Source organism: Pangasianodon hypophthalmus, chromosome 1, assembly GCF_027358585.1.
Source record: "Pangasianodon hypophthalmus isolate fPanHyp1 chromosome 1, fPanHyp1.pri, whole genome shotgun sequence".
Classification (NCBI taxonomy): domain Eukaryota; kingdom Metazoa; phylum Chordata; class Actinopteri; order Siluriformes; family Pangasiidae; genus Pangasianodon; species Pangasianodon hypophthalmus.
Window position 1 is genome coordinate 2969253 of NC_069710.1, and position 66169 is coordinate 3035421.

General features: G+C 39.1%; 1 protein-coding gene across 1 annotated transcript; it reads right to left on the reverse strand.

Moving 5' to 3' along the window:
• Positions 1-21550: 21550 nt before the first annotated feature.
• On the reverse strand, positions 21551-52432 carry emc2 (ER membrane protein complex subunit 2). The gene is made up of 11 exons (XM_026914368.3): positions 52312-52432; positions 48714-48827; positions 43102-43166; positions 40217-40302; positions 38724-38781; positions 33220-33305; positions 33000-33059; positions 28813-28894; positions 28479-28589; positions 26982-27086; positions 21551-22199 (listed from the first exon to the last, which is right to left on the reverse strand). Exons 1-11 carry the CDS (start codon positions 52349-52351, stop codon positions 22113-22115), a joined length of 894 nt encoding a protein of 297 aa, XP_026770169.1. The 5' UTR covers positions 52352-52432; the 3' UTR covers positions 21551-22112.
• Positions 52433-66169: the final 13737 nt, after the last annotated feature.

Consider the following 66169-nt stretch of genomic DNA (forward strand, 5'->3'; position numbering starts at 1 on the left):
CTCCATGCTCAGCAAAAACATCTGAGCCCCAGAGAAGATGCAAAGTAGAGGAGAAACTAAAGGGATGACTTCAGCCACAAAGTCACTTTGACACAGCCAATGAGGAATCGGGTAACGGGATCAGGCTTCATTATGTGACTTCAGGCGAGCTGGCAGGCGGCCAGGTGAGCTGGACGCACAAATGGACATTGATTTTTCAATAAGGGCCCTCAGAGCTGTCAGCCAACCACAGCACACTGATATCTTCCCCCTGAGGAGAGGACCTCTGCTGCCCAAAGCCTGGGACTGACTGGCATCCACATGCAGCCTCTGCTAAGACCACTGACTCTTAACCAACCTTAACCTACAGCACTAGCAGGTGTGTGAGAAAATGCAGGTACCATGAAAAATGAGAAACCATGAGAAAGTCATTTGTTTGTCATTCAGCAGGACACGGCCCAGTGGTTAGGTTGTAGGCACAAGCATGCTTGTATTGTTTAGAGTGAGCAAGGTTATAATATTCTCTCTCTGACAGCTCGGTCATATTTCCCAGTTCCCTGTAGGCTGGGCTACGAGCCCCCTGCTCCAGGGCCAGACACATTTAGTGCTCCCCATCCATCAGAGCAGCGAAGGCCAGCACACACAACACTGCCCTGCTCCTGAACCCCTCAAGCCAGCCTCTGCTCTGAGAGGACAACAAAGCCAGGATCTAGAATATGTGGCAAATACACACAAATACATTTTTTCTGGTGAGTCTTTTTCCACACTTGGCCAATATCCCTATTACAAAGTGCTTGCCAAGTGATCATTATTATTTGATAGATCCACTTTTCTTTTGTTAGAGACAGCCAGTAATAGGCCAGTGAAGTTAGCAGATGGGAAAGTCAATATTTGCACTGTTGCAAAAAAAAAAAAAAAAAAAAATCATACAAGTTAGCCTTACATACACATTATTATCAGGTTTCAAGGCCGTTCTCTCCGACACCACTTTAAGAGATTGAGGAGGTGTCTGTTGTGTTAAATAATCCATATTCAGCTCTGCCTTTTACATCAGTTGTCAGTAAACCCAGCCTGATTTTCTTAAATATCTATATTTTTTTATGTGAATATGCATATAAGCCATCAGCCATGCAATAAAAGTCGGCTGATGGTTACTAAGCGGTCACTATTAATGAAAGGGCACTTGTCAAGAACTATGAGGTAATCCGAACTCAAAATGTTATCACCCTGTTGTAAAAGAGAAAGTTTGCTAGGCTAGGCTCTGGGAAAATGGGTGAGGAGTTTAGGGTGCTGAGCTTAGTAAGGGGCTTGTGGTTTTTTTTCTAAAGCTATAGACAAAGCCCACAATCCATTTAATATGCCTTGGGATCACACAAAAAAATTAAATATCATATACCACCCCCTTTTACTTAGCAAGAAGCAGTTGTGTAAATTTGACATATGTACCTTTGTGGTCTCTCTGCCGCTCACTGTGCTATAAGTATGTCTCTCTCATTGCTTCATATACCGTCTGGCTACACTACAAACAGAGTTTTATGACAAAACATAACAGGAAGCATCAATCATCAGCTCTTTCTCTGCATGTTTGGGAATGCAGAGTTTCCTTTTGTGTTGATTTTAGCCATTTAGTGCATTCTGAATGAGAAGAGAGGAAAAGCGAAATGTGTGGTACTAAACAAAGTGAAACCCAATAGTGGCGAACGGGTGTAAATCATGCGCTCCTACTGACACGTCTAGGTACACAGCTTCTCGTATAGGAAATGAGCAGGCTTATGTCAACAGTCTTTTGTTCATAAAACTGCAAACTCGCATTAGATGTCAGGTCATAAACGAATCACCTGCAGGCTTTTGGAACTCATCGACGCTCTGACATCAGTGAAGTGCAAAGTGTAACACACAGCTTTAGCCAGACTCAGATTTTTTCACCGCATTTTATTTGAACATGATTTGCCAAGATAAAGCAAAAGCAAGTAATCATTTTCCCCTCTCAATACCCATCCCTTCCAGTAAACTCAATGAAATAGCCATAGCAAACCGCGGCTGCCTTTTACTGTATTTATGAATCAAATATGAAAAGTTTTATGACCAAATGTTGTATTCCTTTTACTTTATAGAGTCAATACCATATGACTTTGGATGCCAGCTCTACTCTGTGCTTCTTATGCTGTCCTATCCTCTGTCAAAGCTGGGCTTTATGCATAATTCATTCAGAACTGTCCCCAGGGAGCAGATAGATCAAACTAACCTACTATTTCACTGCAAGCAAACGCTATGCAACACAATCTCCAAAAGTGATCTCAACCCATCCGAAAGCAAAAAGATGCAGTTCACTGGGTTCAGAGCTCTGAGAACGCTCTTCACTGGATCCTTGAACTGTTCATTTCAGAATTAGCTAAGCTTTCTGATGTGTCCTGCAGAGCTCCCTGCACATGTGCACGCAGTCAGGATCAAGACAGCCCAGTTCCATTAGTTTGCTGGATGGAGCCCATTTGCCTCGCCTTGTCTTGTTAACCACACATTTCTCATACGCGTCAACCCCTAAACTGTCTAGATTCCTTCAGCAATTAAATTGTTTCTCCCTTTCCTCGTCTGCTTTCTTCCCTTTCTCTTTGGCAGGAGAGGTGACCATGTTGGTCAAGTTGTCTCAGGGCTTGCGTTCCAAAGCTGCCAGAGTCGATTTGCAGACACTGCCGTGATTTGTCAAACAAAAGGAGTGGCGTCTTATTGTGAGGGGAATGTCTGGGGTTCGGTGGGTGTCAAGAATCACAAAATCACAACAGGGCGTGCCATTGTTTCCCAAACCCCAATTCTTTTCAGGCAGCTCTGTCAGCCCTTTTTTTTTCTTTCCTCTGCTAGAGGAGTTAGCCCACTTTGTCAAAATCCTCACAGAGAGGACATAAGGAGCATGAATGGAAAATAAGAAGCATTTGTGTCCTTTGAGGGATGTTGAAGAAGTGACAGCCAAAGATGAGGTTTTACATGGTATAAGTGTAAGGGCTTCTCTCCACATCACACATAACTCAGACTTCTATCTGAATAACAAAGCAGCCAAGACGTGAGTAGCAAAGAATCGTGCAGTGTCTTTTCGGGTGGAAGGGGGGGATGTGATTGTTAGGATTAATTATTTGAACGTTCACATAGGTTTGAGAACTCACTTAACTTCATCTGGCACATGACTCTGCCCTGAATATGTAGTAGTTTATAACAAAAGGCCAAGTAATAATGGAGCAAAAGTTTGTGCACATACAGGATGTGGGATTTATACATGCATTCTAACTTTTGCGCTGGAAGTCGCAAATCAATATCAATGGTTGAAATATTAATAAAAGTTTGAGGGTTATACAACGGTTTCATGTGCCTATGGAGAATGATCTACATAACTGAAGAACATATACGTTCCCACTAACATTCCGTGTTAAAGTACCTTTGTTAAATATGTTATTAATTTAATGGCTAATACTGGTCAAAAAGGTGATTACATCATACCCGTGTACACTTGAGCAAAATAAACTTTTATCACCAGCTGCAGAACCTAAACAATATTTCTTATTCTCAGTAATGTACTTCCTCATGGCATAGCCTTTTTTATGTTTCGTGTATTTTTTTATGTTACTGTTTCTCGTGGGAAAGCTGTATGGCCAAAAAACCTACAAACGTCCTTGCCTTAGTGGTTGAGTGAATATTGAATGATGTTAGACTGGAAGTCTTAATGTTATGAAAGCAGTGAAAAAACAAATACGACAAAGATAGATTTTTGCTGACAGGTATTGTGGAACTGGGCTGGAGATATAGTACATGCATGTAAATGGTTGTGTGTAACCGTTGAGAAGTGAAAGCACAGACGATGCCAACCGCACACAAAAGTTTAACGCAGCATGAGTGGTATGAGAGACATGTGTTTTAACATCTCCCAAACCACGTGCTCTAGTGAATTGGGTCATGAGAGCCATGATTGGGTTTAGCTTTTATTTGACAGTTGGGTCTGGTTAATGCAAGTTCCTGCAGCTTCTGCTGGCAGACTGGTTGTAGCTACGCTTATTCATTCTTTTGTTCATTCATTCATTACGTATCGTAGAAATCATTAGCTACCATGAATTATAGACCAAGTTCCTGATGGATAAAGAGCAAAACGAGACCTGGAAGACTGTATGCACAGTTGCTGAGGTGCACTATAGATGAGGTGGAATATGTAACTTTCAATGTATTGTGCAATAGATATTGTGTACACACACAGGGATGTATCGAGATATTAATGAGGTCCATATTACAGAAATGTGATTCATTTCATACTGTTATCTCTCTCATTCTTTGTGTGTGCGATCATCCTCCTTTTCTCTCTTGCATATCCCAATTACCAAAAAAGCATACATTAATTACATACATACATCTTGCTGCAATCAGACTTTACGGCAACTAGCAAGCTGATTTGGCTAGCAACATTATAAGTAGTTTGCATTTTACAAACCACCAAATGCTCTCACAAACCCTCACATGTATATCATATGTTCTCAAATAAACTCAAACATTTATATCATAGCTATCTGATGTGCGTGGCATATCTCACAACAAGAAGTCAAAGTCTGGTAGCATAGTGCGCTTTGAAAGCTAAACATGGGTAATTAAGTCTATGGGCAAAAGCTCTGAGGTCAGTTGAGAGCCAGCATACTGCTGATTGGGTAGTCTTGGAATGGAAAGTTTTTCCCCATAGTAGGCTACATTCTGCCACTACGTTATCAGGAGGTCGCTGTTTCCATATTGGATTTTACAACTGGAGATGCTATGTTGGGAGAAACCTTATGAAACTACGGAGATCTGGACTGCTGTGTCCTCATAGCTAGTTTTTAGCCATGTGTACATGCATAAAATATCTTATGTGACAGCCACATCACTTATTTTTCTATTATTCTATTACTTACAATTTATTGGTTGCAAGACCAGAGGTTCATAGAGCTCATAACTCCCATGTCTCATGCTCTTTTACCATAATAAATCTCAAGTGTTTATGGCAAGAATCACTCAAGACGAGGCTGACATCCTCAGATTTGCCTGGGGGTACTCTTAGGAGGCTGACAGTAAACCTTCCTATTGACACTCCCAGAATTCTGCTCTCATGCTTTATTCCTGCTGCCTGGTTATATGAGACGAGACAATAACAGATTGAGAAACACAACTTTTCAAGAAACTGCTTCAGGGTGTAGCTTCTGAATGTTGCTGCCTCTCTGGCTTCACTTGCTGCTCCTGGACTCCAAGGATCCTCCATTAAGTCTGGACTGCCTCATGGACAGGAAGAGTCACCCTAAAACACTATAAGTCCACAATCCAATATGTGGGTATGACTATGACAGCTAATATCTTGGCCCCTTGCCCTGTACCACAACACCCACTGAAGGACGGTGGTGACTATGTGCTCTCACACAGTCCAGCTGAATGAGCTCCCACTGAGATAAAGTCATGGGTCACTGAGGGCCTTCAACGTGGGCCATGAAAAATTGCTCTCCTCCTGTAACAATCTGCCAACACAGATACCTCTGGGACACTCATCCTGGGAGAACTTAAGATGTACTAATGTTCTGTCACCGTACTACTTTTGCAATAAAGTGAGCTTGGAGGGAAACAGTGTCTGTCTCCTTCAGCAGTAAGCTCCAGCTGGAATCTACATTGTTCCCTTTAGGTACTTCAGGGCTTTAGACATTTATAATATAAGCTGGTATTCTCTGAACATTAGCGTAAGTGTTGCACAAGTGCCGCTATTTAAGTTTCTTATGGGCATACCTCTGGTTTAAGGTTTCCTGTAGGAGCTTGCAAAAGAACTGCATGCGGATAAAATGTCCTTGCGCAAAGTCGTCAGTGCTGACAGACTGCTTCATGATGACGTTTATGAGAAAGCGACCAGTCCATCAAAATCTACTCCTGCTCATTAGGACAGGAGCATTGATAAAACACATGTGCAACCAAATGTAAAAGCCACAGAGGATTCAAAATATACTCAAAAAACAAAATGGACATTTTATGTACAACGTAAAATTTGTAAAATTTATTTAATTGATTTATTGTTTTCAACTCTGAATACAAACATTACTATAATGTCAGTTTTTATATACAATTGCAGATGATAAGCATTTCAACATTGTTATATCACTTCAAGTACTGTATGTTCGTCATGCCCTTATGTTCTCAGGAATTTTAGAATTAATTGTGGGTACACACACACTGACCACTTTAATACGAACATCTTTACACCTGCTCATTCAGAAACTGCTGATTTCCTGGGGTTTTCATGCACTACAGTCTCTACGCACTACAGAGTTTCACAGAATGGTGGGAAAACCAAAAAATATCCGGTGAGCAACAGTTCTATGGAGGAGAAATGCTTGATAATGAGAGAGGTCAGAGGAGAATGGACAGACTGGTTGAGTTGACAGGAAGGCAACGGCTCACCAAAACTGGGCAGAAGAAAAAAAACAGGTGATGTTTTTCCTCAAAGTTTGACATGTTGTGCATTCTGAGATGCTTTTCTCCTCACCATGGTTGTTATTTGAGCTACTGTAGCCTTCCTGTCTGCTCTAAACATTTTGTCCATTCACCTCTGACGTTCATCAACAAGGTGTTTCCACCTGCAGAAATGCCACTCACTGGATGTTTTTTGTTTTTTGCACCATTCTATATAAACTCTAGAGACTTTTGTCTGGGAAAATTCTAAGAGATAAGCAGTTTCTGAAATACTCAAACCAGCCTGTCGGGCACCAACAACCAAGCCATGGTCAAAGTCACAGAGATCACGTTTTCCCCCCATGATTTTATGATTTTACCATCATGATTTTATCTTATGCATTGCACTGCTGCCATGTGATCGGCTGATTGGATACAACATGGTTGTATAGGTTTGCAGGTGTTCCTAATAAAGTGGACTGTGAGTGCATATAGTAAGCTATCATGAAGATGCATAAGCACAGATACTGAACTGGTAATAAATAAGAAAAAAGAAGTTCCAAATACATGGAGATTTTGGTTTGTCATTGTTTGTGGCTTTCTTCCCGTAGTTTATTAAATTAAAAATGTTGACATTTTTATGTTTTTTAAAATGTGCCTTGTATAAACATGGAGGAGATGCCAAGGGCTTGGGAAGACACACAAAATTTTATCATCGTCATCTATTTACCCTTTGGCTTTCTGATCTAACACTTATCCACAGTCAGTAGAAGTAACAACACAAAGATGCTTGACATATTTTTACTTTACTGAATATACCAGTGGGTCTGAATTGAACTCCTCCTACCTGGAACCTCCTGAACACTATTGCGTCATGTGCGGAGTTTGACATGCCCTGATGCTGGTTTTGGATTTTCCCATCTGCAATCGGCTGAGGTGGTGGGTGAGAGAGAGGAAACTTAAATAATGAGAAGCCAGAAGCTCTGGAAGAACTTTCTCTTCTATGTTAAACTTGCCAGGAGTCAATCAGAGCCTGCCATCCTTAAGAACATATCAATTCTTTAAACATTCTCAGATTAATGAAAGAGTAAAGAGATGGGATATGAGCCTTCACCTCCACAAAACACAAAAGACCAAACAAACAGTTAGATAATTAGAACAAAATATTACAGAATTATTGAATAATAAATATTAAATTAAAAATATGTACAAATAAAACTCTGGGTTCAAAGTCAATCAAAATGTGCTTAAATTTCCATAATACATGCCCACATAAGCCCTCAGCTGGTGATAGAAGAAGGGCCAGAACATCAACATTTAAGCATGTGATGTGCATAATGTGCTCTAAATTCAGGGTGTAGTTGCTGAATCAACATTGTACATTCAGAGCTGTTATGCCGTGTAACCAGCAACACAGCTGGGCAACAAGTCATCAAAGTGACATTGCTTTAAAGTGACAATTCAGAGAGCAACAACATGTCATTTTCTTGTCGAATCCTCTACACTACTCATTCCATCCTTTCATCCTTTCTCTGATTTCTTAGAGGGAGAAGCTCAGATGTGAGGATGGGAAACCAAGAAACACAATTTGAAAAAGCGGTCACTGAGAATATGTCTCTAGATGGTGCTAAGGAGGTGTCATGTATGAGGGGCCTCAGTGATCAGTATCAGTGAGCAGTGATCAGTATGGCATTATCCACTCTAATAGTTCCTGGTCTGCAGAAAAAGACAGACTCTGGAACAGGAACTAAAAATAGGCCTTGGTTCATCGAATGGAAATGCTACTAAGGTTTCAGAGTTAAAAATTCCTGAAGATGTTTCTGTGGTGGAAATGTTAACAAAATGATGGACTTGTCTAAATTGGGATATAATCATGAACACCACACACACATTATATTGGCCTAGACTGTGACGGTATCTTCATAATAGAAAGAGAGTTTAGCCTCGTGGACAGCAAAAATTTTAGTCAGAACCACATCCCAAAGAATATTATGTTGCCAAGAGCTGGTCTAGTTTTTATAAATGTGGGAGAGATTCATAAAAAAAACTAGACCATGATTATGAAGAAGAGATTTTAATGTATTAATTCATTTCTGAGTTGCAAAACATTAGGGTTTTGCAGCCTCTTATTCTGTGACAGCAGATCAGTGGGATTATAAATCATTACAGTTGTACAGAGAAAAGGAAAACAGCAATAAATGTGTTGAAAGGATACAGAAAGTATGGTATGATCATATGATGAATAGTGAGTCCTGAGATGACCTGTTTTATGATTACAGCAGCAGTTCTTAGGAAGCGCATGTCTCTGCAGTATTGAGATGAGATTATCCATTCAAGCAGGAAGGTAAGTCATATGCGTAACTGTCCACAGCAACAGGAGGCGAGTCCTAATGCAGAGAGCTGAACATATTAAGAATATTTATGAAGCATGAGAAGAGAGCAAGTATATGATATGCCAATGAAAAGTATTACATTATCATGCTAGCAAAAGTGCAATAGTCCAAGGAAATATCCTCAGGTGCCACACATTGGGAATTGCTTTACGTCCTGTGTCTCAAAAGTAAAGGTAATACCTACAAGCTATGATTAACCCAAAAAAAAAACCAAAAATCTCATCAAAAGTTGGTGGAATCCTTTGCTCCTTGCAGTGAGAAATAACACAAAATGTGTGGAAGAGTTTTGAGGAACAGATATGCCCTCTGGATGCATATTGCTGACTATGTCCAAGTCTGTTAAGATTTGGATGGAACAACTCACTTCAGTGGCTTTGAATGTAGGCCATTTGAGAAGTCAGAAGCAGAAACCCAGGTCAGAATGGCCTGTTACCATGATTGGGTATTATGTGGCCTGACCAGTTGGAAAGCTGTGTACAATAAAATTTTACTGACTTCATAAACCTCTCATGGATGTAAGAATTGCTCTCCATAATTGGGAGGTGTTAAAGGCAAAGCCATAAAGTCAAAGCAGTGGAGCAAGGATATCAGTGAAGGAGTAGGATGCCTATAAACCACTCATAGCTGAGTAAAATGAGCTTTACTTGCTAATATAATAACCATGTATATATTAATGTTTGTGTCTCAGGTACATCTTTTAATGGCTTTCTGCAATCATATCAGTCCTCATTAATTATACTTTTAAATCGTTTCATTTTATTGTACCGATGACACCCGTTTCACTACTTTTCCCTCATCACACTACCCTTTCGGTTGCTTCTCTGACTAATGCCCTCCTTACCCGGGCACAGACTTTTCTTACACTGACTCATCTAGACAGAGTTGCAGTGTGCCATATTTGTTGCTCATTGGGATGTTCAAAGTTTGGAATTTTTTTTTTTATATATCAATAACAAAACCCTGGTTGATAATTTTCCAGAAATTCTTTGACAAACTCTATAGCCTTCTATAGAAACAGGTGCATTTATATTAAGATCAGATGACACTTCAGTTACACAGCGATGACTTCTGAACAAATTAATTTATGGGTTTCACAGCAATGGGGGAGGGGGGGTGAATACTTATGCAATCACAATTTTTTTTTTAACATCTTTTAATTGTAAATAAATTTTAAATTATTCAATATTGTGGTCCAATTAAGTCCATTCCAGTTCCAGGTTTTAACTGCAAACATGTGGAAAAGTTCAAGGGGGGTGAATACTAATGCAAAGCACTGTACACATGAGAATTATTCTGGCCTGCTGAAACTACATTTGCCTCTTTGAGTGCAAAATGCAAAAAAAAAGTAAAAGCACCCCCTCTTGCACCATAAGCTTCTAAATCAGCCCAAAGCAACTCAGATCCAGACTGGTGCACTGGTTACAAAAGCACAAAGAAAAGTATTCACTATGTTATGCTGCTGTGTCTGATACACTCACCAGCACTACACACACTAGGAAAGTGCTGCTCTAGGTTAGTGACAGCCTGCCACCCAAATAATTCAGATCAGTGATGCCTTTCCGTTGATGGATGAGGTAGAGTACAGCTAACAAAATAGACAATGATCCTCTTGATATTGGCGTGCTGGTTGGAGAGAGTGGGTGAACCATGATGTTCACATCTCTCCAAATCCAGGCTTTGGCAGGTCTACTCAAGGACATTCAGATACTTCTGCCAAGGCTGCGAGTCTCCCTCACTGTGTGCCTTAGCCTGACTTAAAAATTAAACAATTTTAGATTAGTTTCTTAAGATAACAAAACAAATTTAAAATTTGACATTGAATCTATAAAAAAAGTGCAGATATTTAACAAAACCACTGTATATGCTGGAGACCAATGTGGAATTCATGACAGGGCTTCAGTTTGGAAAATGCTTTTGTCCAAGGCCAATATACAGAGATGTAATCTGGTGTAATCAGCCCAAAATCTGGACCTGATGATGCCTCTGGTCATTTGACAGAAAGGAATATAGGGCATTTTTACAGAAAGACAATAATAGCAGTAATAAATACTGCTAATCAAATTCATGTAATTGAAGCACATACAGTATATGAAGAACTGCATGACACTATTTTAGGGAATTTTGTCTTTAACAAGACACAATTCAAGACAACTTGATTAACAAAACAAAAGTAACCCTATAGTCTTATTAACTATTCATAATTATACCAAAGAACTGTTAGATTCTCCAGTCTGTACATTGTTATATACATTGATATGTGTTTTTTAACAGCAGAATAATATACGTATGTGATAACATCATATTGTAAATGTCCTGTAGGTAGTGGTGTGCGACTTTATAGCCTTAAAGAATCACCATCCTGGATTGAGCATGTTTAAAATTTCCTTCTAAATACCGACACTATTTATAACTAAAAATACACTAATGTTTTACTTACTACCTGTTTACAGCTCAGAAATAAATGTATAGGGACGTACTGTATGATTGTTTTTTTTTTTTTAAATAAAAGAAAATAGCTCATTCAAGCCAGAACTCCTGTCTTTGTGAGTAAAAATCAAAACTGGTTCTAGTAAATCTGCAAGTTGTTAGAAAAAAATTGGTTTATAATAGCTGGTTTCATATTTTGCTACACTCACCAAGGCCAGCCACATACTCCAGTTTTAGTTAAGTAATATTTGATCAGTTATAATACATAATATGCAAACATGCATAAACATAATGTGTTTTTGTGTTGTAAAATATAACTGAAATTGGTCCTGATATTGGTACTGCTTTTAATTCTTGGATCTGATTAATGTATTCAGTATTTCTAGATGATATATATATATATGGGTATCTATAGTTAACTTGGTTACTCTTGCTGCATGCACAAAAACAATAAGCTACAATACTGGAATTTATGCCAGGGCCATAAACACCAGCCTCAGCAGGTTCACTATTACTGGATGGTTTGGCCTTTTTTAAAACAAAAATGTGTGAGGAGAGTGGCTTGTTGAAGCACTTTAGATAGAATGATCATTTAAACATTCCACTCTTAAAAAAAAAAAAAAACAAGACTAAAGCTGAAAACAACTCATGGCATTGTGCACGTTTACTGTACATGAGAACCTAGAACTGCAACATGAATCTTGTTAACTACAACTCTAGCACTCTAGGATTTCTTATTGCGAGTGTCATAGAGTGTTGTGTTGCAGTAAGCCTACTCAAGAAGGATGTTCTGCGTCACCATGGAGAGCCAAGCGTTAAGACAAGCAATGTGAAAAATGTCAGTGCTTGATCTGTCAGAGGTGAAAAATGGCAGGGCAGTCTCCAAGACATTTAGGGTTATAAAGCCAAGCTCATAAATCTCTTCTGATTACATCTCATGCTGAGCCAGGGGTAAGTGGTCAATCTTAACCCAGTACACATGTAACTGGGATGGGCTTCCTAAGCGTAGCAAGGCCTTGTGCTCTTCCCATTCCCATACCAAAGGGCCCCAAAGGACCATGTTCCAAGAAAATCCAAGAAATGCTTTGGCACCCACATTTCCCCTCAACAAAGCCAAAGCAACCATATGGAGGTCATGCCACAGGCAGAATCCAAGAATACAAGTTGTTGTTGTTGTTTTTATTCAAATGTAAAAGTTGCCAAAGTGTTGCTCTCTCTAGGTATTTGGGTTTAACATGAGTGTAATCTTTTAATGGTTTTCCAACTCCAGGAGTATGGGAAAAAAAGACTTTAGTGGAAAGGTTTACATTTACACATTTTTCCCTCTTTCTCCAAATGTAGCCAATCAGCCAAGATCTGTTTGCACTGGAGCTAGGAGATTAAAGTTTCATTCAAGTGCACTGACATTTGGTTACCTTCACTGATTCATTCGTCTTCAGTAACTGCTTTATATCAGTTCTCTGCGATGGACTGGCGATCCATCCAGGGTGAATTCTCCCACCTTGCACCCAGTGTTCCCAGGACAGACTCCGGATCCATCATGACCCTGACCAGTATAAAATAGTTACTGAAGAAGGAATAATAAATGAAAGGCCAGCAAGAATCTTAGACTGATTTTCATTTTTTTATTAATCCACTTTCTAGAATTGATATTTTGGGTCGAACAATTGAAATGTGTGATTATTTTTCTGCCTACTCAGCATAAATCTTACTCAACTGTGGCCTTTTGTCTAGCAAATCATTATGAAAACAGTTCAAAACATTAGGTCCAAAACCAATTGGGTCCAAAAATGCCTAAAATGGCAAAGTAGAAAGAGAGAGAGAGAGAGAGAGAGAGAAAGCGGGCATGCCTAGCTGAGATGGTATTTAGCCCAGCTGAGGGATAATTGTGACAGTAATTTCTCCAGTTAGCCACGTGTTGCTGATGATTGTGGAGGAAGATAGAGACTCAGTGGAACCCATCACGATTACCTTGCCTTTTTGCGGTCACCACTCTGCCATTTCTCTCTCGCCACAAACAGATGGTAGCCTCTGCAGCCTGCCAACTATTTAGGCATAGCAGAAGCCACAGTGTGTTCTCTGCACCAACGTTTTAACATTAATCTGTTGAACTTGCGTCTCCACAGAAAGAGTGCCTGCCTTCCTTTCCCTGTGGCCATATTGCTCCATGTGAGCTGTGTTGAGAAAGATGAAAAAGACTAAAGAGAGAAAAGAATAAAACACTGCTACTGAATATAGGTGTTTTAAAATCCAAAACTTTGAGCTATTTTTACAGAACAGGGCTGAATGATATGCATGCATAGGTGCTACCTATCCTCAGTGTCATGATGGGATCATGTCATGTCCCAAAACGATGCCTTTCCTTGTTCTAAAAGACAAGCTTGCAACACAGTGAGCATTCAGAGTCAACGTGACCGCACTGTCACCCTGAACGCTGTATGCCCTACAGATGTGCAGGAGAATTTGCCTCAGGGAACAAACTCAAACAAAACAAGGACAGAATGGGCTAAGGTTGTTTAGATTATATCTTTAGGGTCTCTTAAACTTTTCCATTTCTCTCAATTATCATTTTTGTTTAAATTATCAGTGGCCAATCACCACGAGTTTCTGTGGACAGCCTGAATCTTTTTCATGAGGAAATCTGAACAGCCTACTGGTAAAGCAAACCATGCGCAACCAAAGTTATCTTCAGAACATGTGGAGGCCATCAATAACGTGGTTGTTAGTTTAAATGCGGAAAAGCACGTGCGTGCACACACATACACACACATACACATACACTTTGCACAGTGAACTTACCCCATTAAATAATTTCATGCTCTAGTCGAGGATGAGGTTTCTCATGAACATGTCCGAAAGTTTATTATACAACAGTTAGTTCCAATTCACTAATTTGATTGGAAAGGCAGCGTTCCAAGATTGCTTAAATTTAGTATAACTGCACTGGGATGTTTTAGTGTTTGTATCACTCCGCTTGTCTGTGTTTGCCAAACCATACAATTTTCATGAATATAATGCTTGACTTAAAATATGAAAGCTCATCAGATGTAGCTGAAAAGGAAGAAGGGAATACACCTTTAACAGGAATGTACAAATCACTGTGAGCTAGCTAGCCGACTGGATATCAGTGAGTGTGGCTTCTTTGGGATCTATTTCCGTTCACAGAACAGCATTATCATTATATAACAAATTATTTGACCATATTGTGTCCAAAATGTCAGTTACTCATATTAATTTCTTATTTATAAAACTATTGTATAAAAGCAATGTCACACTCGCAATCATGCTGTTATACTGTATATCGGCATAACTGCACTCTTGTTCTTGAGATGTTTCTTAGATACCACCTATAAATGTTTCAGTCAGAAATGTTAACTGGTCCATCCCACACAAGTCTTGTTTTGTGTCAAAGAGTGGGCTGATGTGTCTAATAAGGAATATTTATGAATATAGGAAAACTAGACTGACAAATTTGCTATGATGTCCCAAGATAGTATTGGCTAACCCACAGGTTCTCAACCCAGGTCCTGGTTTACCCCCTGTATTAGTTAAATCAGGTGTGTTGGGAGCCACAATGATATGTGCAGGACATGGGGGTACTCCAGGACAGGGGTTGGGAACCTGTGGACTAACCCATCCAAAGGGGTGAACAAGACAAGCCAAAGATGGATGTAGGCATTGTAGGTTGGAATGAGACATTGCAAAAAGAACTACAAGAACTACTACCTGCAAGAGGAATGGAGAGCACTGGTAGCTTGAACATTCCTGAAACCCACAGTCAACAACAAACATGGTTCTTGGGACTTACGTTAGGTTTACATTTACACGTTTTTCCCCCTTTCCCCAAATGTAGCCGATCAGCCAAGATCTGTTTGCACTGGAGCTAGGAGACTAATGTTTCATTCAAATGCACTGACATTTGGTTACCTTCACTGATTCATTCATCTTCAGTAACCGCTTTATCCTGGTCTTGCGGTGGCTCCAGAGCCTGTCCTGGGAATACTGGACACAGGCAGGAATACACCCTGGATCAGTCCATTGCAAGGCAACATGCACACACATTCACACACTCATTCACACCTCAGCACAGTCAATCCATCAACTGGCATGTTTTTGGCAGGTGGGAGAAAACTGGAGAACCCGGAGGAAGCCTATGTGGACATGGGACAACATGCATCCCATAATAATTTAAACACATTTTACTAGAAAGAAGATTGGCAGTAAAGTAAGGGGTGGGGCATTATGGAAAATTCACTGCATAAAACCCAGTATCATGGTTTTTGGTACAGTTGTTTGCAAAGGTTTGGGCAACCCTGGCCAAATCACACATTTTGTTGATTTTTTAATTTTTTAAGTAACAAACATAGCATAATAGATCCACCCCAGTTGGTGAGGTGTTCATTTCATCAAATGCTACCCTTTTTTTTCTCCAAACATACCTTTGGTGGTTACAGCCAATGAGAGTTCCACTTTTACTTCACCAGTCCACAGCACTTGTTTCCAAATTGCCTCTGGCTTATCTGGATGTTGCATACTTCAGATAGCTTTTGTGATGAAGTCATAATTTATGTAAGGTTCCTTCTGGTGACTGTGCAGATCATATTTGTGCAGTTGACGCTCCAGAGTAGAACAGTGCACCACCACTTCTGTGTCAGCTAAACCTTCCTGCTGGTCTTTGCTGTCATATGGTGGTTCTTATTTGCCTTTCTGCCCAGCAGTTCTATCTGAGAGTTTCTTGGTCTTTCAGATCGTGCTTTGACTTCCACAGTTCCCCTTAACTGCCATTACTTAATGACATTTCGGACAGTGGAAATTGTGAGCTGGAAGCACTTTGAATTTACGTTTTTATAGCCTTCCCCCGCTTTGTGGGCATCAATTAGTTTCATTTTCATATCCTCATTCAGATGCTTAAAAGGAGCCCATGTTTGCTCAGTTTGAAGAGTCAAAGAATTTATTACACTCTGAAATTTTTATTCCTAATGACAATTCTTGACCTTCCTAAGAAGTCCTAATAAGTAAATTATGGCCTAACAAGTTAATTAAGTTCTGAGACTTTACAACTGGAAGGGTGTCCAAACTTTTGCACATGCAATAATTATCATTTTATATTTTTTAATTTTGATTTTTAAATACAAAGTGTATCAAATGTAAAGTAACTGTGCATTAACATTTGGATTAAAAAGTTTTTTTAAACAGTTTGCTGCAGAGGTAGTGTTTACTTCTTTTCACTTTAAAAATCAACACAATTTGTACAATACTTTTGTATTTGAGCCAAGAGACAGCACCATTGTAGAAGAAGTGTGCAAAGCATGTGTGTGAAAGTCAACACAAAGCCCCAGAGCCCCACCGCAGAGCTGAACATACTTTAACCTAAGCACCAGGCAAGGGGCTACCCCATAATCCATCTTGTGCTTACCAACAACATTCACCCAGGAAGCTCAATCAAAGGACAGGCTCACATATTCTCCTGGTTTCAGGCCAAGTTGCATGCCTTCAAGGCAAGATGAAGCATAATCCTGCTGAAAGAGGCCACTGCCTTTAGGGAATACTGTTGGCATGAAGGGGTATATTTGGTCTGCAACAATGTTTAGGTAGGTGGTACATGTCAAAGCAACATCCACATGAATTTCAGGACTCAAGGTTTCCTAGCAGAACGTTCCACTCACGTACCCAGCTGTCCACATGACGTAAAAGAAAACATGATTCATCAGACCAGACCACTTTCTTCCATTGCTCCGTGGTCCAGATCTGATGGTCATGTGCCCATTATAGGTGATTTCGGGGGTGGACAGGATTCAGCATGGGCACTCTGACCGGTCTGCAGCTACGCAGCCCCATACGCAGCAAGCCTCGAGGCACTGTGTGTTCTGACTCCTTTCTGTCAGAGCCAGCATTAACTTTTTCAGCAATTTGTGCTACAGTAGCTCTTCTGTGGGATCGGACCAGACGGTCTAGCCTTCGCTCCACACGCATCAGTGAGCCTTGGGTGCCCATGACCCTGTCGCCGGTTCACCGGTTGTCCTTCCTTGGACCACTTTTGGTAGGTACTAACCACTGCATACAGGGAACACCTCACAAGACCTGCTGTTTTAGAGATGCTCTGACCCAGTCGTCTAGCCATCACAATTTGGACAAAGTCACTCAGATCCTCACGCTTATCCATTTTTCCTGCTTCCAACACATCAACTTCAAGAACTGACTGTTCACTTGCTGCCTAATATATCCAACACCTTGACAGGTGCCATTGTAACAAGATAATCAATGTTATTTACTTCACCTGTCAGAGGTTTTAATGTTGTGGCTGATCGGTGTATAATCTAACACATCACGCTTGCTAGGTAGTTGTTGAACATGCCCATTATTGTGCACTTTTTACCACAAGTATGGAAATAGTCTCTAAAGCAAGTTAAAACAAGGTATTGGTTATTACTGAGAAGTGTAACATCACGGTTTCAGTTTGAACAACTCTTTTGCTTACTCCAACATTCAGATGTTTGTTACATTTCAACTGTGTCCTATACAATCAATCAAGACATTATACATTTCTCTAGCTCAGAGGTGATATCCATATCATATAAAAAAAACTGTTCATATCCTAAACTAAAACTTAGCCTTGCCTCGCTTTTGCAATAAGAAACTCTGTCGTTTAGCATTGCATCATATCTAGTATATGGAGTAAAAGGACATTTCCATAAATTAATATGATAAATGTTTTGGGTATGATATATGTATTATGTTGGCATTGTAAGAGGAATATGTCCAAGACTTTCCCAGAGCGCTGAACTGCTTCTTGCAATAGCCATTCTAAAGCAGATCCAGAAATAAATCAGTTAGGTCTGGAATAATTTTACACAGTAGTGAATATGCTTTGGTATTGCTTAAATGCTTGGACAATTCCGTAAATGAGGGGTAAACTCACAAGACAAGCTTCTGGTCAAAAGCATCTGGACTGTTTTTCATGGCTTGCTCTGTTCTTGGAAGATCATTGCTAGTGAGAACACAATGTTCCAGGAAATTTCATTTAGTGCATTTAACTTTAAACAGGAGAGTCTAAAAGTCAATAATTTTATCAAATTAAAATGGTTGTGATGGAAATGAACCAATATGCATTGAACTTCTGTGCATAAGAACAAACTGGAAAAAGCAAACCATATGAGCAGTTAATAGCAGATCCATGTCTTGTATTATCCAAAACTTGAGTGTTATAAGTCAGACTGTGTGCCAGTACTGAGTGACTCTGGACAAAAGAAACACTTTTCACTTTTCAAAGAGTACTACAAACACCACTTTATAACTGCATGTTTAGCAGTGACTATATTTTAGCAGAAAATACTTAAGATCAAGTATCAGAACTCCTATCCTCTTCCCTGAAGCAGTGATGGCTGTACAACATCTACTCAACAACCCAGTTCCACCTATTCTTTCTCTGGGAAATGTGTCCACTCTAGTTTTGGAGAGACTTGCATGCTCTCACCAGCTCTTTACAGAGTTTCCTCTTAGTGAAAAATCCTACTGCAGCACAGTGACTCTCTCTCACACTCTCACCAGCTTTTTTCTAGAATCTGGTCAATGTAGCGATGACATATGGAGTACCAATGATTAATATTGCTGTTGAGTCATCCACTGGGGTGAATCCACAGGGGGTTTCAATATATAACGCAAAGCAGACTGTCCAATCTGTCCTACCAGCTTAGAATCACCTGCTTTCCATGAATACACTTTCCAGGCCATACGCAGTTTGCCTTGAGAACATAATAAGCAGGCTTGGCCAAGATCTAATACTAAATGTCTAATAAGAGCTGGGATCCTGTAACAAGCAGACTGCGGACACAAGATTACTACATTGTTTGAATAAGAAACAAACTCTTGTGTACCTTCATTCCTCAGTTTAGTCAGACAGATAGGACTTAGGCAGTATGAATTACTATTAAATGCAAATTTATTACATTCACAGGCAGCATAGTGGTGTGATGGTGGGTAGCATTGCTGCCTGAACACTCCAAGGTCCCTGGTTTGATCCTGAGGTTGGATTACTGCCTGTGCGCAGTCTTTTAATGTTCTCTCTGTGTCCCCATTGGTCTCCTCTGGGTTCTCCGGTTTCCTCCCACTGTCCAAAAACATGCTGGTAGGTGGACTGGCTAGGCTAACTTGCTCCTAGGTGTGAATGTGTGTGTGCATGGCGCCCTGTGGTGGACTGGCATCCCATTCAGGGTGTATTCTCGGCTCATGCCCAGTGTTTCCAGATACCACCGCAAACCCTGACTGGGCTAAAGTGGCTTGAATGAATTAAATTTATAATACTTAAAGGAATTGCTATTAAATAGTTGCTCTGTATCTCATGGGTTAAATCATGATGGTATGAATTGAAAAAACTGTGCAAATTGTATAAATACACTATATGACCAAAAGTATGTGGACACCTGACCATGAATCCCATATGTAGGCCTTCCCCAAACTTTTGCCACAAAGTTGGAGGCACATGATTGTCTAGAATGTCTTTATATGCTGTAGCATTAAGATTTCCCTTCACTGGAACTAAACTGTTCCAGCTTGACAATGCCCCTGTGCACAAAGCGAGATCCATAAAGACACTGTTTGCCAAGGTTAGTCTGGAAGCACTCAAGGGGCCAGTACAGAGCCTTGACCTTAACCCCACTGAACACCTTTGGGAAGAATTGGGACTCCGACTGCACTCCAGGCCTCCTTACCCAACATCAATGCCCAGCTTCACTATTGCCCTTGTGGCTGAATGCGCACAAATCCCCAAGCAACATTCCAAAATCTAGTGGAAAGCCTTTCCAGAAGAGTGCTGGCTGTTATAGCAGCAAAGGGGGCACCAACTACATATTAATGCTATGCCTTTGCAATGGGATGTTCAAGAAGCACATGAGTATCATGGTCAGGTGCCCACATTTTGGCCATATAATGTACTTCGGACTCAAACACTGGGCCACATTTCATCATAATTTTCTTCCAGCGTTCGCTGTAACTTACCATACCTGCTTTACTTGAAAATGCTTTGTTTTTTGCATCATGACCTATCATTTATGGCATAGTCAACTAGAAATTTATTAAGTCCCCATTTTGGAAACACCCTCCCACCCCCTGACTACAGATGGCACTATTGCGTTAACTTTAGCCAGGTTTCCAAGTCTCAAACACATCATTCACACATCAAAGTGATTGACATGTTCTTTTACAAACCACTTACAAGCATTTAATGACCTTTACAAGAGAGGCCATTTACTTCCTCATCCCTCAGTTGCCTAGGAGACAGGATCCACATGTAAATGATGTTGTGTCTCAAGTTAAACATCCTTGATGGCGCTTCAAAAGGCGCACTTCAGCTCAGTGGTTCGTGTAAAAATAACCGCTCTGTCAGTCTCTGGGCTTTCATTGGCTTGGGTAGGATGGAATGTGGAGTTAAACGCAGACACATCCACTGACCAAAGTATTAAAACTGACGTGTATATGGGTTTCACCGCTGCTACTTTGGGCTCTCGACCCCTTTACAACAACTCTGGCTTGCTGCGTGACAAAAAAATGAGAAGCCATAAAGTCAACACTCAACTTTTCCACCAGACTGGATGTAAAATTATGAGACAATTGCTGTGACTTAATAAACAAAGGAGATGGAAGTAGCAGCTGACCTTGCATGGGTGAGTGAGAAAATAAGACCCTCATTTAGCCCCAACGTGATTCAGCAATTATAAACCAAACCAGTGCGGTAGGAAACCAGACCTGCTTTTCACAGCACCTCTCACTCTCAGTCTCTCGGGAGAGAAAGCTCTTTTAGTTTTATGTATTGGATATATCCATGTTTTAATTAGTGGCAGTGCTTTGGTGCTTCCCGATTTCCAGAAGTTCCAGTTGGATGATCAGTCTGTAGAGATAGCTGTGAATCAGCCTGACCTTCTTTTTAATGAGAGGTAACTTAAGTGCTCCAGCAGATGCCTCCATACTGCCTGTGGGTTACAGCACAGCCTTAGCCATTTTGCCTCTTTAGAAATAGTTAACTGAGGGAGGATTACATGAACATGGTAATGGTGATTATTGTTCTCTTTATTACCATTATCAACACAGTGTTCTGAGGGTGGTCTGATGTGAAAAATCAGTTCGAATTGGGAGCACTGTGTTCAGGCTCTTAACTGCTGCTCCCTCATTATGTGGAAAGATGATGATCTGCCAAGCAGCGAGCAGCTGGTCAACTCAAAAGGAACTGCCAAGCAGCCATTAAAAAGGAAAAAGAAATGAAAGGGGTGATACACACATTACCAGTCACACCTTACATGGAAGTGATCATTGAGACACTGAAGCTTAGGTATGTTTTTCAAATAGTGAATTTCTTTAATTAGAAGGACAGGTGACCAAAATGGACACAAGTCATATTAAAAATGACAGAGCACATACTCATTTTCAGTCTAAGCCACACCTGCCCTTCCCATAAACATCATTCACTGTCTATTCACATTTGCACACCTGATCTTATTAATATTAATCATCTACCTGTACTGTGAAAAACACTATTACCCCACCCAGGCATTGCTCATGTATCTGCATACCACCTATGTACACCTGTGTATGTTACTTTCCCAGTTCCTGACCTTTCAGCCCTTGGTACGTTGTTTTAAGACTGACAGATTTATAATAAAATTAATATGTGGAATGACTGGGGGTCCTTGTAGGCTGGACTGTTGGACAAGTACTGACTGTAAGAGGGGAAAAAAAACAAAAAAAACAACACACAACAGTTTGGGAGAATGTGGCGGTGGCGGTCGGGGTGGTCTGCTCCGCTCTGCTTTGTGGGTGGTGCAGGGCTGCAGTGTGCAGGGAGAGCTGCCATGCTGTTGTGGTGACCGAGGCTAAGGAGGAGAGAGTTGAGGCTTAGGACATGGTGATCTGCATGGACTCCAACATCTCCTCTACTGCCTTCATTGAGCATTTGTTCTCCTTCTTCCCACGGCCGGCGAGCTGAGAGACAGAGGAGAAGGGGAGACAGGGGGAGGGGATTGACAGACAATAAAGGGTTGAGGCAAGGACATTGCCTAATTCATAATGGTTCTCTACAGATCATGGTTTAACACAAACCTTGTGGTTCATTTGATTCAACAGGAAAGAGAGATCACCTTACAAATAGGTTATGTTAAATGACAAGTATTTAAAAACATTCCATATCTCACTGCACATATTGGATCCAAGTTTCAAAGGATGAATAATGCGTAAAATGAATTCAGTTAACTGAAGCCATAAACTTGCAATAAGGAATGGAACAGCTCCACAGGTTTAGTGCCAGCTCTCTGACCCCTGTGGATTCTGCACTGACGTGGCCTAATTGAGTTGCTAATTGAGTCTCAGAGGTCAGCGTTTCTCTCTTCTTTTGCCCTATGTAGTGAACAATGTATGGAGGGAACAAATCTTAATGAGTCAGGCACTTATTGGTCTATGGTTATTTGCCCAAACATGCCACCTCTCACATACACAATTTCTCCATCCAGTATGACTCATCCCAAGAAACCCTAAGCACTCCTCTGCTCTATTAAAAAAAGGACAAAATTGACCACTTCTGCCATGCCACAACCTTCCACATCCCTCCACCCAGCCATACCATGGACCCAAACAAATTAGGCCAAAGGCCCTGCACTCAATTTCTCCTCATTAGCCTTTCTGAGAAACATAGCGAGAACAGAGGACATATGCCTATTGCTTAGCTCTGTGCTCTCTCCAATTGAGGTGTGTGTGTGTGTGTGTGTGTGTGTGTGTGTGTGTGTGTGTGTGTGTTACCGCTGTGGGTGCGCTGGCACTAGCCAAGGAGAGGCGCATGTAGTTAGAGTGAACTCACTGGGTAAACAGCGCTAGAAACAGACAGAGCACGGCTGAGCACATTGCAGTGCTGTTTCTGGAAGGACACACACATTTCTCTGCGTCCTCACTGATAACTCATTAGCCCCAGAGGAACAGAGGAATAGTACTCCACCCCACCTTCCCTCATCGCACAAACACTCTACGAAAAATTGTACTGGCTCACTGGGAAACCTTGCTGGATAAATAGGCTGATGTGTGACACGGACACATTGCTGCTTTCTCTGACATGCCAGCGTCTTAAAGTCTACAGTCTTACTTACTGTCCTAATGCAAGTATTCAAACACGCTAAGCCTTAACATAACTATAAAAGATGACTTTAGCTCTCAATAGAGTTGTTAAAGTGTCATGGCTCCCAAGTCCTATTTGGATTGGACTAGTTTTACATAAGGAGCTGGGGTAATATAATTATTACCGGAGTGTCTCTGCGATTTCAATCCTGTCCATATCAGTTATGTTGGTAATTTTTTACGGACTTGCACGTCTTGAAACATTACACTGTATAATACCAATGTATAAAATGTCCAGTAGAAATAACCTCAAGTAATATATATATCCCACCCAAACTGACATGTTGGTAACAATTCCATTCTATTCTGCGGGGAAAGAGATGTTTTGAGCTTTTCCCTTTAGTACAAAGCAACTAAAAGAAGTGCTCTTTTCCATTATCTCCCACTGAAACCAAGTATTGGCTGAGTTTAAAATGCAGAACAATAAATTATAGACGGTATTTTAAAAGACACGTCAGAGACGTGATGAGGTGTTTTGGGCAAGGTTTATTCTTATTAACAACAGTTGCAGTCTTCACAGGCAAAACCCAGGGCTCAAACCAAGAGCAGGCATTCAGAGCTATTCATTGTTTAGACAAATCAATCTAATTAAGCACACGTGCGCAACAAGAAACACCTGTCACTCACATGTTCCAATATTTTTGATCACTTGAAAAATGGGCGAGATCAAACAAAAGGCGCCATAATCTATGTTAACACATGTAGATGTAAATATCAGGAAATGAAAGCTGAAATTCTGATCTATCATCTCATTCATCTCAAACCCGGATGTCTTCAGTGTATAGCAAAAACAAAAAACTGGCCTTGCCATTTCAGTACTTTCCGAGGAGGCTGTATATACAAGGATATGCAAAGAGACTTTTGTACTATGATTTTGTAATATTTTTTTTCCCCTTAATTTTCACCACCAGCCTGTGTCTTTTTTAAAATGGTCAAATAATACCCTAATAACCCTGATATTTTTTAATCTAGATTATCACACTGTGAAAATTTCAAACCTTAACACCTCTTGCTCCCAAACTTTGAAATTCATTTCTTCAAAGTCTCAGTGATCTCTTTTCTATCTCAGATTTTAAAGTTGAACTAGAAACACATCTCTTCAATTCCCATGCTGATGTGTATGATGTCCCCCTTTCTCCTGCCTAGGTATCCTACATCCTTTTATTTTTTTCTGGCATGTTTCCATGTTCCGTCATTTTGTTTATGGTTATTTCTCCCTTATTAAACCCAGTATTTTTCCTGATTATATCACTTTGATAAATTTGGATTCAAATATGCTTCATCTCAGATTAATGTCATGTTTATTTTGTTCTATTTATTTTGTCATAACTCTTATTTCTGATTTCTGTCATGCATGCTGTAGTGTGACCTTGAGTTTGGTTCTATATAAATAAAATATATTATTGCTGTTATTTTTACTAAATCTAATACTAAATTTAATATTTTGTGCACATCCTGTGTAAATCACTTTCTTCCACTAATTCGGAAGGGTTGTGTTTTGTTTTTTTGGGTTTTTTTGGTTACAACTGGTCTTGCATGGAAGTAGGAGGATGTGTTATTCATAAATGAATATTAAATACATTGATCCAACTTGAATGAACATGTCTATCTCTGGACCATGTCCCATCACTTCATATGCTCTGGCTGAAGAAGACTCCAAAGCTGCATTTCAGTGAGACGCCATCAGCATGACAAGAGCAATTTAATAATAGCCACAATTTATTGCACTGAAGTCTTTTAAAGTACAAATAAAGTATTGCAAAAATGTTATGACATGGAATATTCTCCCTTCCACAGTTAAACTCTTTATAGCCCTTAGTCATGGCAAGCTTATTGAAGTGTGCTGCAATTATACCCAGGCAATACTCTCCCTTATAGCCTGGGGAACATATTACTGAACTGAGAGAAGAGCCATGTCATTTAAAGGTATTGGAATCACAAGAGAACAATTTTCATTGACCTCCTAACAACTGTTGTAACTGTTACTAGTATGTCATTTCGGTGACTTACTGCCCTGACTCTCCCATCACATAAAGGCAGGTTAAGCACCAGGTAGGCGGCCCTGTAAACCCCTTGACATTGCCACACCTTAAAACATCCATCAAGCAGACATACACTGCTTAATGGTAAGACGTCATTTAACTTCTTTTTCAAAAGAGACATCAAAGCAGGACAGGCAATCCTTCTCTTCAAAAGAGAGTACAGACTAGGGAACGCTCCTCTCTCTGACTGCAAAATGACACGGAAAATGCACCCGAGCGTAAAGTGCAAGCAGCAAGCGCCGCAAGCGGATTCTTTTGAAAGGTTGAACAATTGCATCCCATATTTCACACCTCGCCTAATTCATCTGAGGTAATGTAGACAAGTATAATAGTGTAGTACTGTGTTTGTGACTCTTCTGACATGAATATCTAAGTATTCCCTTCTCCATCAACATCAGCACCTGAGGCACATGGGCTTTTAATATGCTCAGCTTAAAAAAAAAAAATCCTCACAGTTTAATGTGAAATTGTTTTGCATTAGCCAAAGTTCCTGCTGGCTAGGGGAGCAGATTTTAACTCATCTCAGAGCAGGCAAAGAATTTAAGAAAGATATTTTTCCCAACCCTGACGAGGCTTTGTACACAAAAACAGTGTCATCCTAAACCGGTGCCCTTTTCTTTAAATTCAGGTTTCCTATCAGATTCAAATAAATGGTTCTAACTGACAATGCACTGATACAGAGAGTGGAGAAATGAAGAAGTAAGATTGATATCAGTTATTTTTAGTGAGGAAATTCTACCTGCCAACCGTCGACACTGTAATATGCATCATGAGCTTATGAGATTGATAATACTTCTGGGACATGGAAAGACCAATTGGAAGAAAGGAATGAGCTTCAGGAGCATAGAAAAGCTGGATTTAGTAGTCTGATCCACATCAGTGTAAAAGTAAATGGCTGTGATCAGACACATAACCCCACATTCTTAAATGTCCTTCATTTACAGTGTCTAATCTCCTCTCTGTCTCGCAGATGAAAAGTCAGACATCACTGAGGGGACTCCAACATAATGCTGAAACTCCAACTAACAACACGAAATTGGGGGATGGATATTATTTAACAAGGATTCCTCTTAACACAGGAGGTACACTCAAGTGTGTGTGGGCTGAATAAGAACCTCTTTATTACACATTTAATTGTCAAAGCATAAACTTAAGTAATGTATGTTGCCCTGATGGCAGTTACTATTTCTATTAAATGTACATTTATGCTCCATGTGCCATAGCAACAGCGTAAACCATTTTAGTGATACCATCTGAGCAGCACTTCAGTTTTTCCTTTCCTAGTATCCCTACTCCCCTCTGTATTTACTGATGTTAGTGGTGCATATTTTCCTCTCACCGGGCCCTGACACCAGAATTTGGCACAGGCTGGTATGATTCATGCCGAGAGGGAATCGATAGCAGTGCTTTAACAAACATAGAACAGCTGTGTAACAAAATGCTGGGCCATGTGGGCTTAAGTCAACATATTAGCTGAGCCCGGTCTGGGCAAGAATGCCGAGAGTGGATCCAGAGTGTAGAGCAGAGCGGAGAGAGAGAAAGGCAAATCTGTGTGTCTCACCTGATAGGCTCTGTTGATCTGAGAGGCAGCCCAGGCAGCATACTTCACATTGTCCTTTTTTACCTTTGCGCTCACTTTAGGGCTACTGGCTATGTGACTTGCTGACTAGAAGGCGACAAAGATAAAGAGCAATTCAGAAAAAAATGTGGATCAAAAATCCACAATAAATATGAAAAATAAATGAATGCATGGATCAACAGAGAGAGAGAGAGAGAGAGAGACAAGCTGCTCAGTTTAAACAAGCATCAAATCATGGAAGGTAAAAATCTCAGATGCCACGGCATGCTAGTATTTAGAGGGAGGAAAAAATGAGTGTTGCCCTGCTGATTGCATTAAAAGCCCTGGTGCACCATGTCCTTTAGCGCAGCCTCATTTCTCCAAACGCAGAGATAAATGGTGCTGACAGGGACACGAATGTTTGGGAAGCGGCGTGCGGCTAGTGCGGTGCAATGTGAATCATACACTCCATGCCACCCAAAGCTCTCTCCTTGACAACCACAAAGCCCATATCGCTCCCATGTTACTGCAGTCAGTCACACACTGCAAAACCCAGAGAAGCCCATGAAAGGGCTGGGGATGAAAGTCCTCTCCATGGATATGCTGAAATGTTAACTGCACACTAATCAAATACTCCTCTGGTTCTGGCACAGTGTAGTATGATTTCTAACCTCAAATATCACCTTTAAGCATGATTACAAGACACTCTGTCAGGAAGATGCCCATCAGTGGAGAAATGTAATGCTCCCGTGTGCCTCTTACTAATATTAGGTACAACACTCTACATACTAAGACGATGTGAGGCACTGGGAATATCAGAGTACCTCAACACATGCATAAAATAACAGTACAGAAGCCAGCTGGACGAGTAAAGCACAGTGAGTGCCAACAGCAGAGGCCTATTCCTTGTTCCTTCCATGCATGTGACACATGCTGATAGCACATCAAAGCAGTGTGACTGCCTGAGCCATGTCTGAACTCCGGCGACAGTCATGCGTGCATGTGTGTACGCAAACATGCGTGTAAAAGAACAGTGCACGCCTCTGTGTCGTTTCCCACATGCCCTCTGCCTTCCTTCTACTCCCAGCTGGCTATTTGTGTTCCTATGTCAGGAGTCACTTACAAATGATGCATTGGTGTTAATGGACAACTTCCTGTTTAAATAAATACACAGATGAAAGGCTTATTCAGCGCAGATACGTCCTAAGCTGAGCAGATGGTCCACGTTGGACAGAACGACGGCCGGCTCTCTTCCATTGTTTTATAGCCGGGAGTTTATTTATCTTCGTCATAAACATGAAAATGGCTTGCAAAAAGTCTGCAGGGTTACATTTCAGAAATGATGCAGATCGTGGCTTTTCCAAGGTGCGGGGCAGGAACAAGGCCTGAGTCAGCACCGACCAGTAATTTCTGAGGCATAAAACATCTCTGCCCCTCTTGCAGAACCTCAAAGTGCCAGAAGGAGAAGAGGTGGTGTTTGTTTTCTTTAGCTTGACTCACCATATAAAGGCCAAACAAGGCCCTCATGTTTCTGTTGTTCAGCTTGAGTGCCTGCGCAAAATACTTCCTGGCCAGCTCCAGGTTCTCCAGCCCCCCCTGGGTGTATTTCACCTAGGAGGAAAAACAGCACAGATGCACTCATAAGACCAACATGACACCTAAAGTACTGCATGATAGCTGGAGTGCATAATCTCATCTTTATGAACAGTAAGCTGGACTAGTGCAGAGAGTCTTGTGCAATGAAGAAGAGCACAGTACACCCCGGTTAAACTAAAGCCAGGCGAACATGGTGACAGACAAGCGTGAGGATAAAACAAGCTGTCAGTTACGGTACCTCTGCATACTGCTCACAGTACAGGTGATTGTGTGGGTTGGTCATCATCAGCTCCTCCAGACAGAAGGCTGCTTTGGCATAACTAATAGAGCATAGAAACAAATAAACAAGAAAAATAAAAATTAACAAGGCACACAGAAACATCCTACTGCACAGAAATGCACTGCTGTATACTGTGTAGCCTAGTGGCTGCTGGAGTAGAGGAGGTTTTAGACTTGCTGACAGCATGAAAATGGCTCTGCCCAAGGTTTTCCTTTTATCAGCCTTTATAAGGACTGATGGAAAAGTGTGTGCGAACATCCATATGGTGAAATGATGGATGTAGCTTTGCATTAGCACTGGCAATTCTGGCCTATTTTCCCCATCTCATATGTTCTTGGAAACTGATGAGGAGAAAGGAGAGAGAGTGTGAGATCTACCACATTTCTAGGCACATAGTATCAATCTGTCTGCCGTTTCCCTCCAGGCTTAATACTCTGTCTTGAGGTCACTGCCGAGCAGCGGCGCACTGTGTCACTTTCAGATGAGATCACTTCTTTCTGCGAGTTGCTGAGCTATGAACTCCAAGCTAATCTGCAACCAATTCATGTCTTACAGACACTTTCCCCTCCATGGGCTCAATCAGAGAGAACGATGGAATTCTCGCATACATAGACACAGACTTTCCAACTGTTCCCTCCCACAAATAATCAAATAATTTTACAGAGCAATGCTCCACAAAAACAAACCCGCAACACACAAATAGAACCAGACTGTGTCCAAAACCTGCAGATGACTTTAAGGGGCTTGTTAAAGGCTCCAGAGCCTCAAGAGTCCCCCGTGTTTTCAGCTACTCTGTATGAGATCACTTTTCATCTCGCTAGTAGATTTTCAGGGTCACATCATTTGATCAAACCATACCAATCAAAATCAAGCACTGGAGAGTTACGGTCAGAAGACTACAGCTTGGATCTTTTCATGATAAATATCAGAGTCCCAACCAAAATAATAAAATAATAAATAGTCCCAACCAAAATAATAAAAAAAAAAAATGAAGAATTATTTCAGTCTAATATATTTCAAATGTCTTTTTAAGAGATCATTTTAATAAAAAAATAGCTATGATATTTTATATTTATCCCACCAGAGTCACAGAGAAGTATATTTGTGTAGATTAATCAAGAGCTAATTTTCCACAAATCTTGGACCAGTTTAAAACCTCAAACAAAGAACCACTGAGTATAAGCTAGCAGTGAGTAAAAAAAATGTCAAAAAGAGGGAAAAAGAAGCAAAAAATGAGAAATAATGTTCTTTCCAAGGCAAAAATGCATGAAGAAATCTTGGCTAATTGCAACAAACATATCTACAAACGCATTTATTTGTAGTTTCCTAGGGTCTCTATTCAATTATCAGTGAGTTGATTTAGCTAGTTTAAAAATGTCACTGCTCCGAACGATCACTATTACACTTTTACATAATGGTGCTTTTTATGTAGATACCGAGATAAACATAAAATTCCTCGTGTCATTTCCTTCCTAATACTTAGCTACACAAAAGCTATTTCAATAATAATTTCAATAATAGCCCCACCTTGTGGAGAATCTTCCACCTGCTCAGCATCTAAATGCTTGTATTAATGCTTGTATTTTATCTAACAGCCACCAAAGTGTCAACTAAAATCTCTGGACAAAAAAAAGCAGTCACACTCACCAATAGGAAAGTCATACTGCACAATCTTAATAGGTTGCACACTTGGACAAATCTAACGTAGTATAAATCAGTGGTTGGTCAGACCCTGAGGTTGACTTTTGTGCGTCGTATCAAAGCAGAACATAGTCTGATACCTACATGTTCCAAGATGGCAGCTGTATAGATCAACTCTGTGTGAAACACTAGGAGACTCTGACTGGCTTGAAAAAAAAAAAAAAAAAAAAGGAACTGCTTACCTATCAACGCTGGCACTGTTCTTAAAGTGTGAGATAACACACAACTCATTTTGGGCTCAGGTTATTGTCAATAAAATAATCCACAAGTTAGACCATTATTGTGACATGATACTGTCTTTTTAAAAAATATCATTTACAAGCAACAAAACAATCTATTGGTGGCTTGGGGTGGGGTACTCTTAATTAAAAAAAAAACAAAAAGAAAAAAGTTCTTTGGTGGGAATAGCCCTGGCATTACTTCCTCTCACGAAATGAACAGTCTATCAGATGATTTGGAGTATGTTTAAGAGACATCAAAGATCAGAGAAGGGGGCAGACAGTGAAGGAGGGAGGAAGGAAGAGAAAGAGAGAGAGAGAGAGAGAGAGAGAGAGAGACTAAGGGTTAACAAAGAAGTGGGGAACAGGCCATTCGGAAGGTTGCAGGCTGCTTGCAATTACCACTTCCTTTCCATAAAGACTTTCAGATGTGCTCCTGCCATGGCCCAGGCTGCAGAAGAGTGGAGAGAGGGAGGGAGGAGTGGAGGAGGAGAAGCTATCAGCACACGCCACAGAGCTACAGAGCTCAATATACCCCACCTGAGCTTCAGAGTGGTTGATGCCAATTTTATAGTACATGATTTTAAGACAAAAATGATAATGCTAGCATGCCAAGCACTTATGGGCTTCATTAGAGGGGGTTAATTCCATCAACGTTAAATCTACATTTACGGCATTTGGCAGGCGCCCTTACCCCAAGCGACTTACAGAAGTGCTTTATAGTTTCCATCAAACACACATCCTCATGCTTGTACAAATAGTTCAGGATCTACGAATACTATCAAGCTAAAACCTTGTTAGTGGTGAGGTAGTACAGGAACAAAAACAGTACAAATCAACTGTTTTAAAACTTAGTGCTTATACCGGAACCACTACGAGCTACTGCATAAGGAGCAGTGAGGTATATATCAAAATGTGGACACCACTCCCTCAGTTTTAACTGTTGTGTGGGATGTTCATTTCTAAGAAATAAATCTACGAAAGCTAAGATAAGATTCAGACTTCTATTATAGAAGCTGCCAAAAGTACATAAAACCCGCCTACATATATTCGGTTGGCAGGGTGGCACTAAAGAGATATAGCAGGAGTTTATTTCTCATCATCTTAGACCATCAGGTCTTGTTTTTATTGGCTGGGAGAGCAAGTGCCACCACCTTCTCCTGGGAATCTCTCCCTGCTCGCTCGCTCGCTCTCTCTCTCTTTCTCTCTCTCAACAGCGTGGAAAATAAAGGTGATAATGCACAGCTTGCAGGAATAGGAGGGGAACGGGAAAAAAAAAAGAGAGTCTGTAACCTAAAATGAAGAAAAGAAAGAAAACCAGGGGTCAAAAGAGAGAAATTGACACACATGTAGACAGGGGGTTGTCAGAGTGATTGGTGTGATATTAGAAAAGTTGGACTAAGAGAGACGGTAATCCTCTCACCCCTGGGTTTCCTCTGGCCACTACAGCAATAAAGCCCTTACACAAAAACACGAGCTAGCCAATATACAGCCCCCTCACTGGGCTCCCGAATTCCTATAGGCTGCACCCTCCAACCACGGTGACCATCTCTCCCACACACAACCCAAACACACACCCACCCACCCACCCAAACACACACACACACACACACACACACACACACACATACACATACACACAAAGCCAAAAACAATTAAAGAGGGATAGAGAAAAAGTGACATAAACAAAACTATTTTCGTACAATGTTTATGTCTAGCAGACACGAACCCCTGGCAACACAGATATCAGTGGAGGGGGAGTTTTATCCTAAGAGTATGAAAGAGGGCTTAAGGAGCAAATCCTATTAAAGCCCTACTCCATGTGACAAACAGATCCCAAGCTCAATGCAGGCCTCTGACTGAGACTGGCATTTCTCTGGATTTCCCTCGGGCTGTCCCACAACCCCTCAGGATGCAGCGCTCATCCACTGAAGGATTCCCTCAGACGGACAGCCTGACAGCGAATCTTTAACCCTTATGCAGAGAATGTGTCGTGTTTAGATGGTCATCACAAAAAAAAAACAGCTTACAGACTTCAAATTAATTCACTTCTACACCTTTATCTAGAGAGAGGATGGGTCAGTTTGGCATAATTCCTGAAAATTCATTACCAGCTTTGGTGACCTCTATGAACAGTGTGAAATAACAATGAAATAAGCCTTGTTTTCATATGCTAAAATGACTACCAAACACACCAACTACAGATAAGAGATCAATTGTCATTACTCATGTTCGTTGATGTAGAGTTCTGACAGCTCATGCCATGCTTCCTGGTCTCCCACAAACCTGCAAGACAAAGTGACAGTTAGGTTCTTTGCCAGACAAAAGCAGGGTTAAGGAAAGGCTCAGAGGCCAGCTCAATCAAAAGGCAAAGCCCCTTTTAATTAAAAAGTGGAGGGGAAGGGGAGGAGAAAACGGGGCCCAAATCCGCTTGTAAAACACTCACTGCTCCAGATATTCATTGAGCGCCCGGATGGCCTCATTGCTCTTGCCCTGCGCTCGCAGAATGGAGATCTTGCGCTTCCTCGCTGCCTGTGGAGAGACATCAACAGAGGATTAGTGCTCTGAAGCTTCAAGTGTTTGGTGCAGAGAAAAAAGGACACAAGAAAGCAAGCAAGGAGATGTGTAAGTGATCAGGGTACTGCTGGAGTGACCTGCTGGAATGTGCACTTTCACCTCCCTGTCCATGCTACATACTGATCAGTCTTATCAATCTTATTCACAGAGGTCAGAGAAACATTTCAGTGAAGCCATTATTCACACAGAAAAATAATACAGACTTTGTTGCGCTACAGACTTAAAAAAAGACTTTGCAATGTACTTTATTAATGACAACGATCCTCCAGATTACAAACTGTAAAGATTTTATTGCAGATGCTGATAGACTCTGACATCATGAGGCTTCTACTTAGGAGTGGTGAACATTTAGCCAGACCAGATAAGTGGTGACTCATCATGTTTAAGTGGAGAAATTAATATATTAATCTAAAGCTCAGGCCAGCATGAACCCAGCAGCTCCTTAGGCTTAGCTCGCATCAGCACTAGATCACGTTCACTTTTTTTTTTCCCCTTTTTAATTCAGAAGCGACCTTCTGGCGGATAAGACTCTCATCAGTCTAAATCATAATGCATTACGAATGCTTCTTTGACTTTTCCAGGAGTTTTTTTTTTTAAATGTACAAGTGCAGCTTTGACCATAGAAGTGTGCAGTCTTGCCACATAGATTATTTATGGACTGGCATTTGATAGAGTGGCTCTTCCTTACTCCCACACTGCAGACCAAACCCTGTTGCGCAGGGCATGAGTCACATGTGAGCAGCCATAAATCTGAAACTGTTCCGACACCGTTGCCACTCCAAATCCACTTATCCATCATCCAGGCAGGCACAGCCACCAGCTCTGCTGAGTGCACCAGGCGAGACACAGTGCTGACACACACACACGTGCACACTTCAAAAGAACTTCATATGGCACCCCAAACCCAAACTGAAACCTAATACCTAATTAGGCCATCAAAAAACAGACAGCAGCAGATGATCTATATGGAACACTGACATTTTGTTAGTAGAACCAAATCTGTGGGTTACTGGTAATGTTGGCAATACATGAAGTTAGGTTTAATGAACTGTAAATATTTTTACAAAGCACAGAATGAGCCACTGTGCTGTACCTTCTTCCTTCCAGAATGACGGGGACTGATTGGAACATGTAAAAACATGTTGAACACATCACTCTCCCAGAGGTAACAATTTCGAGAAGACTGACCATGTCATTGTCAGCACTCTTTCTGAATTAGCACTTGAAAGCCTTCACACTGAGGAGATGGGTGTTTATAGCTGCACTCCTGTTTCAACAGGCCCACAGGCCAAAGGGATTACGCAGCCAATTCCGTCCTCCCTTACAGAAAAAGGCATCTAGATACTACTTGATGTGTATGAAATATAAACTAGGATTTTCAAATCTTGCTCTTGCTCTCTCTCATCGATTATATATTCAAACTTTCTTTAACTGTCCACCTTAACTAGCCTGCAGACCATAATGTTTCTTTCAGTGGGTATTAAGGAGGAGTCAATGCTGCTTTCGGCACATAAATTGTGCATAACCGAATTGTGGTTTTGCAATTCAATCGAATATTTTGGTTAATAATTTATAAGTTATTAATGCTCAATACACATTGCCAAAACTCCAAAAAGCCAAGTTATTTTAATACAGTGCAAAGACGAAAGATTTGTTGGAAAACAAAATCTTCCGAACCAGTGTCATTGACGTACATCAAGTTTAGTGCTTTTTAATAACCATGTGGGTGAGAAGCACCCACACATGATTGGACAAGCATCTAGATTTAGTTCAGTACAAACCCTCTTGTAGGAAACCTAAGCTTGCAAATGATGCATCGTTCTACAGAACTAATCTATTTAATATTACGGGAATTTTCGTTGACCTCATACGCTTTGTCAATTACAGATCGAATGAGAGGACTGAGATGTTAAGCAATCCGGACCGTTATTCAATCTTAAAAAGCTAATTAAGTTACATTTGAATGTATTGAAGTAATGGTCTTAATACTAAGCGATCAAGATAAGTGAGCACTTCAACGTTTAGCGAAAGGAAGCAAAAGCAAATGGTATACACGAGCAAAGGAGAATTTTCTCTAGATCGTTGCTGTAGGTATTGGAACACAATAAATGGTGGAAGGGCTAACACATAGCTCTGACATATTTTAGACACCGCCATGGCACAGAAGCCTTGAACAATTTTTTGTTGATTCAACAATTTTGGTTAATGGGTACCACATCTATTCTGCAGCCTATAATTACAACAGCTCAGTTTCCAATCTCAGCTCTGCATGTTGGGATGCCTCACAAGTCTTCACCGTAGACTCCAATTTTCCGCCATTTTCTTGGATCATCCTCTCCCTTCTCACATTCCACGATGAGAAAATAGTGTCCAGATAAGTCTAACCCAAACCAACAAAGACAGGTAGCCCAGATGATGTCATCCACTTCCACACCACAGCCTCTGCTGCCCATCTGCCAGTCAGCCCATCTGCTAGCCAGAGTTTTGGATTGTGGGAAAAAAAAAAAATATGGCCTGGTGGACATTGCAGCGCAGTTCTGTTTTGTTCCATTCCCGCCCACAGGTCTGAGGACACAGAATCTAATGGGAGGTGGCGGGTGTTTGGAAATCAGGAAATAAGCTGATCCTATCATAGAACTGTGGGTTGGACCTCAATTTGTCAGAAGAGTTCACAGGGCACCTGCCTATTAACACAACGTTCCCATAAGTGGGTGATTCTTACCCAGCCTACGCCCGACATGGAGGACAGAATTTAATCAGTTTTTATCTACACTGATGCACACAAAGAGTACAACAGGGCCTTAACTGAAGACACCAATGGATGGAAACAACAAAAAGCTACAGTGGATATAAAAAGTCTACACACCCCTGATAAAATGGCAATTTTTAGCGATGAAAAAATTAAACCAAGCTAAATCATGTGAGAACTTTTCCCACCCTCAGTGTGAAATTACAAAATATAAAAATGAAGTGAAAAACAATCAGAAACATTTTAGGGAAAAATAAAAAACTTACATTAAACTCATCGCATAAGTGTGCACACCCTTTTATAATTACGGATGTGGCTGTGCTCAGATTCAATCTCATGTTCAAAAGTAATTATCATACAGCTGTCATCATTAAATTATTCTGATTAACCCCAAATAAACCCCAAATAATGCTGTTTCTGTAGGATTTTCTTGACATCATCTTGGTTTCATCGGACTGCAGAAGCCATGTTCCGCAAAGAGCTTACAAAGCCTGTACAGATTTCAAATAAATGGTCTGCTTTTCAGAAAATTACGTTTCATAATTGCATTACTACGTAATTGACTATGCTCTAGATAATGTTTAGCAACTTTTACAGCAATATATCTTCCAGAATAAAGATATTCTGCAACAGAATACAATAAAATTTTCTTTTTTAACCACATACTCTGGTCAGATCTACTTACATTTAAACTCCATGATTCAATAATGGACCACAATTTCTCCATATTTTTTATCAAATCATGCATGGCTCAGAAAGAACATGATGTCTTTAGAGAGCTGATTAGTAAATATGACTATGTAATGCACATTACATCCCATGTTCAACTTGGACAATATGTGAAAACAAGGGAAACAGGTTTCCTCGAGTGAATGTATTATGTTAGCAGAGGAACAGAAAGATGTACAAACGCCAGATCGTAGGAAAAAAAAAAAAGGTCTGGCCAAACTGTTTTGACACTATCCATTTTGCATTAGTAATCTCAAACTCCTGTTTGTTTAATGTGTTTGCAATTTAATCATGGGAATCGGGACAGTGTCTTGGTTGACTAGCCTGAAAGAGGCTCTCTTGTTTTCACATGGAGAAAGAGTGATGAGGTCTCTGTCAGCCAAAAGAAGCAGATAGTAAAATAAATATCAACGGTAATGATATAATGAATACAAGAGGGATTGAGGACAGGCAGTGAAACTTTTCGAGTGAGATGAGGATGACGATAATTCAGGGAGTGCAATCTGTGAAAGTGGGAGAGTAAGAGAGAGAGAGGTGACTGCATCAACGCACGTGAGAGTTTATTGACTTTGTCAGCAAAGCCTCCATGGGCTCGAAACGGACTGACTGTTAGGTGTGGAATCCTCAGATGAAGTCCAAATAGCAAACGTCTATGCTTCATTTTGCCAGCCCAGAGAAAACATTTAATACGTCTAAGCAAGTCCATGTGTCAGAATTGTGTTGAGCTTCTTCAGGAAGGAGCCAAAACAAACAGATTGTTTTTTGAGAATCCATTAAGCATTTATTTTTAATATGCCCACGTGTCCTTGTGGAATAAATTAACAGCAAGTATGTGTTTGGTGATGGCAGGATGGGGTGGTGGTGACAGATTGGAAAAACTTCTGCATATTTGGTTGCAGTGAATGTTTCAACTGAAACGCAGTGTAAATCAAATTAAAAAAAAAAAAAAAAAAAAGGCATTCAACTCGTAATGAACTTCACATTATTCACTGATGTGCAATCTGATTATTAGAAAATGTTCGTTAAACGTCCTAGTCTATGGTGACGCCAGATTTGGGCCTTGAGAATTTCTTTGATTTCTTAGCCACATAGCTAGTCTGCTGTTTGTGAATTATGACGTTATGTTAATGGAGGAGCAGAATAATAAGCATTTCCATGTTGAGTCTCAAAGACTGGCAAGCCACATACTGTTGTTGTTGTTTTGTTTTTTTTTAATTTGCCCAGATTGGTGGATTTGTGGTGTTAAGGTTCATCTGGATAGGCTCGGTGCAAAGCAAAATAGAAAGAGGCAGAAGCAAATCACTTTTATGCATATTTTATGCACTTTTATGTACCCTCTACCACTCAAGTGCACCGGCTATTTTGCCACGCCAAAAAAATACCTGACCGTAATGTAGGGATTAAAGGAAGAGGAGAAAAAAATGAATGTCTTGAAACATTTATATTTGCTGAAAAGTGTATAATACTACTAACAGAATTATATAGATACTTCCCTTCCCCCTTGCATATGGTGTGTGTGTGTGTGTGTGTGTGTGTGTGTGTCAAATACAGGAAAGAAATCTTTATTTAAAAAAAAAAAAAAAAAAAAAGCACTCAACATTCTAAACTCAACAAATATCACAAATGTAGAAAAAAAAATTACAAGACAGTGAGTGATCACACCCACAGACAGACAGACAAACGAACATGCAGACAGACAGAGACAAACGAACATGCAGACAGACAGAGACAAACGAACATGCAGACAGACAGAGACAAATGAGCATGCAGACAGACAGTTAGCAGAAATTACATGACTTGCTCCAGAACTCCTGTCCATTTGACGCGACACAGTTTAAGCAAGATAGCAAAGATAGCAAGCTGATCTTTATTTATATCTTTATTTCTTTACTTACCGTATTAGTAGGATCGTCTTGCAGTATTGAATCGTACAACTTGTTGGCATCATCATACCTTTAAAAGTAAAGAGCTGTGTCATCATTTGTTAGGCAGCAGTGAAATCAACAGAGCTCAAGGCAATCAACATCTTGTATACAGGAAAGCTTAACTCCACGCAGAGCACTAGCACAGATTAGTGGCGTATCCAAGAAAGGAAATAAACAGTTGTCTAGCTTGTCTGTTGTGAGGGTCTCTGTGCAGCTTAAAAATGAATCAAGTTCACAAATGAATACAAACATCTGGATCTGCAATAATTGCTAAGACTTTTTTTTTTTTTCTGGATTTGCAAAGACTGCTGAACCTCTAAACACATCAGTCTTCACTTGCATCACCAATTACACATCATTTCCAGATTTGTTTCCTTACATGTTGAGTAAAAAAAATAATAAACTCAGGCGATTTACTAACCAGATTCACTTTTATGAAGAAATAAATGCACTGTTTGATATTTGGTACAGACAATATAGTTTCTGAAATGATTCCTTATCACAAAATAAATGAGAAATAATTTAATTACTGAAGGAGAGGAACACGAGAAGAACCCTTTAGAGTGCTAGATGATTTTTTGTAAGAGTGCAATATAAAGAGAAATTTGTGATTAAAAAAAAAAAAAAAAAAAAAAAAAAAGCTTACAAACCGTGTCCTCATGATTAAGACCTGTTTGTGCTCACAGCTGCCAACAGAAGCAACTCTGGATCCTATTATCAGTGAACAGCTCCACTTCCACTCTACCTCTACTCTAACATCCACTTTATTACTCAACTGCACTCTGGCACATCTAACATAACACAGCAATAGGCAAGCACGCCTCCACCACTTGGCTTTATTTATGTAGGATTCAGGCATGTTGTGTGTGCGTGTGAACATGTGCGTGTGTAGGGCTTCGTTTAGGCAGCACGTCTGATGGCAATTAGGCTGAAATTTGCAGTTTATTTAATCTAACAGTGCAGAAGCGATCTCTCTCAATTATGGCGTGAGTGATAAACAAGTCGATATGGTGCACAGACTGAAAACCGATGACTCATGAAATATAAACATATTAACATTGATTCTTATTTCTTTCTGCTTGCTGAAACGAAAGGGTCTAGTGAAAACAAGATGTGAGATAGTCTATGTTTGTGAGTCTATCCAGATATTTCTAATGCACATAGAGCCGATGCAAAAGAAAGAAGGAAGGGGGAAAAAAAAACAAAAAAAAAACAGGGGCCTCCAGAATAATAGCGAGACCCACCACTTCCTCCCTGGGAATTCCTCACTTGGGCAAAACAACCACAGAACCACAAAATCCTGAAACGATCCTTCGCTCTCCCACTTAGTCAGTGGAATGGTGGCTTACTAAATAAACAGCCTCCCACCCTACTACTCAATCTGCGTACCGATCAGACCCTCCATACACCCCAGCAAACACCCAAGGACAAGCTTGCTAAATTTGGGCTCTAATTAATCTTACCTCTCCAGAGCCTCGAGCCGCATGCCCGCTAATCGTGTTACTCTGTGACTGTCTGGAAACTGCCTCTTCAGCTCCTGTAGACAACTCTGTACAAAATATAAAGAGCTGTAGTGTAAGCACGCACAGCTGTGTATAAAAGCACATGTACAAAAACAGAAAATGTGTGGGAACTTGTTGGATTATGACAACATGTACATCACTCTGCTCTCATTTCATTTTTATTTACATGCTTGGGTTTTTATATGCAAAAATCTTTTTTTTTTTTAATTCAAGGCCTATTGAAAATCGCATAAACTAACTGGTCTGAGAGAGCAATATTACATCAAAGTTCTTTGCTTACTATAAAGTTAAACAGAATAACTTTCCAGTTTTAAGGCTTATAATAACAGGTGAGAGACAAAGTGAAAAATTACTGATGTGAGAGAGAGCTTTCAGTGGTGCACTAAGGGTACCCACAAACCCACACCAGCTACTATACCAGGAATTTCCTCATCACACTGAACTACACTTTGTTTTTTTCACATGGTGAGGAATAGTGCTCATCAAATCTAATGATTTTCTGGTCAAAAAGGAAAGGTTATTCTATGGCTTAGTCCATCAGCATCATGGTCAGTTTCCCTCTTCCTTAGAATCAGTGTTTCAGTTGAAGAGCTAATTTTCTGTCGGCTTCTACACACATAAAAAAAACCAAACGATGCCTAATTAATAATGCTACATTATTCTAAATGTCTCAGAAAACCTCTGAATATATACACTAATCAGCCATAACATTAAAATCACCTGCCTAATATTGCGTAGCTCCCCCCTGTGCTGCCAAAACAGCTCTGAACAGTCGAGGCATGGACTCCACGAGACCTCTGAAGGTGTGCTGTGGTATCTGGCACCAAGACGTTAGCAGCAGATCCTTTAAGTCCTGTAAGTTGTGAGGTAAGGTTGTCCAGCACATCCCACAGATGCTTGATCGGATTGAGATCTGGGGAATTTGGCCAACATCTTGAACTCTTTGTCATGTTCCTCAAACCATTCCTGAACAATTTTTGCAGTGTGGCCGGGCGCATTATCCTGCTGAAAGAGTTCACTGTCATTAGGGAATACTGTTGCCATGAAGGGGTGTACTTGGTCTGCAACAATGTTTAGGTAGGTGGTACGTGTCAAAGGAACATCCACATGAATGCCAGGGCCCAAGGTTTCCCAGTAGAACGTTGCCCAGAGCATCACACTGCCTCCGCTGGCTTGCCTTCTTCCCATAGTGCATCCTGGTGCCATCTCTTCCCCAGGTAAGTGACGCACACGCACTCAGCCATCCACATGATGTAAAAGAAAATGTGATTCATCAGACCAGGTCACCTTCTTCCATTGTTCCATGGTCCTGATACTCATGTGCCCATTATAGGAGCTTTGGGTGGTGGACAGGATTCAGCATGGACACTCTGACCGTTCTGCAGCTACGCAGCCCCATACGCAGCAAGCTGTGATGCACTGTGTGTTCTGACTCCTTTCTGTCAGAGCCAGCATTAACTTTTTCAGCAATTTGTGTTACAGTAGCTCTTCTGTGGGATCGGACCAGACGGTCTAGCCTTCGCTCCACACGCATCAGTGAGCCTTGGGCGCCCATGACCCTGTCGCCGGTTCACCGGTTGTCCTTCCTTGGACCACTTTTGGTAGGTACTAACCACTGCATACCAGGAACACCCCACAACACCTGCTGTTTTGGAGATGCTCTGACCCTTGTGAAAGTTGCCCAGATCCTTACACTTGCCCATTTTTCCTGCTTCCAACACATCAACTTCGAGAACTAACTGTTCACTTGCTGCCTAATATATCCAACACCTTGACAGGTGCCAATGTAACAAGATAATCAATGTTATTCACGTCACATGTCAGTGAATTTAATTTTATGGCTGATTAGTGTACATCAACATGTAATCCCATAACGCTAACACTAAGTCAGCTCAATGTAACTCTTGTAACTAAATTTCCGATCATATCAGTATATAGGCCTTTCACAAATCACTTCTCTAAGGTAGAAACTGGAGTCTGGGTAATTATACAGGGTATTATGGTAACCACACCGAGCTGCCGCTTTTGCGTTTCACTTAAGATGTAGGCGCTAGAAAATCTTACATGCACAAACACTTTCTTCCTGTTCTATGAAAAAGATGTTATATACAGCAATTAATAAGAAAGTGTTCATGTAAACTTAACTAAACACAGAAAAGTGACTGCTTTTTCCCCACCAATCACCTGGTGGTTACTGTAAAACCCTGTATATATGTGCACTCTGGTTTCTACCAAGACCGTGCTGTTTGAACAGGTCTGTACTGACAGGCTTTCTAATTATCATTACCATTAATTTTTTAATGTGTTAGATATGATGATTTGTTGTAGGTCTGTTTAATCTTTTTTTTTTTTTTTTTTTTTTTTAAATCTGCCTTTTATCTCTTTCAGCCAAAATAGGGCCACTTTTGACAATTCTTGGCTGAAAATTTTCCCTAATAAATATAGTTAACTGATGGGCTTCAGGGGATCAGTAAATATTGAAAAGTTCAAAACCTATGCAACTGTCAATCATTCCAGATTCAGGTCAACTGGTTCATCTCCTGATTTTATTGGAGGGAGGAAAAGGAAGAAAAAGAAAAAAAAAAAAAAAAAAAAAAAAAAGAGCCTCTTTTGGCAAATTTTATTGAGAACACATAGCAGCGTACTCTGATATTAAAATGCGGCATTCCTGGTTGGCAGGTCTGCATTAATACATATTTTTCACAGTCCTTGAATTAATCTTCAGCTACTCTTTTCCAGTCCATGTTTTCTGGCTGAATAACAGGGCACCAAAGCAGCACATTGTGTGAGGGAGGGAGGATAAAGGAGGGAGATTAGAAACTCACCCAGGCCAAATCATCCCGACTGCAGTCCAGCGCTGCGATCATCACCTGCTCATAAATTATCCAAACTGCGCAGAAGAGAGAAATACAAAATGGCGGCATTCAGTAAACCTAGTTTTTAGGCAGGTACTGAAGATGACAAATTAAAAAATAACAAATCGTATGGAAAACGTATATGCAAGACTCAACATCACTAACATCACTAACATCACTCCTAAAAGGATTCTTGTTTAAATGCTGATGTATGCGAGTTCTACTAAACAATTCTTATGAAACAGTCAGGAGATTTGCATACAGAATGCTGCAACACATTTAAACATATCTACATAACTCTCATACTCTTAGTCCTGATCAAAACATCCAAGACCTTGCTAAATAATATGACAGCCATTAGCACAATGGCACAAAAAGCCAAGGCGAAATAATTATCCATATCTCCACGATTAGCACCATGAATTAAAATAAAAATAAATTTAGGGAGCACAGAAGTGAAAAATATTTCTGCCAAGACTCACACTTATTATTTCACCAATAAGAGATTCTTGAGCCGTTTGGAAAGGTGCCCTGTTGCCAATCATCAAAATACATTTCCTCATGTTTCCACAAAGTGCTAATAAAAGTCAAATGCTTAGCAAAACTTTAGTGTGACCTTTTCACTTCAACAATAAAAAATAGGCTGATTAATGGGCTTGGCTAATGGAACCAATTAATGGAATTAATGCTCCATATCAGACAAGTGTGTTTCACAGGCTGTGCATACTTCATCAGCTGAAACTTGTTAATTGAGAAAGAGCAATAAAATCTTACTGAGCGAGAACAAAAACGATGTGCCAAAACAAACGCCTGCAGCTCCTTCTGGCTTTTTCGCTTTTTATGATTTCAGGTCTTGCTTTGATAATTACCATCTTGTTTCACAGCCAGTTTCAGAGCTGGTTTCAATAAAACCAGGCAGTGTTAAGTGTTTACCTCTTTCCTTAAATACTGTATGAATCATAATGACTGCAGCAGCCAAAACAGTTAAATAAAGCTCTCCATATGTGCAGCTCATCACACGGCCTTCACTCTTCCAATGGAACACGTTTCACATTTGTGTTGCAGGAAGGTCATAAATAAACGGATAAAAATTGATTTGGTAAAAATGTATGTGAAGTAGATACCGAGTTGATCTAAAAGGAAATTAAAAAAAAAGAGTGATATTCATTGGCTACGTTTACATGCACATCAATATTCCAGTATTAATTTGATGTGCATGTAAACGGAGCCATTTGCTTTGATACATAAAAGAACATTTGACTGAAACAGTGTGGATTTTTGGCCTATATTCTTCTCATTTATCATCATGTCAGAAAACCTGGATCATAAGGGTTGAAAGCAACAAATATTCATTAGTAAATAAGAGTAAGAAAGACAGGAAAAAAAAGAAAGAAAGAAAGAAAGAAAGGCAACAACCACATCATCATCGTCATCAGTTATTAGCAGAGATGGCACGACACCAACATGATACCGTTTTCTTTTCCAATACTCATACTGAAACCTTGAGTATCAGCTGACACAGACAACCATCCGATATTGTTCTATTAAAACTACTGAGCTTGAAAATGATTTCTTTTAATCTGAAGCACTTCACAGTTAAACTCATTCCCACAAAAATCATACTATAAATATAATACACATAATAAAGTACAATGTATAAATATAATAAAACCAATCTGGACAAAAGAGTCTGGATAAAACAGGATAAAACACTCAAATCTCTTTATATGTAAACACTTCCAGTTCCAAAAATACATTTCTTTTCCAAATCCACTTCCAATCTTTCATCTGTTATAATGATAGGTTTTTTCCGAGATCCGATCGGTGCCATCTCTAGTTATTATTTATTATTAATATTAAAACTAATTATTATTATTAGTTTTGGTAACTTTTAAGCAAATATGTTTTGATACTTGCCTTGTTTATCATATGCAGGAACATTTTTACGTGTTTTTAGCACTTTATATTAAAAAACTGGACTAAACAGAAAACAGTGGAACGTGAATTAATTTTTTAAATATTTATTTATTTATTTTTAAAAAACAGGAGAGATAACTAAGCTTTTATAGTCATGACAATGAAAGCAACTGCATCATCATCATCATCATCATCATCATCATCACCACAGTCTGTGTCTCTTCACTCTTTGAAGGCTCAATTTTCTCCAATTTCAAACAACAACAACAAAAAAAAATTAATCTGTGGTTAAGCTAACCATGTCACACAAAGTACAATACTATACACACTCAGGAACACACAGTGCTCCTAGCCTCACCTGTGAGTACCTGGAGGTCCTGCTGGTGCCATCTTGAGCACAACTACAACATTAACAAGAGCACGGTACTTCACTGTGGGCCAAATGAAAAAGTTCCATCATTTCTATTTATAAATGTTCTGCTGTTCTGTGGTGGAAAAGGCCTTTTGGATGCAAGAAACAAATCAAGGCAGAAGGAAGTAAATTTAAAAAAATGCCTGATGATAAAACAGAGAGGTCACAAATCTCACAATAAACAGTAATTTTTTATTTTTAATAGCAGAATAGTAGATTCAAATAGTAGATCCTTCTATCCTTATGCCTAACCCACGTTGCATGAAAGCTCTAAAAAAGCTCAAACACTGAAGGAATTTCTAAAAACTACTTTGAGGTTGAAAATGAATAAGGTGGATAAATAAATCTGGAATAAAGCATTGAGAAATCAGTAAGAAGTGCAGCGTGGTGGAGGAGAATGTAGATGTGCTAATATCACTGTGGACAGTGTGAAAGCCAGGGCATGGTTTTATTCTTCTTAAAACATGCCAAACCCTGCAGATACTGTGTTTTCAAATGTGGCTTCTTGTATGTTAAATAATTTTTTTACACAAACCAAAAAAATTCAGCACAAAATGAAAAGCTTTGCTTTCTAAACTGACTCACTTCCTTAAACATTCGGTTACATCTTCCGCTGCCTTAAATCGTATTATTAGTGCTATTTGTCAGTGTCTGGTTGGGTGAAATATTGGGGCTGAACAGTCTGGTCATAATTCAACAAGCATGGTATTACATATTCATGATCCACAGAGGCCAGTGGATATGAGGTTATTTGCAGATTCTTTTGTATATATGATATGTGTGTGTAGCAGCCTGGGAAAACCATTTATGTGCGGATATTTTGACATTTTCTACTGTAGTTATGAAAACCTAGAGGCTTTCCTGAGCTCAAATATGTTTTTCTTTTATTTGTAGCTCACAAGTAAAGTTACAGCATTAATTTGAAGTGTAATGGGGGAAACTGCATTTAAAGATTGTGACTGCGGTGCAGGAGCGTCACGCACGGAGCATTTTGACAGCCATTATCTGATTATAAGCTGAATTAATTAGGTTTATATCCATTTGGCTACCGCACATAAACATCCAGCGACTTAATCATAGTATGACAGTCGCTGTGTGAGAAAAACACACTCAGCTAGCAAGGTTTTAGACATTTGTATACAGAATGACTGTGTTTACAAAAGGTGCAAACATTCACTGATGCTCAAGAAGGCAACACACTACATTAAGAGCCAGGGGAGCCATTATTTTGTTTAAAGATCTTATATTTTTCATTTAGTACTGCTCTTCAAAAGCTACAAAAGATATTTACATGTTTCCCAGAAGATAAAATAACAATTTACACCGATCATCCTGTTCAAACGTTTACACCCCCCTGGCTCTTGATGTATCGTGTTGCCTTCTTGAGCACCAGTGAATGTTTGCACCTTTTGTAATAGTTGTGTTCGAGTCCCTCAGTTGTCCTAAGTGTGAAAAGATGGATCTCAACATCATACAGCCGCTGTTGGAAAGGGGTCAAATATGCAGAAGATGCTGGAAAAGCAAAGAATGTGCAGGACCTGGAGGATTTTTCTGAAGAACAGTGGGCAGTTTAACTGCTCAGGACAAACAAGGGACTCATGAACAACTATCACAAAACAGAAAAACAGTCACTGATCATACAGGTAACACACACAGTATCAAGAATCAAGCGTATGTAAACTTTTGAACTGGTTCATTTGTGTAAATTCAGTTATTATTTTGTCTTGTGGACTATACGGTAAACATCTGTTATGTGAAACAGCTTATTCAGGGCAGTACTAAATAAAAAACAAAATGCAAGTTTTATGATCCCTCTAAATTATTATCAGGTATCAAAGTAGAATATGCAGAAAAAAAAATAGATAGATAGATAGATAGAGGCAATAATTCACATCCTTGACTATTTAACAAACAAACTAAATGAAACAAAAAGATCTAATCCCCTTATTGTTTGAGAAAGATATGTTTGACTAAAACTCATAACTCCAACTTGGAAAAACCAAAGAAAACACCCCCTCAACTCAGAATTCCTACTTTGCTACAAAACTACAAAACTTTCACCTGCAAATTCCTACTCTGGAATTTGGGACGGTCAGCTCAACTCCGAGTTCGGGAAGTGACATCATCAACAGTTTGACAGGCGCCATTTTAACAAGATACTCAGTGTTATTCACTTCATTCAACCGTCAGTGGTTTTAATGTTATTTATGTGTTTCTGTGCTTGACACAGGGTTGCTGCAGTATGATTTATGGTAGTGGTCATCAACCTGTTAAGCGCAATCTACCGGCATCAAATAGTGCTACATATTTAACTGGTAGTGTGTAACTGTATGTTCAGGGAGTAACATTAATCCTGACCTTTATGGCTGCGTCATGTCAATCTGCTGTTAAGCTACATAGCTAGGAAACCATGGCCGAGCAAACGAACATATATAAGGTGAAAATATATCACTTCCATGCCGAGTGGGAAAACGCATCTGAAAACAAAGACAGTCTGCTTGATTGGTCACCAGGCTTTAGCATTGTCACACCATTTACCTTCTGAAATTCGACAACTGATTCCCAGTCAAGAGTAAAATACAAGAGAAAAGAATTCAAGAGTTAACATTGCTTTTAAAAGCCTAGCAATCATTTTTCACTAAACCCAGCAGAGAGGTAAAGCTGCTACCGAGGCTTCATTCTGCGTTAGTCACGGACTTGAAAACAAAGACGACGACATAAAAACATCAGTTAAGAGAGGAGTTGTTATCCGAGGAGGACATTCTCATCACATTCTCAAGGATTTACAAAAGCTTTTTCACAAATGAAAATCAAGCCCACGTCTGCACAATAGTAGAATATAAACCTTTTCACAAATTGACAGGATTTTCATGAATACCAAATTTCTTGTGTAAACGCTCATACAAATGATTTACGAATAAATCTGCTTGTATCCGGCTTGTTAAATGAGGCCCATTGTTTGCACGTATTGACTTTGCACTGCCTCTGTCTCACTCGTCACTGGTTCTTGTTAAATGTAGCACTGCGGTGGAACAATACTTCTTTCCTAACATGACACCTGGGATGAGAGGAACGACAACGAAGCCTTGAATAAAGACTTGAACCTGATATGAAGCCTGAGCATTTAAAGCTGATATTAGTACGTACAAATCCAATACCAGTAATACATTAACCCCATTACGGCCACAAGGTGACCACAGATGTGGACTAGAAGGAAATGAAGCCACGCTGTAGAGCTGGAGTTCAGACTTACTGTCATCTCCGAGCTTTGACGCATGTTCATTGATCAGTTCCTCGCCAACATCCACTATCTGCTCACTATTCCTGTAATTCTCCTCCCGCCACTTTCGGAGTTTGTCACGCATCTCTGCAAGACAAAAGCCATCAAAGAATGTAGTGTTATATACAGAACATTACAACAATTTATTACATTTCAGACTAACAGTGGAGACAGAGGATTAGACCATGTGTTTAATTTTAAAATTTCTTAACAAATGATCAAACTGAAAGTTAAGTGCAACAGTACATCCAGGTACTCTTCCACATCCTGCACTGTTCGTGAAGCAGTAATGGAGCTGCTGCAAGGACAAAACACACCTTGTGATCATTTTAGTGTGAGACTTACACACAGCCTTGACTGAGTCAGCCGTGTCCACTGCGTTAGCACTCACTCAATTAGCCAATCTATGATGACAAGCTTGTTTATAGTGCAAAAAGGTCTTCTTGTGTCTTACTGAAGTACTGCTGATTCTGATTACTCTGAAGGTGTTGATTAATCTTCTCTAACAGCAGCTCAAACAGGTTTACATTTACGCTCTCGTTCTGATATATTATCACTTCTATAGTATAATATGTTAGCGTAATATGCTCCACATAAATGGATTTTTAAGAAAAAAAAAGTTGATTATGGTGAAGTTTTCTGTGAGAAGTGGAAGGAGTCTCCAGTGTCAGCGCTTGGTAAAAAAGTCAGATGTAAATCTCTTGCCCACACAGAGGGCTTTCCAGTTTCTCAGTAATACAACAAAGCTGCGTTTTGTGACTTATGTGTCTTAAAGAGAGGCTAGTGAGGGAATGACTCTTTATCACAGCAATCACCTTGCTTCGCTGGCATTCCACAACATTACACGCAACCAGAAGTGGACAAAAAGTGTGCTGTTCTTCAATAAATAAATTTTAAAAATGTTGGCAAATTTATTTGGTATGAGCAATTAAAAAAAAAAATAAAAACACTTCAGGACCTGCTGTGATAGGAAAATCATCAACAACATTACCACCAAGGGTCATTACCACCCCAGAGTTAATTAATTTCTTACAAAATTAAGCATAAAAATAATTAACGCTGCAACACAGGTATAGCTAGCGCTAGCCTTCGTATGACACTTTGCTATAAAACTGAACCAAAATTCTTTTTTTACTCAATCATAAATAACATATGGTTCCTATTTGGTTGCTCTAGTGACTTCTTATTGCTGTTTTTTTATCCCCATGTTCGAGTTATCATCTGCTTTCAGAATTAATTAACACAATAATACTATTAAAATTAGATGTCTAAATAGGAGGCAAAGTGTGAATGTGTTATAATTACTAATGACTATCACTGCTCTGCGTATTGACTGATACGAGACACTTTTCCCACAACGACACGCTGTTAATAACTGAACCAGCTCACTGAGAGATGCTGTTTATACACGATATGCGGCACAGCGGCAACGTGGTTTAAGACAAAGTGGTGTCCTGTGTTTATGCGTGCTCATGTGTGAGATTTTGTCAATGTCACACACGCTCACAGAAAAATTGTGTCAGTGGACTGGATAATATGTAAAAATCCGATCTGATACTAAGACAGCGTTTGAGACTAACACTCGATACTGAATCAGTGCACTGCTACTTATAACACATGATCTTAAGTATTATGTTTTATAAAACCAAACAGTTCAACCTTCCAACCAGAAAGATATACTTCTATGAGTGACTCGTGATCCCAAAACTCTTCTTTCTACATCTTTCTTACATCAGCATTCTGACGTCACACTGAAGTGTAAGCTCGAAAGAACCACAAACAGGCTTTAGACCTTTAAACATCAAAACTGTATCTACACTGATAAAACGTAATAATACTGATATTTAGGGCTGTCGCGATTACTCGATTAAATTCATTTTAAAAAAGTCCTCAACTACAATTTACCATTTCGAGTATTCGGCAAAATGGCGGTGGCACGGCAGTGTACAGATGAGGGTCCGTGCAACAAATGACAAAGAATGTCAACTGTATGGGAGCACTTTACATTAGATGTGAAAAACAACACTGTTGTCTGCCGTCACTGCAAAAATGAACTCGAATACCGTAACAGCACATCTTCATCTGCAGCACCTGAAGAGGCGACATCCAGGTTTCACAGATCAGAAGTTCACTACTAGATAGAGTTTAATTTTTCTTTAATAATTTTAACTTACACAAGCCTGAAAATGATGTGTATGATGTGTGTGATGTGTGTGAGATATACTCGCATTGCATTATGAAAGAGTTTTTCACCACTTAAACACCAGTCAGAGCGCACAATTTAATAGAACGTGGATAAAAATGATAATTATCTCTGATGAAATTTGAAGTCAACATGTGAATACTTCAAGATATTTCCAAATGTGCACCGCGTATTCATCCCACATTTCATAATCAGGTCATAACTCCTGCTTTAAGTTTACATGTTTCCATGGTTACACATCACACAAATCAAGGAATTATAACTACTGTAGCATTTATATTGTAAAACAGTGGTCAAATATCAAATACTGACTGATAGAAATTTTCAAATTATATAAAACAGCGAGATTCGATAATTATCTTACGTGAATTTAGTGTTCATGTAAGTCTATTTTTATTGTGAATAAAAAAAAAACAATTACTCGATTAATTGTCAAAATAATCGTCAGATTACTCGATTACCAACATGATCGATAGTGACAGCTCTACTGACATCTCAAAATAACAGGCATCAAACCTTATGAAGCATCTATGCAGATACCTAGGAATCAGCTAGATGAACTTTAACAGTGTCTGGGATCCAGTAAGTATTAGTGATAACATTCGAAAGCTTGTGTGTGTGTGGTTGGAAAGGGGGGCACATACTTTTATATCTTAGTTAGGACTAAATGTAGTAATATCTAAGACCTTTGGTGACCTTTTGGGCACATTTGGATGGATCCAGTGAGAAGAACTGCCTTCATAATTTGACAGAAAAACCCTAAATGAGCCTAAAGGCCTCACTTTGGTGACTGAGGTAAAGGTTAGAGATAGAGTTAGATTTAGGCAGAGCAGTAGTCATTCTGACAAGGAACCTCTTCTTAAATATAGCCAGATAAAGGTTTATGTGATGAAAATAAACGTTCATAGCAAAGCTCAATTCCTCAGTGTGCTCCTGCTACTTCCTTCTAGGATTACACTTGTCTCTTTAATGGTGTGACACCTGGGCAGCCAGCTAGCATCACACAGACACTTAACTGAGAAGCTGGCTAAGCTAGCTAACTGGCTGTAATGAAGCTAGCCACCTGCTAGCTTATAGTGCACTTACAATTTCTGACACCAATCCCAAAAGGCTTCTTTTAACAGCTACAAGGACAGATACAGGGACAGCTACAGGGATAGCTACATGGCGTATATACATTCTAAGTAGCTTGTTAAGCTGTTGTTAGCACTCTACCACCAAGCTATTAACACGTTAGCTTTTAGCGCTAATTTATCCAACTAGCGTTAGCTAAATATAAGATCCAGATATGTGGGAATATAATATTATATGAACACCCATAATCTCGACACAGTCAATACAGTTAAAAAAAAAAAATCTGTTATTTACCTTCCCAAGTGACATCGTACAATTCCGAAACCGACGCCATTTTCCCTGCGACCACCTTCCTCTGAATTAATCACTGTCTCACAGTTATGACGTCAGCCATACTGGGAGCCTCATACTACTAATACAGTCTGTCTAATGGATGATTATGGCAACATCTTAGATTACAGTGCTTTCAGTTTAAAACACGGATTTGTCTGTCATCCAGAACAATTCTTTACTTTTATAAATGCAGTGCTTTCTGGAATAAAACTGATAATGAGATGTTCCCTTTCATACTCTAAAGTTAGAGTTAGTTGCAGTTCTTCCCTCTTTGTTATATGTTATATAAAACTGTCTATATATAAACTATGTCTATGAAATATGTCTATATAATATTACATTTATGAAGGAAAATTGTACTAACAAACACATAAGACAGGCTGTAATCAGAACTTGGTGCCCTTGTCAAATTTTAAGAAATAAATTAGATCACATATTTGATTAAAAATGAAAACACTGTAAAATATATCAGAACAAAAAAATTCCTCTTCCCCCCAAAGCGAAAGAAACACACTTCAAAATCTTAAATGAAATATATCCTTCTAATAAATTCCTAACTCTAAGATTTAGGTGAAGATATGCCTTGTCGTTTCTTTAATTGCTCTTCTGAAGATACAGAACATAGATTTTTTTCATGCGATTTCTCAGGTGCCTTCTGGAGAGCTTTACTTTTCTGGGGAAGATGTGGGTGCTAATAATTTTACTTTCACCTTCGAGAATATGATGCTTGTTTGTCACCTAAGACTACTGTGTTCTGTTTTATATGATTAATAACATAATAAAATTGGCAAAATATTATATACATAAATGTAGATTTCTTAACCCCCCATTTAGAATATTCAGAAATGAAGTAAAACCTTTCTCAGAAGCCCTTACATAGATGAAAATTCAAAAAGCATTAAAATCATTTGATCTTCTTCTAATATATGGTACTGTAGAAGTGGTTTTGTCCCTCCTCTTCCATTTTTCGTTATTAAATTATTATTTATCTATTCTGTATCCATCTTGGATTCGATCTGTTCTGATGTGTTGAGCCTTCCATGTCATTTTCCTGTTGAAAATTGACTATTTATGCCATTTCGTTGTTAAGCATACTTTGTATTCAACAACTATTAAATAAAATATATAATTTTTTTTAAATATACAGTCTGTCACCCAAACCAGGCAAATAGATCACCTCCATCCCATTACCTTACTGAACAGCGATCATAAGCTCTTAACGTTTATATTTGCCAATACGCTCAAGAAAGGTTTAGACCAAATAATTAATGAATCACAGTCTGGTTTTATGAAAGATAAATCAATACATAATAACATTAGACTAGTATTAGACAGCATAGGTTATCATGAATAGATTGCAGATGATGGATACAACTTGTTCCTGGATTTTAAAAAAGTGTTGTAATGTAGTGTTTGAAAAATATGGCTTTTGGGGGAAAAAACTATCCTTTATAAGAAATATTATACAAAAATATTAATAGCTCTATCTCACTGTCTCATGGAACATCCCAGAGACTTCATATTTTACGAGGAATAACACAAGGATGTCTTATTTCCCTTTTTAAATTTATTTTAGCTGAAGAACTGCTTGCCATTTTGGTTAATAAGGACAGTAATGTTGAGAAGCTAAGTGTAATCGGTAAACAGATTGGAATTAGTCAATTAGCTGATGACACTACGCTTTTTTTTTAAAAGGCCGATTCCAAATTAAAAATGCTTTTCTGAAGCATCTACTTTATATTTAAATGCAAACAAATGTGAGTTAATAGCAATTCTTAGCTGTGTCTTCAGTTCCAGGTAGCGTATAATATCCCTATCAAAACTTCTGTAAAATATTTAGGTGTAACTATTACTAGGGACAACAATCAGAGTATTCAAGAAAACTTTGTCACCAAACTCCTTAAAGCCAAAACTACACTCAATAATTGGTTACAAAGAGATATATCAATATTTGGAAGAATTCTGTTGACTAAAGTGTAACTACTGTCCAGGTACATTTACCCTGCTTCTTCTTTAGCTATCCCATCTCATCTTATTAATAAATGTCTCTTCTTCAGTGTTTGAGAAACTGGGAATTTTTGTTAAAGTGTGATTTTGAAAGTTCAAAGCTGCCTTTAAAACTATCCACCTTTCATCAGCAAGTGCTCTTATGTAGGAAACATGGATATTCTATGAAAAATGGTTTAAATATCATATTTATTCTGTGATCAATATGATCGATCATCATGGAAATGTTCCTAGCTACAGTGATTTTTGTTCAAAACACAGATTTGTGTGTCACCCTAAAGAATTTCATATAGTTTCAAATTGCCTAAGAATTTGTTAGTATTGCTAAAAGGTATTCTTTCATATTCTAATATGACGCCTTCTCTCCCAGCTTTATATATAGGAAACTTTTGCATCAAGGACCAAAAATGTGACAAAATATTTTCATTGATAGACTTCATCCAAGTCAGCTCAGACATAACCAAATCTTCAAAGACTTTGAGATGGATGAGTTACATGAGATGTGGATGAATTATCTTAGATTCCCAATTTTTCCAAAAATGAAAGAATTCCATTTTAAAATAATGAATGAGTTCTATCTTCGATTGTTACGACTGAATTTTGTTAAATTTGATTTTTGATTTCAGTTTTGTGTACGCAGAGTTTGCATGTTCTCACCATGCTTCCCTCCGGGCACCCCTAGTGTAGGGGTGGAGACTGATTTATATTTCCAAATTTTCCATAGTGTGTCCACTTTGTGCTCTGAGTCCCTGTGTAGGATAAGTAGTAAGGATGGATGATATTTGGTGTAGAACAATTTATAGTCAGAGATCATTTTTTAAAATAGATGTTATGGCCACAGTGGACTAATTTTTCTAAGAGTGACTGTGCATGTGGTGCATTTGATTATATAGTTCTAAATTTCAGGTGCATCTTGCATCATGTATAACATACTTTACCTGCACACCATTTCCCAGGTCTATATTCCAGACCAGGTATAGTCTGTTTAATTGTCCAATTACTTAATAAATTCCTTGACCACTCTGGTCCACTGTGACCATAGAGAACCATTGGAACATTTACTGTGGTTTCGTGTGTTGGGTCTATTTTTCTTCTCTGTGGGTTTAACTTGTCTCACAGGGGCTGTGGATCTGGCACTGCATCCACCACAATCACTGAAGTGGACTCAGCACAAACTGGCCCAAACCTGATGTCATACCACTTATGGAACTAACTGGACTGCCTGTGGGTTTCACAAGTCTGGTCTTTCCTAAAAGGGCAGCGTTAGTGTTAAAGAGTAAGAGTACCATAAAATATCATCATCTCTACAGCACTACGAAAAAATACACAATGTGTGGTTTATCTTACATGAAGCTCTAGCGATTCATGGACATGTAATTTCCCAGACTGCAGATGGCAGTGAGTTGATATGCGGTCAGGCTTTTGCTGGAAACGCAAACAGTGCTGTGACCACATTAAAACAAGCAAATGTTGCTCTTTGGATGTGAAAGGCTTCTCCTGGGCTGAAAGGACATCGGGGTAAAGGCAATCTTGTCTGGCCTGAGGTGGAACTTACCTGAGAAAAGGTGAGATCAGGATGAAAGAAGAAGTCCCCCTTTAACCTCAGTGACTTGAGGTAGAGATGTTTCTGTATGCAATGAGAAACCAGAATACTGGTGTGTTTCATTTGAGCCAGTAGTTGGGATTATTGTCATGCTGTGGAGAGATCAGCCTCCATTTGAAATGCATATATGCTTTTTTGGGCCTTCGGATTTCAGATTTTGGGCTTTCACATATCGCTCAATGTTTGCAGCTGTGAAAAGGTTTTTTATTTTTGGCCAATTTTTTTTATTTCTGGCCAAAGCAATCAGAGATAGTGTGCAAGCATGGAATAGAAATTTGTAAGTCAGTGCTAGATTCCTTGTGGTTTTAAGGTCTATATACTAGTATCTTGTAATTGCTGAAAATGATGGCTGATATGTTTTGCTTTGAGGCTTGATTTCAACCTCTGTCTCACAGGACCACTTTTGCTCTCAGACAAATCTTTCTCAGCATCTCATTTCTGCTCCGATCTGAGCCTGTAAGGATGAAACTTCTCATGGAGCGTCTTTGACACCATGTATGCCAGACGTAAACGCTCAAGGTCAGGAAATTCTGCTACATCTCAATTAATTATCCCATCTCCTACCCACACATAGCTTATGTTCCAAGAACAATATTCAATTCTCGGTCGATCTGCACTTGCTCAGAATTGACGTTGTTTAAATGATTCAGAACCATAGATGTGCAGCTCCTCTGACCTGGTGTAGTAGTGTAATAGCTCCGGGTAGTGTAGGGTACCGCCACGTGCACTGCATTACATTCTGCTGGATTAGGTTTAATGGCAGCCGTTCCTTCTCATTAAATTCAGTTTAAACAGGAGCTTTAACAACACCATGCTCAAGATGACTTTCAAAGTAAAGGCCGCTCGTGCCTTACATGTCTGCAGATGTGTTCACACTTGCAAGTAATCTTCTGAAATTAAGGTACCTAAGCATTAACAGAGAAATTCACACTACACACTAAATAGAGGATGTTTAGCTGTCACTAATTGTAAGACATCACTGGCAAGAGGCTTCCAAAGTCGGTTACATTTCACGCAATTTTTCTTAATATACTTCAGTGATTATAATAAACGTGAATATTGTGCTTCGCCTTTACTTCATAAGTTAATAATACAAAAAAAGGCAGGTTGATATTACAGGTAAAAAGGTAGTTTTTGCTTAATGCGAATGAATGAAGCTGAGCTATAACATTGTCTCTCTAAACTCTGCCATGTGCTCGAAAGATGTAAGACCGCAACCGAAAAGCAGCTCATTTATGCTGACAGGCTGAAGACCTTTTTCCTGTTGTGAAACACTTTTTCGTCTCAGCATACTCCACATTAGTTCTTGTCTTTGCTTGGAACGCGTTTTGTTTTGCGAAACTTTCTGAGACGGAATGGGACATGCCTTAGTTCCCGTCAATATGTGGGAGCAATAAAGCATGGCCTACAACTCATCCATGGCATTGAAATCACTTTCTGGACTCGGTTTGGTCACATCTTTGGCAGCGTTTTCCAGCATTCAGGGCTTGATAAGCGTCAGAATCGAATGCGTTACCACACTGGTGAAAAGATGTAGCGGTGATGAGTGCACTACGTGTCATAAGTAGTGAGCATGATTATCAGACAGCTGAATGAAAAAATATCATTTGTGCAGCTGTGGTTTATATAACGCAGCACTCCAAACAAGAGAAATACAGCAATCACAATATTTCTATCCAGAAAATCCCCTATGTCTTGGTGGTCTGGCCCACAACTCACAGCTATTACTGTAACTAAAAACATGGGAAGATATTATGTACTTAAGGGGTCTGCTGTATGCTCAGGTTCCATCGCAAAAAAATAGCTGATATCTATATCACTCTCAGTGAAATATTTTGTTATTTTTGCTATGTAAACTATGTCTCTTAATAGACATAGAATTAAAACAGAATTTAGTCTTCCCATGATCTATCAAACTAAAAAAAAATGTTTGTGTGTTCATGGCTACAAAGTGCCAAGACTATCATTCTTTATGTGTCTCTTAAATTCTGCTGAGTTATTAACAGTTTTTACTGTTTGGCTGTATTTTTAATCGAAACTTCAAATCATGCTTATTTTAACTATGTTGCTTGTGGTGTATTTTAGACAAGTTTAGGTGGCCTTCCTTGCCCAAATAGGTTTACACAGCCAGAGAAATGTCAAGCCGAAGCTTTAAATCATTAAAAGGTTGGAAATGCAGTTTCGGCTTCTCAGGATGAGGTGTATACTTTCTCTATGTGCCTTGCTCCATGTGCAGTGCAGATGTCTGTCAGTGTTTGCTGCAATGAGAGGCCCTGTCTGAGTTTGCATTGTTTGCTGGGCCACTTGGCTGAAGTGATATCCCACGACCAACGACACCGAATACGATATGGCTAGAGTTAGCATTGCACACAGAATCAGCAGTTTTGTGATTTATAACCGGACATGGCCAAGTGAGATGATGCATATCTTACGCACTAAAAACAAATGTTTGAGTTCATAACACTTGACGTATCAAGCAAAGAGGCATGTGTCCTGAGACTATTGAGATGAATTATTTCTCTCAATTTTTGTTGGAATAAGAAGTGGTTGGGGAGGTGTTTGGCACTCTCTCTCTCTCTCTCTCTCTCTCTCTCTCCCTTTCTCTAAGTGGTCTTTAGTGAATAAAGCTGGAATAAAGTTTTTTCATAGACTATTCGGCGTCATTTGGTTGTACAATATTCTATTCTGCTATAAGGATGTAACAGAATATGAATACTTTATTCAGAATGAACAGATAATGTATTATAAACTGATACAGATACGAATAGGAGGTGCACTGTTCCTTTTTTTTTTTAGAACGCTTGCCAGAAAGATTCAAAGGGCATCTTGGTGAGACTAGATATGCGTATCCGAACTGGGATCTCACACAAAGCAAAGTAAAAAGGTTGTGCTTTAATGCATGTGTGAGCGAGTGGTCAGATACGAAGCTCGCGGGACAAAGAAAGACCACGTTCATTAACATAAACTTGTTACATTTACAGCGTACATTCCTTCATCCTTAGTAACTGCCTGCTCAGGGGCATGGTGGTTTAAATTAGGCTACTAGATTGTTTATATTTTGAGAAATAGAAGGAACAAAATTGGTTAGGAAAATATTGTGGACAGGTACAAATAAAACTAATAACTGGGGGATTTTTTAAAAAAAACAGGATTAAAAAAAAAAAAACAGTCCCACACACATCTGTAGTTGAGAGCAATTATGAACTTGAGTGATGTAGCTGAGGTTGAAAGCCAGAATTCACAGGCCATGCTGATGATGCTGACATTTGGACATCTGGGTTTTTCCCCAGTGTTTCAGAGGACACAGCGGTAGAGTTCACATTTAATTAAAAAAAAAACTTTCCAGTTAGGCCACTCTCACTTTGGGTTTAAATCTGGATACAGCTACAGATACTTGGAGCACAAAATAGATACAGATAGTGGCAGTGTGTTATACCTCTAATATGCTATATTTGAAGTTTAATGAGAATTCGGCTTTTTTTTAGTTCCTATTTAGTTTTTTTGAGAATATATGGTGAATGATTATGAAGTAGACAGGTAAGCACCATCAAGCTCAGCATGGAGTATTTTTTTATAATTCTAAATTGAATTAAGTGTTTAAGTTTAAATGTCTGAGTAATGGGTTTGACATTAGCAATATGGCTTCAAACATCGTGGAACTGCACAATATACTATATACATAATAAGTGCCTCACAGTCAGTGGTGGGTCTGCAATATGGTGAGGAAATTTGTCCATAACCACAAGCAATTATGTGCCTCCCAATGTCTTCAGAACAACTTTTTTAAATGCAAAGAAAATATCTAGAGTAGCACCATCTTAAAGTGAAAAATCACCCTGTTGGGAAGCTTTACAATCACTTTCCAGGATATCTGATGACTTTTTATATAAAGACCATAATGTAGACTTCTTGTTATCAGACCATAACAATTAAGGGAAACTAAAATGCCATGTTTACAGTGGAGTTTTCAGGGTAGTGTTTTACAAGCATCCATTCTGCACTAGTCCTTCTAGCGTTACTGTGCCGTGTCTTGGGCATTTTTTTCCTCTTATTCATAGTCTGGGTTGGGGCTCCTCATTAAGGCTGTTTTTCGTCTCTCCCAGGTTGGAGAGACTGGGGAACGCCTGGAAGCACCAGGCCACACAAAGGTGCAGAGAAATTGGCCAGACATGGCTGCTCTGCGGACCACCCTCCCACCGCCCAACACACTTGGATAAGAAGCCGCAGGGGGTTTTATACCACGTACCATTTAACAATAACTCCCTACAGCGGAGGAGGCGCCTACAGGCCTTTATGTTAGTCATGGAGAGGGCATGATGCCAGGCATTTCCTTACACTATGTATATATACTCATTCACTGTACAAATGTGTGTTTACGTTACAGTGTGTTTCCTGTTGCCCTGAGAAACATATTTCAGTTCAACGTTCAGGTCTGGTATCTGGTATTCTGGTGTCTAGGAGTAAGACAAGTGTTAGATATGACCACCAGTTTTCTTTAAAATAAATGAAACCAGTATAGTTTTGGATTTCATACAGTATATAGTGAGATGGGTTTGAGGAAATAGTCATTAGTGCTGAATGAACTAAGCACAATGTCAACCAAACAGCTTAAGCTAAACATTTGAAGGATTTATTTTAATGAATGTGCTACTAAAATATTCTCTGTCTTAGACATTAGAGATTAATTTAACAGTTATTCCACTTTTCATCTCTTTCCCCTTTGTGTGTCTGTGGAATACTTAATTGCAAAAGTTATTATACTTGTTGTCATCCCCACCACTTTCCTCAGTCAGAATGGGTTGGGGGAAAAACAGAGGCGTGTGTGTGTGTGTGTGTGTGTGTGTGTGTGTGTGTGTGTTCACTCAGTCCGTGTTGGAGCATCCGCACAGTTCAGTTTCCAGACAGAACAGTAGTAAAAGAAACCCAGCGACAACATCTGGGGTAATCAGAACTACTCTGGCAAACATTTTACTGTCTCCCACAACCATTTAAAGCATCCATTTCCATATGCAAAAACAAAACATGTCCAAAAACATCAAGAAGCATATTTTTTACAAAATAATTGTGCCTGTTTTTTAAATTCGTTTCATTTGCGCTAACTGAGAACCCTGATCCATGAGCTCATTCAGCACTTCCTTACGCAAATGAGCTTATAAAAATTAAAGTAAGAATTAGTTCTTCTTTCAAGAATTTGAGTTATAAAGGTCTACAGGGGCCCGAGTTCACTGCCGTCTTTAAAGTACAGACACACACAGGTTTCCTATTCACTGTGGCAGTGTAAGTGTTTTCCTCAATAGCATGTCAACATGTTAATCACCTTAGTATTCACAGTTTCCCCCTGGAGCAAACCAAACCAAAATTAGGTATGATTCACTATAAAAAAAAAGAAAAAGCTTCCTTCTTTTAAATGGCACAGTTAGAGGAGAAATGAGCTGCTATGAAGAATTATTGAAACCTAACGAATAGTGTTTTTGTATGCCAGTATTTTACTGGACTTGTGTCAGCGTTCACCAATTCCGTCTTTTCTCGGGTTCCATGACTCCATCTTTAAATATGTTTGCAGTGACCTGTAATAATTATTGGATTTCATGTGCAGGTTGTGTCAGCATCTATAACCACAAACTGTAATATGCCCTGATTTATGTGTTATTAATCGTTAGGTAATGTGTCAGTCTTACACGTAGCAAGTTTTTTTTTAAGGAAAATCTGACAAGGCAGCTTTAAAGTATCACAAAGTATATTTAAGCAGTTATTTTACACAGTATTATTACTATAAAATAACAAGGCTACTACAAAGTGTGTTTTATATTTACATGTAATGGCAGATGCTTTTATTCAGAGTGACTTAAATGTGAGGCAGAATACAATTCAGACATCTAGCTGTTAAAGGAGCGGAAAGTCGACAGTGATAAACGTGCTGCAAAGTAAACTGAAAAAAAGTTCCAATAATTAACCAGAAACAAGGGCAAGAAAAACAAAGAGAGTCACTTCATACGAGGGTTGGAGTGCATGCTACCACTAGTGATACAAACACTAGACAATGGTATCGCTGTCTTCTCTATGGCAAGAATTGCTGGTTTGAATTTTGGGAAAATCCCTCCTGATGACGCATCCTGGCACTGGAAGTCCATTCTGAAGCCACGTCTGTAACATTCTTTTCTCTCTAACAGCATCCCTTCAAACAGCGCCTCCTGAACTCTGATTGGATAATAATTCTTATTCACACGTCTACATGCACTGTACCACTTTGCAGGCGGTGAGGATTCCCAATAATTCCCAATAATAGCTGGCATGTTTGTGTAACGTGTGCTAGGGATTACTGTGCTAAGACATCAACTGGCATAAACTTGACAATACACAAACCATAATTGTGAATTCTGGCAAAACATTGAGGCCTGAGAGATGAAAAAATGAGTTTTACACCACAGCACTGTTGAAATTTTCTAACCTGACTGGCAAAAGTGCCAGCTGTAATTCAAATGATAGGTTTATATTAATGTGCACGTTCAAATACATTACGGTTTCTATAGTAACGGCTCATTTACAGGGACGTTTATGGCAGACATTGTACATAATCTACAGCTGATCATAAAAGGATTCACAAACACAATTGTTGTTATTTAACAATGTTTTCTGTAAGGAGATGTTAATTTTTCAACATTTACGGAAGGAGTCTCCAGTTTCAGTGCTTTGTAACAGTCAGTAAGTTGTCTGTCATGGGAAAGTGTTTAGGACAGAGGACTTTACGCTTTGCTGGTTTTCAGTAACATGACAAGGTGTGGTTTTTGTCTTATTCACTTCAAGACAGAAGGGAAATCAGAGTCCAGTGAAGGAATGACTGTTTACAGCTCGTGGACATTACATTAAATGTAACTATAAAGGGTTAAAAAGCATGATGTATCATTCATTAATAAATTAAAAATGGCAAGCGAATGGTATAAGAGGAATAAAACACTTCGGGACGTGCTGTTATAGGAAAATAATCCAGTTTGGGGTGGTAACAGTAACGTCGCTTCGTGTCAGGCTGCATCCCACCACCCCATCACTGATTATTTTCCTTTACTGATAATCACTGATAAATTTATTTTGTGTAAGGAACAAAGTATAATGGGACAGTCATATTTTATTCCTTACATAGAATACTGCAGAACAAGGCATCATATTGACTGCTAGACAAGGAAGATATTAAATGCTGTACCAGAATTGCCCTTTAAACTGTAAATGACAATTTGAGCAGTCAAAGCAGACTTTCATTAATAATAGAAATACATAATAATAATAATAATAATAATAATAACCGTCAGGGCTCAAATCTCTGCGTGAACCCTTACCGTGCAGCGGGTGTTTCAGTAGCAGTGAAGAACTGTATGTTTAGGCAATTCGTGACTCTTCCTCATAAGAAATTAGATGTACTTTTTAATTTTGATTTTATTTTAAGCTAACATATAAGTGATTATTCTGAGTTCGGATCTTCCAACTGTGTGCTCAGAGGGGTTCACTGAAACAGGAGAAACCAGAGAAATCAGTCTTCAGAATAAATGTGTATGCAAGCTTGTGTGTGTGTGTGTGTGTGTGTGTGTGTGTGTGTGTGTGTGTGGTTGCAATATAGTGGCTTCTTCACTGTTTATCACAGTTTGCCAGAGTTTGTTCATTCATATCAGAGAACACATAAAATGATGATGATGATGATGGTTATTATTATTATTATTATTATTATTATTATTATTACTGTTGTTGTTGTTACTATTGTTAATTAGTTAGATAAATTAACATAAAATCAGCCTAAGTTGCAAGGATTATTAACAACTCTTTATTAGGATTTGTTTAATTATTAATTAAACAAGGATTAAGGATTATTAATTAAATCTTAAAAATATTTAAAAAATGAATTATTAAATAAACCTAAACCATTAATTCAGTTTCTTATATATGCATGTGAAACAAAAAGCAAAAATATATTACAAAAATGCCCTTTTTGTTATTTTTATCCCCATGTCAGGGGTGTATTACAATAATACTTTTGGATGAAACAAGAAAAACAATAATTATTTAAAATAAGATTGATTATGGTTTCAGATTCAAACAAACCAAACCTCTGTGTATTTTTTGGCAGACTCATAGGAAAACTAGTATAATGGGATTCTGTACTATAATGGGATTGGTCTAGAATGTTTCTACGTTCATGCACATTATAAAGTCACTGCATTATAAAAAAAAAAAACGTGAAATGGTCTGAAATCATTCAGCTGCTTAAAGAGCAAAAAGAAATGAGCACATTAAATAAATATACACAGTATATTTACAAAAGTGCAAAAGTATTAGGCACATGTAAAGAAATGCTGTAGAGCAAAGATGTCTTCAAAAATAATGAAATTAAATGTTTCTACATTAAAAAAAATACTATAAAGAGCAGTAAACAGTAATAAATGAAACAAAGTCAATATTTGGTGTGATGATCCTTCGCTTTAAATAAACCAGTATCTCAGGTGCAGTGTGTGCAGTTTTATAAGGAAATGAGCTGGAAGTGTTACTGAGCATCTTGCAGAAGCAGCCACAGTTCTTCTGGAGACTTTGACTGTCGACTCGCTTCTTATTTCTGCAGCGAAACCCAGCAGCCTTCATTATGTTTTTATCTGGAAAGTGTCTCTTATGGAATCTGCTGCTTTCTTTACTGACATACAAACATTTTTTGTGTAACATTTCATTTTGTGATGGAAAACTAATGTTTGGAATCTAAAATGTTTTTGTACTGAATCAATAATGTAGAAGTCAGAAAATAAAAATCTACAACAAAGTTTGTACTAAAAAAAATAGGGTGCCTAAGACTTTTGCACAGAACTGTATATTTTTTAACAATGGGCTATTTAGCAGCATCCTATAGACGAAAATACTCGCCGTATTCTTACAAATCCAACCGAACAAAAGCTTTTACACAAATATATGCTACATTGCCAGGATTCCTATGTTAAGACACACTTGCTATTACTTTTTGGTTTCAGCCTGTCAGTAATGTCTGTATTAGAGACACAGTAAAACAAACCGAGCCATAGCGACTACTGTGTGTTTATGACTCATTCCTACCTGAGGTCAGGTTTTAGAAAGCCAGTTCAGTGTAACAAGAGGGAAATTGTTGTGGGATTGTCTTACGACAGCGCCATGTGGCTGTCAGGAAAACATGGCACTGGTGGAACCTATTAGAGATGGACCATTTAGGAGCTGATATTGGCTCTTCACTGCACAGTATGGCCAGCACATGGGCATCTTTATGAGACAGCTGCACAAACAAGGAATAAAACGCTGTGTGTTTTATTTGCTTTTTTAAAATCTTCTGTCTCATCCTCCATTTTTATCTGATTTAGTGGGATATGAGACTGATCTTTATTTTGATTATATATACTTTGCATTGATTTTACCTTGAGTTATGGGTAATAATCCTGATCCTTATTGCACAACAGTTGTTCTGCCAGCAAAGAATAAAGTTTGCATACACTTTCACTTATAAAGCCCAATCTACTAGTTTCTTAAAAATATAAAAATGTAAAGAATCCAATTCTGAGGTATAACAGTTTGCATAATGTCCTAGCTTATCTTACAGAAATCAGTGACTTTCTCTCTCTGAGAATGTGACTAGCGTCAGAGACCTTCAACAGATGAGAGTCAGCATCAACCACAAACAAGGTGGTTTTATATGTATATATATATATATATATCTTACAAGTACATCCACACAGGGTATCTCTCTCTCTCTCTCTCTTTCTCTCTCTCTCACACACACACACAAACACACAGGGTATCTCTCTCTCTCTCTCTCTCTCACACACACACACACACACACACACAAACATCACTCTTTCTCTCTCTCTCTCTCTCTCTCTCTCTCACACACACACACACACAAACACACACACAGACCTTCAACAGATGAGAGTCAGCATCAACCACAAACAAGGTGGTTTTATATATATATATATATATATATATATATATATATATATATATATCTTACAAGTACATCCACACAGGGTATCTCTCTCTCTCTCTTTCTCTCTCTCTCTCTTTCTCACACACATACACACACACACACAAATTTACAGTCACCATTCCACCTACTGTCATGTTTTTGAAGATGGGAGGAAACTAGAGTATGTGGAGCAAACCATGGTTCTAATAATAATAATAATAATAATAATAATAATAATAATAATGTGG

What these genes read in the sequence shown, in the direction of transcription:
- emc2 (XM_026914368.3), bottom strand. Translation starts at nt 52,351, where the DNA reads ATGGCGTCGGTTTCGGAATTGTACGATGTCACTTGGGAAG. An exon ending in GTCAAAGCTCGGAGATGACA is followed by an intron (nt 43,167 to 48,713) that starts GTAAGTCTGAAC and finishes TCTTCTGCGCAG; the next exon opens with TTTGGATAATTTATGAGCAG. An exon ending in CTCTACATCAACGAACATGA is followed by an intron (nt 28,895 to 32,999) that starts GTAATGACAATT and finishes ATGCTCTATTAG; the next exon opens with TTATGCCAAAGCAGCCTTCT.